This window comes from Lolium perenne, chromosome 7 (genome assembly GCF_019359855.2).
Source record: "Lolium perenne isolate Kyuss_39 chromosome 7, Kyuss_2.0, whole genome shotgun sequence".
NCBI lineage: Eukaryota > Viridiplantae > Streptophyta > Magnoliopsida > Poales > Poaceae > Lolium > Lolium perenne.
In genome coordinates this window covers 241,108,324-241,180,412 of record NC_067250.2, presented here as the reverse complement: position 1 = coordinate 241,180,412, position 72,089 = coordinate 241,108,324, and the positions used below count along the sequence as shown (strand labels likewise).

Genomic DNA, 72,089 nt, shown 5'->3' with positions numbered 1-72,089 from the left:
TGTTACACCGCAATTGGCAAACGAGTACAAGATGTATTCCCCTAGGCCCATAAAGGTGAAGTATCATGTAGTCGACGTTCACATGACACCACTAGAAGAATAACACCACAACTTAAATATCATAACATTGAATATTACTCAACCATAATTCACTACTAACATTTAGACTTCACCCATGTCCTCAAGAACTAAACAAACTACTCACGAGACATCGTATGGAACATGATCAGAGGTGATATGATGATGAATAACAATCTGAACATAAACCTTGGTTCAATGGTTTCACTCAATAGCATCAATAACTAGTAGAAATCAATACCGGGAGAGTTTCCCCTATCAAACAATCAAGATCCAACCCAAATTGTTAAAGCAGTGACGATGTGCAGCGGTGGAGACGGTGGTGATGATGATGGAGATGATGATGATGGTGATGGAGATGATGTCCAGCTCGATGACAGTGACGATGGCGTCGATTTCCCCCTCCGGGAGGGAATTTCCCCGGCAGATTTCAGCCTGCCGGAGAGCTCTTTTCTCTCTGGTGTTTTCCGCCCCGCAGAGGCGGCCGTGACTCTTCGCGACTATCCTCTGGAGCTTAGGTTTTCGGGACGAAGATGTACGCGAAGGAGAGGAGGCCAGAGGGGGCTGTGGGCCCCCTCCCCACATGGCGGCGCGGCCAGGGTAGGGCCCACGCCGGCCTATGAGGGGGGCCAATGGCGGCCCTCCTCGGCTCCTCCTTTTGGCTCCCTTCGTTTTCTGGAAAAATAGGATTTTTCATATAATTTCTGTCCATTGTTGATCTTCCGAAATATTGCATTCTGACGACGCTTTTTCCAGCAGAATCTTGACTCCGGTGCACGATCCTCCAATAATCAAGAAAGATGCAAAATAGATGAAATAACATAAGTATCACCTCTAAATATGAAATATATCAATGAATAACAGTAAATTATGATATAAAATAGTGATACAAAATGGACGTATCAATAACTGGCTTCCACGTTCAGATAATCTCAAGCTGTCCGGAATGAAGGAGAGGTGTCGTCTCAAATGGGTAGTTCAGTTGATTGATCCCGTGACGAACACATGGAATGAGGACCTCATTCGGCAATACTTCTTCCCTCATGATGCAGAAGCTATACTCTTGCTCAAGATACCGCGGAGACAGACAGATGACTTTGTTGCTTGGCACCCAGAGCCATCCGGCGTCTTTACTGTTCGCAGCGCGTATCGACTTGGCATGCAGCCCAAAACCCAGGCATTGAGTCATGGCCAATCTAGCAACGAACCCGATGGTGAACGGAGTATCTGGACTGACTCGTTGGCTGTGACTGAAAGCTTGCACCGACGCATTCCGCGTATCATGCCAATATGCTCCATCTGCGGCTCCGAGAATGAGGATGCCCACCATTCCATGGTGCGCTGTACCTTGGCCCGAGCCCTTCGTGACGGCGTGCGGAGCGTCTGGAGGTTGCCGGCCGAGGAGGCCTTCCGCTATACGGGACGCAACTGGTTTCTCCTTCTTCTTGATGGAGCTACAACAACCATGCGGGTCAAGCTCCTGTTCCTGTTGTGGCGCACTTGGCATCACAGAAATAATGCAGTACATGGTGACGGCAAGGCTTCCATCGCGGCGTCTGTGTCTTTCCTTCAGAGCTATGTGGACTCTCTCCAACCAGGGACTCCCGAATCGGACCCTAAAGGCAAGTCAGCTATTGCGGCGAATAGGCCTGCACCTGTCATGGGGACTGAAGCGCCCTCGAATTGGCTAGCCCCTGGACCTGGGAGGATCAAGGTTAATGTGGATGCCGGTTGGAACTCGCCAAATGCTCCGGGGGGAGCTGGGTTGGTGGCAAGGAACGATACAGGACGGGTTCTGTATTCTGCCTGGAAAACGCTGTCGCTGTGTGCTAGCGCGGAGGAGGCTGAAATTCTAGCTCTCTTGGAAGGCATCAGATACTTCGCTGCAAATCCGCAATACTCTGGAATTCTTGAGACGGACTGCGCCAGGATTGTAGATGTTCTTTCATCCCCGGACAGGGACCGTTCGTCGAATTGGAGCCTCTTCGTGGAGGCAAGAGCTATGCTTGATTTGCTACCGGAAGTGCAAGTTTGCAAGGTGTCTAGGGTGAGCAATATAGTGGCGCATGATTTAGCGCAATTAGGCAAGAGTGAGTGTAGTGTGTTGCATGAGAACGTCCTGTCGTGCCTGATGGGTTCACTCATGCGTGATTGTAAAACTTTGGTTGCCTAATGAATAAAGCTCACCCAGTTCAAAAAAAAAAAAAAACCTCGAGCCAGCCCATGCAGGATGCGCAGGCTAGCTAGCAGTCAGCGTCGTCACGAGGTCGAGCAGAGCACTATATATTGGATGCCGCCCTATGCATCTCATGTTGGATAATTAGGCACAATTTCCATGATTAATTCCAGAATATTAAGCATGACGACAGTAACTACTAACATGTGAAACTCGAACATACTAGATGTAGTGATCAACATGAATAGTAGCATAGCAAACAGTACAACATCCATCGCTAAACAGATCGAGATATGTCGCACGTACCGATCTGGTGGAGGTGGCGGTGGAGGTGTAGCAGATGATGTCGCGGCAGTAACGTTGTTGATGACAACGTTGTTGACGACGGGGACGACGGGTCGAAGTAGATGGCGTTGAAGACGACGGTAGGCAGCACCGCCCGACTTGGACGGAAGGCGACCCGTGATGAAGAGCTTGAGCAGTCGCGCAGAGCGCTTCCCAAAAACCTAATTCGCTCTCTCCCGTACAGGATCGCAAGGACGAGCGGTTCCGGAGACCTGCTCTCCCGTTCGCTGATGCACGTCGGCGCGCGGGATGGAGTAGGCTACGATGGCGGCGCAAGCAGAGAGAGGTGGAAACCCTAATTCGTATGTTAGATGTGTTTCTGCGGTAGCCGGGCAAGAGATTATATAGGCTCGGGAAACCCTAGGCAACGTGGGCCACACCCACGTCGCACGAACGTTTCGAGTCGGTTACAGATAGCCCACGATCCGGGAGCGACCCGAACCAACTAACTGCGACGCGTCCGTCTAGGACTCTGTTCGTTTTCCTGAGCTGCAAAAAGTAAGGAAAGTCTCGGCTCGAGGCTCAATCCACTCACCATGAGCGCGGCGTGCGCGTCGTGACGTGTCGAGACGAGCGAGCGAGGAGGAGGAGGAGCGCGCGCGTGTAGCACTCCTATTCTCACTCACTTACTAGTGGTGGAACAACCCACCTTATAAGGTGGTCTAACTTCCTCCCAACTTTCCATGTGGGACTAAACTTCCCACCTCTTGCCACTCCCTAGTGAGCTGCCACCAACTTGGGCTCAAACTCACAAGGCTTCCACTATGTGGGCTTTGAGATTTATAGGAAAAACTGAAATCTAGTATGGGCCACTAAGTGTAGGCCCAATATTTCAACAATCCCCCACCAGATCTCAAATCCCCATTTAGAGAATTACCAATACTCGCTGCTTGTTTATATACCAGTGTTTCAGCGGAGACTGTTAAGTTGAACTTCCGCCTAGAACCTTAAGCTACATCCATTCACACTTGAACAATGGACTAAGCCTTGAATTGCAAGTTTTGCGTGAACAGGGTTTCACTCAAAGTCATGACCAGTACATGGCTGCCAGTAGCCTACCCCGCGGGTGAAGCATATGCGTCATACTTCGTGGTCTCTTCATGAGTTTACTAGAGATCACCCAAAATCTCATAGATTGCGACGTTTAACAATCGGACTCATATAGGTGTGTTATTTCAAGAATGCTCTGTAGGACAGCATCTTTGCTAATATAGCCAACATAAACACATTAAGGCTTGTTGCCAACCTGCCTTACAGCAATTGAGAGTTGTGCATCTTCACATAGAGAGGGTTACATTATACTCTCCTCAATTAAACCACTAGCTTGTTCTTCCCAGGTCCTAATTCACGGGATCTCCGATCACAAAGGTTGGGTTACCACTATGGTGTAACATCAACGGGTCTCAAACCCATCTCCCTCGATGCACTTTCTATCACATTACGTGATAGTCCCTTTGTCTGTTTGAATATAGGTAATAGTTATTACTCCGGAGTTTCGCAATTTCCTGACAGACTTCAAACGTCTCTTGACGTGTCTTGATGACTTCGCGTTATCCTTAGAATTGTTCACTTTGACAATTACAGTTTGATTGTCACAATTCAAAAGGATTGCCGGAACAGGTTTTTCAACCACAGGCAAGTCCATCAAGAGCTCACGCAACCATTCTGATTCAACAGTGGTTGTGTCTAAAGCAGTAAGTTCTGCTTCCATAGTTGACCTCGTCAATATGGTTTGCTTGCAAGATCTCCATGATACTGCGCCACCTCCAAAGGTAAATACATACCCACTTGTGGCGTACAGATCAGCTACATCTGAGATCCAATTCGAATCACTATATCCTTCAAGCACAGCTGGGTGTCCTGAATAGTGAATCCCATAACTCATTGTACCACATAGGTAGCGCATGTGACATAGGCATCCCAAATGGGCCTGCCGAAGATAGTACCCGGGGTTTACTGAAGGCCCACTACCCGAAGAATAAGAAGATTCGGGAGCCCAAGATATATCAAGGAAAGTCAAGAGTTGTAATAGGAAGTGTTATTTGTAATCTGGCGGGATGAGTTAGAAACCGTCCCGGACTCTGTAACTTGTATAGCACGAATCCCTCGGCTCCACCTCCTATATAAAGGGGGAGGCGAGGGACGAAAAGATAATCGAATCATTGTCTGCAAACCCTAGTTTTCATAATCGTCGAGTACTTTTCGGCTGAAACCTTCGAGATCTACTTGCCCTCTACTTCCAACTAAAACCCTAGCCTACAATCCATAGGCATTGACAAGTTGATACCTTGTCAATTGGTGCCGTCTGTGGGAACTAGAGGCGTAAGGATCTGATCTCGATGGCACGCTCAAGATCTTCGACATCGTCAACCGCAAGCAACACAATGGATCGAGGTAAACAGATCGCTGCTGGTCTTGTCGATTTTGTTCCTCACCCACCCTCCCGTTTGGATGCATATGCGTATCTGGCGGAGCCCATGGAGATGACGTTCGGAAGGTTTCACTTTCGCGTCGAGAAGGAAGGATCGTATCGTGTCGAGATTCCGGTTTCGTCGGGATCGTCGGCGGTCGATTCTGATTTTTCAAGCTATGCATCGTCAACCGAGTCAGGAGAAGAAGAAACTTCGGCGACACGCTACGTCAGCACCAGAGCAAGAGAGAAACTCGCCAAGATCTTCAACGATATGTCGTTTGAGTCATCTGCGGACTCATATATAAGCGATGGCTCAAGCGATGTCGACAGTTACGACTTCATCGACAAATCTCTCACAGTGGGCAAGGTCTTCATCAATCTCAACGATGATGTCACCAAACCCAACATAGATCTGAATACAAAGTATCATCAGATTTATGCCATTGAAGATCAAGAGGAAACATCTGAGGCTTTCGACAGTTTGGGAAATCCATACGTCGATCCCTCCAATCTGCGCCAAGGCCTGGGCAACAAATACATCGGGCTAGAGCCGCGAGATAGAGTTCAACTTCCGCAAGCAGCGTGGGACAGAGCCGCGAGAGCTATGAACGGTACAGAACCAATGGCCACCACGGCCACACCAGAGGAATTACAAGCATATCAATATAGGCTCGCACGAGCTGCCAGGGAATTGGAAAAACAGACAGCTGAGTTGAACAGGAGAAAGGAGGCAGCTTCTGCATCCAGCAGGAGAAGGGCAGATCTAAGTCGACAATCTAGAACTACGGGTGATAGCCACCGGGAGGCGCGGAACAGAGCAAGATCAAGGCTGCAACACATACCCGAAGCAGAAAGAGAGCACTTGGTCCAAAACCTCGACATGTCCTTTATGTCGATAGATACAAGAGGAAACATCATCCCTAAGACACCAGAGGCTGGGTATATGGCAACACATGCTTTTATCCTTGCATCTAAACCACCTCCAGGTGATCCAAGGGAAACACTGTACAATATGGCGGTAGCAGGAGTTGGAGCTATGGGGACAGCGTTTGTATCAACGCCTCCCGAAGGAGCGGCAAGGCAAAATAGTCCACGACCTGCAGCAGCAACAGCGGCAGCACCTGAAGGACCAAGTGGAGCAAGAGACACAGCAGCACAAGCAAGGGTCGACAGAGCGCGGCAAAGCAGAAGGGATCATCGGCAATCTCCAGAACTTAATGACGAGGATATGTGCGGCTTACCATGCTTCACGAGGAGAGTCCGAAAAACTCGAGTCCCCTCAGGATTCAAGTTACCCGATAATTTCAAAAAGTTCGACGGCCTCCAAGATCCAGAGGATTGGCTAGTCGACTATCTGGAGACGGTGAAGCTGACAGGAGGAACCAGGGCAACAGCTATGCAAAGCATCCAGGTACATTTAAGTGGAGCCGCACGATCTTGGATAAAGAAACTCGCTCCAGGATCCATCGACAGCTGGGAAAGTTTCGAGGATGTGTTCGTTAAGAACTTCAGATCCACGTGCAAAAAACCCGCGTCGTTAGAGGAGTTGAGAGCATGTCGACAAAAGCCAGATGAGCTAATGAGAAAGTACATCCAAAGGTGGAATATCATCAAAAACTCGGCAGAAAATATATCTGACGAGAGAGCAATAGATGCGTTTGTCGCAGGAGTCAGGCGTGGAGATTTTGTCGAGGACTTGGGAAGGACCAATCCAAAGACAGTATCCGCGTTAATGGAGATAGCAAATAAATGGGCAGATGGAGAAGACGCTGTCCACAACAAACGGCACAGTCGCGAGGAGGACCGTGGTCGAAACTATCAACCGAGGCGAAGATTTCCTCGGCAATACCAGAACTACGACGCTCCAGGACAAATTTCGGCAGGATTTCGGACAAATACAGGAGGAAGCAATAGAGATGATTACCAGAGAAGCAATGAACAGCGAGGTGATAACAGGGATGATTCACGCAACAGGCAAAATAGCGGGCCTAGGTTCCCAAGGCCTTTCGTGTCCCCTGAAGAGATGATGAATGGACCGTGTCAGATGCACTTTTTCCTCGACAAAGAACGGTAAAAGACAGTCAGGGCACTTGCGTAAAGACTGTCGAAATTTTCAAGCAATGTTGCGGTATGCAGAGAACGCTAATGCGCGGGCAGCACAGAGAAATCCTCGAGAACCCGAAGCGAGATTCACTTGCCGCCTCCTCCCGCGATTACGCGACAATCGGCATCAGCTCAGAATAGCGGCAACACCTGCACCACCACCTTACGTTGATCCTAACTCCAATGGAGCAGTGTCGATGATTCAGAAGGGAAGGCCGTCAAATAGAGCTCAGAAAGTAATCTCACGACAGGTGTTTATGGCAGAGAAAATGCCTCCACCAATAGTTGAGTACCTTAATTGGTCAGGACAAGAAATCGGCTTCAAAATAGCACATCATCCGCAGCAAGTTCCTCGACCAGGGCAGTCAACACTTATTCTCGCCGGCGATTATCGCGGGATTTGATGTCTCTCGAGTGTTCATAGACGGCGGTAGCAGCTTAAACCTTATGTATGCAGATACATTGAGGAAGATGAACATATCCTTAGCAAACTTGAAACCAACAGACACAAGGTTCCACGGCATCACACCAGAGAAACCAAGTTATCCATTGGGAAAGATCAATCTCGACGTTCAGTTTGGGACCCGAGAAAATTATAGAATCGAGAAGCTCGAATTTGAAGTCGTGGATTTTCCGTCGCAATACCACACTCTGTTGGGACGACCAGCATATGCTAGATTTATGGCGGTGCCACACTATACATACCTGTTGTGGAGGATGCCTGGACCAAAGGGACCAATCACAGTCAAAGGAAGCTTTGCCTTAGCCGATAAGTGCGACAAGGATTTTCACCGGTTGTCAGAAACCTTCGGGATGCAAGCTGAGTACTTGGCGTCAAAAAGCATGACTGATTACGACGTACTGCCAGACGTTGGAAGGCCAAACAAAGAATCAACTTTCAGTACCGAGAAAAATTCAAAAGAGGTGCAGATTCACCCGACAGACCCAAAAAAGACGACATCTATCGCAAACGACAAGGATATCGCATAGGAAAGCGCGCTCGTCGAGTTCCTCCGTGAGCACTGGAAAATCTTCGCATGGTGTCCAGCTGACATGCCAGGAGTACCCAGGGAACTTGCCGAGCACCACCTAAACTTGGATCCATTAGCGAGACCAATCAAACAACCTTTGCGGCGTTTTGAACCAAACCGCAAAGCCATGCTGTCATAAATCAATCGACTGCAAGAAGCTGGTTTTATCAAAGAGATATTCACAGAAGCCACATGGGTAGCAAATCCTGTGCTGGTGCCGAAGAAAAACACTAAGGTCCTTCGCATGTGCGTCGACTTTACGTGTCTCAATAAACATTGTCCAAAGGATCACTTTCCCCTCCCGAGGATCGATCAAATTATCGACTCCACGGCTGGATGTGAACGTCTTTCCTTCCTGGATGCATATTCTGGTTATAACCAGATCAGATTGAAAGAAGAAGATGAAGTAAAGACCGCGTTTATTACACCTTACGGCGTGTTTTGCTACAGAACAATGCCCTTTGGTCTAAAAAATGCGGGAGCAACATATCAGAGGATGATGCAGAAGTGTTTGGCGACACAGATTGGGAAGAACGTGCAAGTATACATCGATGATGTCGTTATAACATCAAAAAAGGGGGCAACGCTGATCGAGGATCTCAAGGAAACCTTCGACAACCTTGATAAGTTCTGCCTCAAACTGAACCCGACGAAGTGTTCTTTCGGCGTCCCCAGGAGAACTTCTGGGGTTTCTAGTTTCAGCAAGAGGGATCGAAGCAAATCCCGATAAAATACAAGCTATCGTAACAATGAGGAAGCGAACAAAGTTGAAAGAAATACAACAGCTAACTGGGCGAGTCGCAGCTTTGAGCAGATTCGTCGCTAGGCTGGGTGAAAAAGCGTTACCATTTTACGCTTTGATAAAGCAAGGAGATAAATTCCAGTGGAACGAAGAAGCCGACAGAGCTTTCGAGGATTTGAAGCGCACAATCTCGACACCACCAATTTTGGTGGCGCCAAAAGAAAGGGAACCTCTCCTGCTGTATATCGCAGCCACGCCCCAAGTGGTGAGCACGGTGCTAGTTGTCGAAAGGGAAGAAGAAGGAAAACTCCACGGCGTGCAGAGGCCAGTATACTTCGTTAGCGAAGTTTTATCGCCCTCAAAACAAAGGTATCCTCAGTACCAAAAGATAGCATATGGAGTGTTCACGACAGCACGAAAATTGCGCCATTATTTTTCGGCACATCCGATCATAGTGGTCAATGAAGCTCCCTTGTCAAATATACTGAACAACCCAGAAGCTACGGGTCGTGTCTCCCTTTGGGGAATAGAACTTTCCCCGCGGGACATCACGTATGAAAAAAGAAAAGCAATAAAGTCGCAAATACTGCCGGACTTCATCGCAGAGTGGATGGAGTTGCAAAATACAGGACCTCAGATTTGTCGAGAACCTGGACCATGAACTTTGACGGGTCCAAAAGACTAGAAGGAGCTGGCGCAGGAGTAGTACTCATATCACCTGAAGGCGACAAGTTGAAGTACATCCTTCGGATGACGTTTCCTAACGCATCTAACAATGAAGCAGAATATGAGGCTCTCATACACGGGATGAAGATGGCGAAAGTCTGCGGTGCAACTCGACTAAAAATCTTTGGCGACTCACAGTTGGTGGCTCAGCAAGTTATGAACCAATGTGACGCAGTCAATGATAGCATGATGGCATACAAGGAGGTGTACAACGAGCTCGAGAAGTTGTTCGATGGATGCGAAGTAAATCATATTAGCAGATTGAGCAACGACGAAGCCGACGTTCTTGCAAACATCGGGTCGCAATGCCTTGCAGTCCCGCCAGGTGTATTCTGGGAAGAAATAACAGAGAGGTCCACCAAATCAACAAAATCAAAAAAGAAGGAGAAGAAACCCTCGGGGGCTACCAAGGAAAAGCAAGAAGAAGAAGAAGAAGAAGATCAGGACCTGGTCATGATGATACAGACACCGTGGATGCAGACGTACATATCATACATCCTCAGGAAAGAAATACCCGACGATCCAGCTTGAGGCAAGGCGAGTAATTCGACGCTCCAAAGCTTTCACGGTGGTCTAAGGATAATTGTATAAGCGACGTTTTTCGGGCGTGTTGCAATGGTGTGTCACACCCGAAGAAGGAAGAATAATTACGAAGGATGTACACGAAGGAATATGTGGCCACCACGCAAGTAGTCGAGCTATTGCAGCCAAGGTTTTTCGGCAGGATTCTGCTTGGTTGACGGCAATCGAGGACGCCAAGGACATAGTAAGAACTTGCGACGCGTGTCAAAGGTTCGCCGCAAAACCTCATTCTCCAGCCAGCGAGCTAGCACCAATACCATTGTCATGGCCCTTTGCTCAATGGGGACTTGATATGGTGGGCAAGTTACACAAATCCTGGCCAGGAGGAAAGGAGTATATGCTAGTAGCTGTCGACAAATTTACAAAGTGGATAGAAGCGAAGCCGATAAATTCACCAGACGGAGCATCCGCAGTAAAATTCATAAAAGGCCTCGTTTTCAGATTTGGAGTGCCCCACAGCATCGTCACAGACAACGGCGAACTTCACATCTCACGAATTCAAGGATTATTGCGAAGAGGTGGGTATCAAGTTGCACTTTGCGTCAGTTGCACATCCTCAAACCAATGGGCAAGTCGAGAAAGCCAATGGCATCATCTGCAATGGCATCAAGAAACGCTTGTTAGGACCACTGGAAAAAGCTCGACATACCTGGCGGAAGAACTACCAAGCGTGTTGTGGAGCATCCGAACAACACCAAACACACAACAGGAAACTCCGTTTTTCCTGGTTCATGGAGCAGAAGCAGTATTACCAATCGAGATAGAGCACAACTCTCCACGCGTCGTGGAATATGACGAAGAGACGTCGAGAAAAGCGCTAGAAGATGACGTCGACGCACTTGATGAAGCTCGAGATGAAGTACTGTCTCGGGTAACCAAATATCAACAGGACTTGAAGAATTACCACAGTCGACGTTTACGGCCAAGATCTTTTCAGGTGGGAGACCTAGTTCTTCGGCTCACGCAAAAAAGTCATGAAAAACTCGAGTCACCATGGCTTGGCCCTTACATTGTCACGGAAGTAATCGGAGGAGGAGCATACAGGATAAAGGACAAGAAGACAGGGGTGGAGGAGCCAAACCCCTGGAACGTGGCGCAACTCAAAGTGTTCTACGCCTAGAGTCGAAATATAGTCCTTGTAAAACTTCAATGTACTGAAACGCCCGCGAGTTTTCAGACGCACTCTTTTCCTTTTTCGGGGCACCGAGTGGGGCCGGAGAAGGTTTTTAATGAGGCGGGCTCGCGGTGCTGCAATATAATAAAGATAGTGTCAATATACCTTTCTCTTTATCGACATGTTCAAAGTCTTCGCTCCGACAAATTTCAATATAGTTCATCAAAAAAGAAAAAACCTTGCCTTGGTATTAAAATACCTCGTGAGTCAGTAAAAATACAAAATAGTACTCAATAAAGAAGCTCGGGGGCTCATATCCGACATAAATACATAAATGCCTTGGTTCAAAACCTCGCAATATGCAAATACAGTAAAGAGTCACCGAAATACTCGGGGGCTAGACAAACATACACATGTAATGATTGCTTCACAATATAATCACAGTCATGGGTCACAAAGAAGAATTATCTACAGGAGGAAAATAACTAGTCTCGATTCAGTATGTCATCAAGGGTAACTCTGTTTTCTTCAGGAGCAGCGCCAAGAAAATCGGCATAGTGACCATCGGCAAAAAAGTCGGCGTCCATCCGAAGAAGGTCTTCAATCATTTCTTCGGCTATAGGCGAAACCTTCGTGTTAATTCGGTCAATACCAACTCTTCGACGTTTTACCTTCTGATGAACCTTCGCGACAACTTGGGTAAGGTCAAGATTTGAGTGGCAGATCTGGAGCATGATAAGAGCAAATCTGGCGCCAGCTACCAATTGAGCTTTGACAAAATCATGGATACTGCGAGCATCCTTGAATCTTTCCATCAATTCAGGAAGAGTTTTTGGTTGAATGTTCCGAGGAAACATGGAGTTATAAACCATGGACAAGGTCTTGGTACAGAAGTCAAGGAAATCACGAGTTTGAGAGGTGCGATCCTGAAATCTGACAATTTGGCGGGTCCTCTCTGGGGTAGCCCAAAACAAAGAACCATGGTCCAGGGAAAGGTTAACAAGGAGGTTCGTCCTAGCATTTACCCTCTCTTCCTCGGCAGCAGCATCAGTAAAGGAACCTATCAAAACAACGAAGTAGAAACCTTTAAGAGACATTGCATGAAGATGAAAGATATCGGAGGATGAAACAAGCATACCCGACATATCTGCGCTGGCTTCATTCATCAATTCGAGCATGAAATTTTCTCGAGTAGTCGCCTTTTCAGCCTCGGAAGCAGCAATTTCCTTAGCAGCCACGGCCTCGCGAGCTTGCTGAAGAGCAACTTTTTCGGCTTCAGATGACTTACGAGATTGCTCCATCATCACAAGTGTTTGCTTCTTCGCATACCGAAGTTCTTTGTCGAAGTTCATCCAGTTCTTGCGACAAGGTATCGTCGACAGGTGCAGTATCAGCAAAAGCTCTCCTCGCGTGAGAAGAAGAAGGCGAAACATTGGAAGGAGCGGAAGATGGAGTATAGTTATCAAATATCAACTGAAATTTAAACAAGACAACATCAAACAACAAGCAAAGACAGAGGTTTCATTAATCTCTTGGAATAATTACAAGGGCATTACAGTGGAGCTAAGGAAGTACGTGTCGCCAAATGACTACTTTGGCGACAAGAGCAAAAGAAACAGAAAGAAAAACAGAGACATGCAACTAGACCTCCGGCCTTGATGAGCTAGGAGTCGACGCTGGTTTAATCCCGAGATAGGCCAAGATCTTCTTTGTGTTAGGTTTGGCTGCCTTAATCAGCGACTTCCACCTTGATTGTTCTATCTGCTCGGTGTCGCCAACTTTCATCCAGTCAATAGTCTGTTGACTGTCAGCAACCAACGCGACAGTGTTCTCAACGGCAACCTTCATATTTTCTTGGCGCATCTTCAGTCCAAGGTCTTCCGGTGAATTGAACATTTTGGCAAGGTTAAGGAAAGTCGCAGGCTCCTCTTTCTTCAGGAAGAAGTAGGGGAACAATGCCGACAATACTGCGTTAGCATTCGACACACCTTCACGAATCTCGGACCCATGAAGCTCCAGATAGGAAAGTGCGTCAAGGAGCGGGTCATCGACAGGATTCATCAGATCAAAATCCTGGTTTGTTTGGGCTGTCAAGAAAACAAAGCATTAGTCAAAAGACAAGAAACAATGATTCTCATAAAAATAGAAGGGATCAGCAAAATTACTGAAAGTGCGGCGACTTTGAGTTTTCAGGCGCTTGAGGATTCCTTGTTCACGAGAAACTTGCGCAGCTTTGTGCTCGTTTAAGGCAGATGTAGCATCCTCAAGTTTTTTCTGCAGTTCCTCGACACCAGCAGCTTTTGCCTTGGCTTCATCAGCTTCGGCCTTGGCTTCGCTAGCAGCGAGTTCGGCTTTCTTGCGAGCCGCCTCACTTTGCTCAAGTTTTTGAGCAAGTGCGTCGGCACGTTCGTTGGCCTCTGCAAGTTTCTCTGTCGAGATATGAAAAAGAGAGAGAAGAAAGATCAAAAATCGCGACAAACAACTGGAGCAAAAAGCCAAGGAAAAACGGCAAGCATAGAAGTCGTTACCTTCGGCTCTGTTTGCATATTCACGGTACCCAATAAATTGGGATCCGATGCGGAGAAGCTCTTTGATCATGGGCTGTTCAAGACGAACACAGCAAGAGAAACATCGGCATGAAAAAGAACGAGAAGGCGTGAAAAAAGCAAAATAAAAAATATAGATATCGACAAACTTACATCATCTAAGAGCAGAGTCGACGAACTGCCCAACTGAGGGGCAGGTTCAATAATCTTTTCAACCCTTGACCTTTTTGGTGAAGGAGCAAGGGGGCTTGATGGTGGAGTAGTGGTGACGACATTTTGTTGAGGAGGCGAAGATTTTTCTCCTTCAACTAGTGTGTCTGAGGCAAGTACAGTGCGTGACGTGCTCGTTCGAGGAGCTACGTCAACAGTTGGTACTTCTTCCTCGTCATCACTGTTGATCAAAAAATCGACAGTATAAAAAACAAGACAAGATAAATATTTCGAGTACAAAAAGAGGGAGAAGTAAAGACGACTTACGAGCTGACGAGGGATTCAATATACGGATCATAAGCTGCCTTCGGATGGGAAGGAACAACTTCTTCAGCCTTAGAGGTGCCAGAATCCTCGGCATCATTCCTTTTCCTTTTGTTCCTTGGGGAAACAGCAGGAGGAAGGGATTGTGTCGACTCACTGGCTTCAGACTCAATTTCTTTTTCACGGGAAGCCGCAGATTTGTGAGAACCCGCGACTTCACTTTCGGGAATAGCAGAACCTTGAGTATCTTCGGCAACGATGGCCTGTTCTTCGACTTCTCCACCCTCGGGAAGAGGAGGAAGGGAAGTCATAGTAGGATGGTTCTGTAAAAAATAGTGACAAAAGGAAAATTAAAGAGATGACAATACAATGAGATGCAGAGAAAGTGCGGAACAAGATAAAAACTCGGGAAGACAAAATACCTCGGGGAGTGGATTGGCGGAGTTGTATGGTTCCACGCGACAAGAGGAAGGAATAGGGTCCTTGCCCAGGCGAGAAAGTCTTCGAATCAACTTCTCCAAGTCCTTTGAGGAAAGATCGCTGGAGATTCTGTTGGCGTCGTTTTCACCAGAATACGTCCAAAGGGGATTTTTGCGAGCCTGAAGAGGTTGCACCCTAATCCTAAGGAAGTAGGCAGTGATTTGAACACCAGACAGCTCTTTGCCTCGAGTGTTTTGCAGCTGATGAATACGAGACATGAGTGCCTCTGTCGCCTTTTTCTCTTCTTCGGAAGCTTCGGCATCCCAGGAGCGGCGGCGCTGGATTCTGGCACTTCCGTCGAAAGGAATTATGTTGTGTTCAACGGAGTTGGCGCTTTCTTCGTGAATGTAGAGCCACTTTTTACGCCATCCTTGGACAGAATCAGGAAATTTGACGTCGAAATAATTGACATCAGTACGAACATAGATAACAACGCCACCTATGTTGTAAGTGACGTTGTGGGAGCCATTGCGGCGGAGGCAGAAAATGCGTTTCCACAGAGCCCAATTGGGAGGGATTCCGAGGAAGCATTCGCAAAGTGTGATAAAAATAGAAATGTGAAGGATGGAATTGGGGGTCAACTGGTGCAGTTGAATCCCATAAACGAAAAGAAGGCCGCGGAGGAAATCGTGAATTGGGGCCGAAAGGCCGCGGATGAGGTGATCAACAAAACTAACCCGGTACTCCATTGGAGGCTTGGGGTAGCTTTCTTCGCTGGGAAAGCGGATGGCGTCTTCCTTCTTCATGAGGCCAAGCCTCTTCAGCATGTTGATGTCCTGGTTGGAGATTTTAGATCTCTCCCACTCAAGATCCTCGGCGGCCATCTTGGATTCCGGAGTACTGTGGCGAGTGAGTCGCGTGCGCGGTGGCATCAACGGCAATGGGCAGAGCAATGCTCGTAAGTGCGGAAGATCAGAGAGAGTTGGGCGCAGGGGAAGCTTTTGCGAAGAGGAACAGATGAGCGGCGCAAGCGAGGGGATGAACGGAGGTTGAAGAAAGGTTTATATAAGAATCGGGTGAAGCAGTGTGCCGTTGGATGAAGAAATCGTGTGGTGAGAAAAGATCTTCTAGATACAAGGGTAAAAAGGTATTTTTACTAAGATAGGCGTTACCGTACGTGCGCCAGAAAAAGCGGAGGACGTGTGTCCCCCACTTGCACGACGTGTCAACGTGGTGGAAGCAATGGACCCACAGGGCAGAAAAATCATGACTATTCACCAGGGATGAAGAAAATTTGATTAAGGGAAGCATGTCGACAAGAAAAATAAAAGAAGATTGGCGACAGGAGGAATTATTAAATACTTCGGGAGCCTTTGATCAAATACAAGTTTTTGCCCAAATGCTCGGGGGCTACTTCGACAAAAAGTAAAATTTCGAGTATGGCAATATAGAAATTGCGGGAGCCTACAACCAAGCACAAGTTCTTGGTTGTAGCCTCGGGGGCTACTCCCATCGGGAGCGCTGTTCGCGCACCCGAGAGATAAAAAAAAAAAAGAAGAAAGAGATCATATTGGGAAAATAATGACAATATAGCGACAAGGTGGACTAAAATGTTGAGCCTACAACCAAGCACAAGTTCTTGGTTGTAGCCTCGAGTTACTCCCATCGGGAACGCTGTTCGCGTGCCCGATGGAATTAACAAAGGAAAAATAGAAAAGCAAGAGAGTATATTTCGAGTTATAATTAACTCTACATATACTCCCATCGGGAGAGCAATATAAGTCATATTTGACTCGATAAAATGTGCCATTCCAACAGCCGGAAAAGCACTCGACAATATATTCTCAGAACGCCGAAGTTGCGATCAATTTCTGAATGCCGCAAATTTGCGAAGGTAAGACCCCAGATCCGTTCTGCTGGGCGTGGCATCGCCAAAGACTGTGCTCTGCTACCTTTATCCGTATCAACAGATACGAAGAAAAATCCTAACGGACGCGTTAGGTACCCGATAAATTTGACTGGGACTCGACAGAATGGTAAGACCTTAAGCGGCACCTGTCGAAGTTTACACCAGTATCCCGAGATCATGTCCAGGGACGTGATTTTGAAGTAGGTTTTTGCGGATTGCCACTAGAGCAGTTAACTAGTACCTGATCCGTCAGATGAACTAGCCCCAACTACCATTATCCCTGTACAATATAGAATCTTATGTGAAGAAATATAAAAAAGTTAAAGCTTTCGAATAAAAATAAACAGTGGAGATTTTCCCTGATTCTACGATTCAAGCAAAATCTCGGGGGCTACTGACATAGGCATCCCAAATGGGCCTGCCGAAGATAGTACCCGGGGTTTACTGAAGGACCACTACCTGAAGAATAAGAAGATTCGGGAGCCCAAGATATATCAAGGAAAGTCAAGAGTTGTAATAGGAAGTGTTATTTGTAATCTGGCGGGATGAGTTAGAAACCGTCCCGGACTCTGTAACTTGTATAGCACGAATCCCTCGGCTCCACCTCCTATATAAAGGGGGAGGCGAGGGACGAAAAGATAATCGAATCATTGTCTGCAAACCCTAGTTTTCATAATCGTCGAGTACTTTTCGGCTGAAACCTTCGAGATCTACTTGCCCTCTACTTCCAACTAAAACCCTAGCCTACAATCCATAGGCATTGACAAGTTGATACCTTGTCAGCATGACCCTATCAAGTGCATGCCAATGATCAGTACCCGGGTTTGACATGAACCTACTCAACTTGCTAACAGCAAAAGAGATGTCGGGTCTAGTCGCGCTCGCTAAGTACATGAGTGAGCCAACGATCTGAGAATATCTCAATTGATCTATGGCAATCCTCCGGTTCTTGCGTAGTGTCACACTGGGATCATAAGGTGTTGAAGAAGGCTTGCTATCAATATAGCCGAACCGGCTCAAGATCTTCTCAACATAATGGGATTGCGTTAGAGTAATCCCACTCTCGTTCTTAATCAGCTTGATATTCAGAATCACATCAGCTTCTCCCAAATCTTTCATATCAAAACTCTTTGACAAGAAAGACTTGACCTCGTGTATTACTCTCATGTTTGTACCAAAGATCAGAATATCATCCACATACAAACATAGTATAACACCTTCGCCCCCACCATAGCGATAGTAAACACACTTGTCAGCCTCATTGACAACAAAGCCTACATAAGTTAAAGTTCTGTCAAACTTCTCATGCCATTGCTTAGGTGCTTGTTTCAGGCCATATAAGGATTTCAGCAACTTCCACACCTTTCTTTCTTCACCTTTTACTACAAACCCATCAGGCTGATCCATATAGATTTTCTCTTCCAACTCTCCATTAAGGAAAGCTATCTTTACGTCCATTTGATGAACGATAAGACCATAGGAGGCAGCCATGGATAGTAGTACTCGAATGGTGGTAAGTCTAGCGACAGGTGAATAGGTGTCAAAGTAATCTTCGCCTTCTCTCTATGTGTAGCCTTTCGCTACAAGCCGCGCCTTGTACTTTTCAATAGTACCATCAGGTCTTAGCTTCTTCTTGAACACCCATTTGCAGCCCACAGGCTTGCATCCATGGGGTCGTTCTGATAGCTCCCAAGTTCCATTAGAAAGGATCGAGTCCATCTCGTTATGGACAGCTTCTTTCCAGTCATCTGCATCTGGAGATACATATGCCTCTGCAATGGACGTGGGAGTATCATCCACAAGGTACACAATGAAATCATCACCAAAGGATTTTTCAATCCTTCGTCTCTTGCTCCGTTTAGGAGCTTCATTGTCATCCTTCTCAGTAACATTCTCATGTGATTGTTCAAAATACTCATTAGATGTACTGGACTCAGGAATTATCTCAAAGAGAAATTCTAGCAATGCTATGCATATCTTTCATAGGAAACATATTCTCAAAAAATGTTGCATCACGAGATTCCATAATAGTATCAACATGCATATCAGGCACCTCGGATTGAACTACTAAAAATCTATATCCTACACTCCGAGGAGCATAACCTAGAAAGATACAATCCACTGTCTTTGGTCCAAGTTTGCGCTTCTTAGTAATTGGAATATTGACTTTCGCCAAACATCCCCATGTGCGCAAATACGAAAGTGATGGTTTTCTCCCAGCCCACTCCTCGTAAGGGGTTTTATCTTTATTCTTGTTAGGAACTCTATTCAGGACATGACATGAAGTCAACAAAGCCTCACCCCACCATGCCTTTGATAAACCAGCAGTGGCTAACATGGAATTCACCAAGTCAGTCAGCGTGCGGTTTTTCCTCTCGGCAACCCCGTTTGATTGGGGTGAATAGGGAGGCGTCCTGTCATGAATAATGCCATGTTCCTCACAGAATTCATCAAAGATTTTAGGAAAATATTCGCCACCACGATCCGACCTAAGACGCTTGATCTTTCTCTCTAGTTGATTTTCAACTTCAGCCTTATAAATTTTAAAGTAGTCTAAAGCTTCATCTTTAGTTCGCAACAAATAAACATAGCAAAATCTAGTCGCATCATCAATCAATGTCATGAAATATCTCTTTCCACCTTTTGTCAACACACCATTCATCTCGCATAGATCAGAATGTATGAGTTCTAGAGGTGCCAGATTTCTCTCCTCGGCCGCCTTGTGAGGCTTCCGAGGTTGCTTTGATTGCACACAACTATGGCACTTAGAACCTTTAGCAATGGTGAAATTCGGACTTAAACTTAAACTGGATAGCCGAGACATTAAACCAAAATTAATGTGACATAAACGAGAATGTCAAACACTGGTATCATCACTAACATTGCCACATATATGGTTCACAGACTTATTACTGAAATCAGAAAGCGAAAAGCGGAACAAGCCTCCGCACTCATAGCCTTTACCAATAAATTGTCCAAACTTGGAAACAACTACTTTATTCGACTCTAAAACAACCTTAAACCCATCTCTGCATAGAAGGGAGCCGCTAACGAGATTCTTGTTCATAGTAGGGACATGCTGCACGTTCCTCACCGCACGATCTTCCCGAAGTGAACTTCAGATCTACCGTGCCAACACCACGAACGAAGCATGTGACCCATTCCCCATCAAGACGGAAGAATCCCGGGCGACCTGGTAAGAAGTGAACATGGATATGTCAAGACACACATGAACATTAGCACCTGTATCAATCCACCAACATGGAGATTGAAATACCGAAAGAACAAGAAAGAGATTACCGTACCCATCAGCATTGCTAGCGGTCACCGTGTTGACTTGCCTCGCCTTTTTCTTGCGGTCTGCCCTCTCTGGACAAATTCTTAGAAAAGTGGCCAGTCTCTCCACATGTAAAGCAGCTCAGATCTGCTTTGTTTATCATCTTCTTCTTCTTGAAGGTTGTAGTCTTCATAGGCTTATTGAAGGAGGGCTTGTTATTCCCTTTGTTTTTGATGTAGGGTTTCTTCTGCACCATGTTGGCGCTAGACTGACCCTCTCCTTTCTCAGTATTATCCTTAGCCCGAGCTTTCTCCTCAACATCAAGAGATGCTATCAGATTTTCAACTGATATCTCCTGTCTCTTGTGTTTGAGAGTTGTGGCAAAGTTCCTCCATGAAGGGGGCAACTTAGCGATGATGCATCCAGCCACAAACTTGTCAGGTAAGGCACACTTAAGGAGTTCAAGCTCTTTCGCAATGCACTGTATCTCATGAGCTTGTTCGACTAAAGAACGGTTGTTAACCATCCTGATGTCATGGAAGTTCTCCATGATGTACAGTTCATCGTCGCATCGGTTGCACCGAACTTAGCATTCAGTGCCTCCCAGAGCTCTTTACCATCTGTTATGTGCATGTACACATCACACAGACGATCAGCAAGAATACTTAGAACGCATCCGACGAAGAGAGTATTGTTTTCCTTGAACTTGTTCTGATCTTGGTCAGATATAGTTCCTTCAGGTAAACCATCAGTAACTTCGAACACTTTCAGATGAGTAAGCCAGAGCATGGCCTTATACTGCCACCTCTTAAAGTGCAGACCGGTAAACTTATCCGGCCTCAGTGCATCGGAAAAACAAGCCATTGTTAACTCAGGAAATTGCCTACAATTAGGTTTTTGGATTGTTGGATAATTAGGCACAATTTCCATGATTAATTCCAGAATATTAAGCATGACGACAGTAACTACTAACATGTGAAACTCGAACATACTAGATGTAGTGATCAACATGAACAGTAGCATAGCAAACAGTACAACATCCATCGCTAAACAGATCGAGATATGTCGCACGTACCGATCTGGTGGAGGTGGCGGTGGAGGTGTAGCAGATGATGTCGCGGCAGTAACGTTGTTGATGACAACGTTGTTGACGACGGGGACGACGGGTCGAAGTAGATGGCGTTGAAGACGACGGTAGGCAGCACCGCCCGACTTGGACGGAAGGCGACCCGTGATGAAGAGCTTGAGCAGTCGTGCAGAGCGCTTCCCAAAAACCTAATTCGCCCTCTCCTGTACAGGATCGCAAGGACGAGCGGTTCCGGAGACCTGCTCTCCCGTTCGCCGATGCACGTCGGCGCGCGGGATGGAGTAGGCTACGATGGCGGCGCAAGCAGAGAGAGGTGGAAACCCTAACTCGTATGTTAGATGTGTTTCTGCGGTAGCCGGGCAAGAGATTATATAGGCTCGGGAAACCCTAGGCAACGTGGGCCACACCCACGTCGCACGAACGTTTCGAGTCGGTTACAGATAGCCCACGATCCGGGAGCGACCCGAACCGACTAACTGCGACGCGTCCGTCTGAGCGAGCGAGGAGGAGGAGGAGCGCGCGCGTGTAGCACTCCTATTCTCACTCACTTACTAGTGGTGGAACAACCCACCTTATAAGGTGGTCTAACTTCCTCCCAACTTTCCATGTGGGACTAAACTTCCCACCTCTTGCCACTCCCTAGTGAGCTGCCACCAACTTGGGCTCAAACTCACAAGGCTTCCACTATGTGGGCTTTGAGATTTATAGGAAAAACTGAAATCTAGTATGGGCCACTAAGTGTAGGCCCAATATTTCAACATCACATGCACCTCATCGAAGGAACTCACAAGCCAAGAGTCCAAACAATGGCCGTCTTCACCAGGTCGGCCTTCCTTGGCCTCGCCCTCGTCCTCTCCGCTCTCGCTGGCATGGCGAACGCGCAGCTCTCACCTAACTTCTACTCCACGTCTTGCCCCAAGCTCGCCGATTTTTTGCCAAAAAAGACCACATGCCCCAACGAATTGTCAGAAAAGACCACCTACGAAAAAAATTGACAAAAAAGATCACCTTCCTATGGCGGCAGGATGTGCCAGACGACATGTGGCACTTGCCGCCGTTCCTTGTGGCGGCAAGGCCTGCCGCCGCTCTGACTGGCGGCACGTTAGGAGGTCAGGCCCGCTCTGTTAGCCAGGCGTTGAGGCAGTGGGCCATGCCGTCGAAGCTCACGGCGGCACCCCGTGCGCTTCCGTGGCCGACCGCCCAACAGCAAGCTACCTATAGGTGAGAGCAACTGTTCTCCGGATCGAAGTAGAAAATTAGATTTCGTCTCATTGCAGTTGGGTTTTACTCCATCCATACATATTGTTGCCTTGTTTCCTGGATGGATTCGTGTCGTTGGATCCGTGTGTTGCTGGATCCGTGGGCGTGACAGTGGTGGCCCTCTCATTGGAGTTTTGACTCAGGCCATCTTCAACGTAATGACGCAAATAAAAGCTTGCCCTTTGCGGTTGAAAAATGCATTTTGGATCAGGCCCCAGCGGGTCGAAGCACTGTGACCATCCGCAGATCTCAAATATGCATCGAGTTTGCGTCTTTGCGGACGCACCGAGTGACCGCTGAATCTGGTCCGAGCGCGTCTGAGTCGGTTCGCGTAGACAGACGGAATGGCCAAGCACGCTCCAGCAGGACGACCCAAGCAGACCAACTCGTCCACACCGACCCATCCGTTCACCAAATTTGAGAAATGGATGTGTCGGCGCAGACGATATGCGACAATGCTCGTAAATAGGCGCCGATAGGGGCGTCGGCACTGCCGTATTGAGGCGTCGGTACTGCATTCTCTATTTGGGGATGCTGCTCCCACACCGGTGCCCCCAAACCGGCGGCCTCGGTAGAACGAAATTTGTACAAATTTAACGCGAATTTAAACTTAAAAACTAAAAAAACACTACAAGAAATCTGCCATAAGTTGACAAAAGAAAGGTGTCACTGAAACGTCACTAATGGCTACTTGTGACGTTACGGTGACACTTTTCAAAACGTCGAAAGCTGGGAGTCAGCAGTGACTGCTTAAGACGTTCCACTTGAAAACGTCGTAGAGCTTTGTGACATTTTAAAATGTCACTGACGGCATGACGTTTCCAAAACGTCATGGGCACCTGCCCCCGAGTCCAGCGTGGCAATCCGACGTGGCAAAATTGTGACGAATTAGAAACGTCGTTATCTGAATTCAGCCCGGTCCATTCAGCTCCTTATGTGGGCTGAGCCCATTAGTTCTGATTATTTTTTTCGGCTTTGTTGGGCCTTGGCCCGTAACTGGCCCAATTACCTCGGCCTTTTTAGCTTATTTTTTCGGCCAATTACATATAGAGACCCCACGTGTCAGATACCATTTTCCCATAGGTCCCACGTGTCAGCATTTATTTCACACGATCTGATAATATTTAGACGCCAAAAGATGAATACATGAAGTCTATTCCAGTATTTTTCCAAAAAACACATACAGGAATGACGAGGCTGCAGTTGAATCCAAAGGATAATGAAAACAAACCGGCAAGACTATTACATCACGCACAACAACCTGTTCCCTGTCATAACCTAACCTCCAGGTCACCTTCTTAATGCTGCATCATCAGGAACTCTCAGCTCCACCAACCGCACAACAACCTGTTCCCTGTGAGCACAACACCGTCCAACATTGCATCCCAGCACCTGGCTAACACAACCTATCCAAGAACAAGCATCTGTCATAGGCTCATCCATCCATCCTGCACAAAAACAAACATCCAAAGGCATGACTGTCAAACAGGTAATTGCTGGATAATATCATGCAACCAATGAATATTTTAGCATCTGAGCACAAATGAGCAGATTACTCATGGTACATTGTCCAATAACAAGAACCTTACACAGATATCATTAACACTTGAATCATAGACTCCACTTAACTGAAGCAAAGGGGTGAACTCATAAAATGTGAATGCTGGTACAATACAGAAGTGAGAAACTAAAAAGTATGTCATAATTACTGGCAAGGCTATAAGAGAAAATATAGGGGGAGCTCCAAGATGAACCATGCACTACTAGAAAAAGGCTTACCGCCGGCACATTGATCCCTGTGACCATGGAACAACAGTTCATTCAGTAGTGCAAGCACTGCAAGCAAGAGCACAGCAGCACATCTGTTGTGTACTAGTGCAAGGACTAGTACATCATCAGTCTCCAAATACTGAAACAAGATGCAGATTACTGCACAGGAACTATACTCTTGATACTCTTGCTCCAAATATTCATAAATATACTGAAACAACATACATATTACTGCTCCAAATTACTCCAAGTGTACTCAAAATTTTGATCCAAGTACTCCTACCAATCAGAGCCGCATGCATCGCACCACAGGTACCTGATATTGAAAGCTTCCTTCACAGAAATAGCCTCTTTGCGCATCATCTCAAATTATAGCACCTCTTTGCAGCTGCAAATACACACAAATGCATCATTTTATTGTGTAAGAAACCATCACAGGTTATTACTACTGAATAGTACTCCATCACTAGGAAAGGAACGGAGTACTCCGTCACAGAAATATTCCTAATGCAATATCAGTTGCATACCAGTTTACACAAAAATGTGGAGCATTGACATAAAATAGCATATCAGTTGCAAGTTGAAAATTGCATAACACTTGGACATAGTCTGTGTAATTCAGTTAGTGCTAGTTTGCAGCAGGGCAGGAGAGGACGGCGAAGATTATACCTACTTTGGAGTGTTTACTGAAACTTTAAGCTAATTCAAGTGGGAAATAGTTTAAGTGTGCAGACAAAATTACTGCATTCGAATCCCTACTTATCTTAGGTGTGATACAGTGAAACAAATATCTATGTGTTGTGATGCAGTAATACTTGCGCCCATATTGCCGAGAAAATGAAAATGACTATAACAGAAAGAATGAACATTTGAATATTGTGAGCGTTGGTGGAAAGTGGGTGTACACATATTGCTTTTTAAACCATTGATAGTACCATCGAGCAAACAAAATGACCAGAAATATTTTCTACGACAAGTGGTCAAGGTATTGAGGACCTTCTGGCCGCGGACGAGCCTCTCGGTACCGTCCATAGCGATGGTGCGCACGACGTTCTTCCTACAAGTATTTTCACAAACACCTTGCAATCAAACTCCAAATCATGTTCTATATACATCATTGCACAGACAAGGTACACACTAATTATTGCTAATTTGCTATATTGCACAAACAAATTGCCAATGATGTAACTGTTATAGGACCAACAAAGGTTGCTTTTACAGTTAAAAAATTGCATAAATGTATTTCTCAAATATCTATCACCGGTCTACTATGCAGCATTTTCACCTGACCAAATGTTGACGATGTACTGTAAAGTGTATTGTGCTCACCATTTACACTCCACTCTTTGACAGATAAAGTGTTCAGTTTACTGAATGTAGGGCATTGTCTCAAATCCTTTTGAGAATAATCTGCGAGGTATAAAAGCTCCCTTCACATGAAAGTATCCTGGGTTGAAAGCTAAACAGTTCAAGAATACTCAAGCTAATAGGTTAAAAGCAATGACTTGTCGTCTAGAGCACTAGTGATTTCATGGCAATGAACTTACATATATCTATAAAACGTAGTGCATTAAGTGCTGCTGCTCACATATGCGTTCAGATCTGACATGGAGTTCCACTTAGCATCCAAGATGTACAGCCCAAGAAGTCAAGATCCAGGAATTTCTGAAGCAATTAGGCCCAATGTTTTTAGCAGGTTGCAATCATGAACGAAACAGAGATCCTTAGCAATTATACAATCGAACCTACACATATATTCAATTAACCAGAGTAGCATGGCCTGTGAATTAATTCCCCAAACCAAGATCAATTTATATCCCAAATTACTAAGTCTGAGAAGCATCGCGGTAAGCACATACCAGATTGGAGGACGTAGAGGCGCAGAAGGAGGAAGGACGGCGGCGGGGACTCACGGTCGGGAGGCTTCGGGTCGAGGACGCGGTCGCGGATGAAGGGAGGTGGCCGGAGGCGTGCCTGGATCTCGCGGCCACCGTCGCCGGGAACTTGGCCGCCATCTCGTGCTCCCTGCGGATGGCTCGCCGTTGCTGATGCCGTGATTCGTGGGGCCGCCGCCGGGGCTCTGGTGTGGAGCGAAGAGGCAGAGGGAGGTGGAGGTCCGAGCCGAGGCGGGGGCGAGGAGAGGGGAGGCGAGGGGGAGGCGCGGGGGAGGCGAGGGCAGATGGAGTGATGGACGACTCCTCGAAGACGATGTCGAGGAAGAACGCGTGGGCGGATGAATCGGGACCGCCCATCACTGCAGCGCACGAACGTGCGGCCTAGACGGCGGATTTGGCGTTGCCGGCCGTGGATCGATTGGTGGAGAGAGGGAGCGGAAGATGTGGGAGGTGCATGGTGAAGGTGGGTGGCGGATCGATGGGCTCAGAGCGGCTCCGGTGGTTGGGGTGTTTCGAGGGGAAGGAGGGAGGGAGGTGGTGGCGGCGCCCGGGAGGCTAGGATTTGGATTTAGGGTTTGGAGGTGGTGACCGGTTCGGGTGAGGCGGAATAACAGGGAGGAGCGACGGATGCGCGGGAATTTTTCCCTATCGCGCGCTAGTTTCCCAATTTTTCCCTATCGCGCGCTAGTTTCCCAATTTTGTCCTATCGCGCGCTGGTTTCCGAATTTTTCCCTCCGCGTCTCACTTTTTCCTTACACTCTTTCGTAATTCGTACCTATGGCTGCAGCTCGGACCTATGTCAGGTTGGCCCCACTGTACAGTCTCTTGCTAGGTGGTTTTGGTAGTAGCTATAAACTAATTTCAGGTAGTCATATATTATCTGCTAAAATTTCATTTTCTCTATTAAAATGGATAGAAAAACACCTACTAAAAATATGAGTTCAGCCCTACTACAAATAGCGATGTGGTAGACACATGGACATGGCACGTATGCAAGACAACTGAGGTGGCATCTAGTCATTCGAAATATCATAAAAAACAAATATGACGATCCTAATTGGTCGTTATCGTCGTGGAAAAACGTCGTAGGCCACTTAATTTTGCTAATGACATTTTGACCTAAATTGCCAATGACGTTTTTGCCCAATAACGTCACGATTTTCTAGGGTTTTGCCCCCCTCGAGTGGCCAACGACAGTCAAAGCTAGGAACGTCATAAAGCTATGACATTTTGATTTCCAGTCATTAAAAACGTCATATTATGGCAGATTTCTTGTAGTGAAACATCCAGCGGTTCTGGGAGTCGAAGGCGCTGAAGTCCAAGTCATCGCCGTCGTCGTTGGATGCCCCGAAGGACTAGCTATCATCCTCGTCGACCTTCTCCTCCTTTGGCGCTGGAAACTCAGAAGGCCCGTCGAGGTCGACGAAGTTTGCGTTGTGGTCCCTGGAGGACCACACCGCCACCTGCCACGGGTCGATCGCGATATGCCGGAATGGCCAACCTTGGCCGCCGCAGTCGTCCTTGGCCTCCTCGTTGCGGTACGCGAGCGCCTCGCTGTAGTCCTCATCGTTGTCGCCATCGTGGTCGTCCTGCGCAGGCGTCGGTGCCTGCCGTCTTCCATGACGAGGTGCCGGTGGACAGTCGAAGGGGAAGTCCCTGTCGCCCAGAAACCCCACCCTCCTCCTCGGATCCTTTTCAGGCTCGAGATAGCTGCGCCAGCTGTCGGAGTCCATGGCGTAGGCGGGATCGGTGCGGAGGTCCGGCGGCAGGTACCGCCTCCTTCGCCAGATCTCCTCGCTCCTATCTAGCTCGCGCGTAGGCACCGAAGGGACGGGCACTCGGCGGTAGGTGAGCCACCAGGCATTTGCACGCCCGCCCAGGCGTCGCACGGCGTCCAGTTCGCGTGCATCAACCTCCCCACGCTGACGGGCAGCGGCACCCTCTGCGTCCGCCCCCCTTCTTGGTGCCGCTGTCGGATGCCTTGAAGTCGTTCTTCTTCTTCCCCATGGTGCCGCGGCGGCGCGCGGCGGTGGAGGTGGGAGTGGAGGTGTGGGCGATGGCAGGAACTATGCCGGTCGACTTTTAAGGCCGCACGTGGCAAACGATGTCATTGAAGGCGGCGCGGAAGCTCAACCGCCGCCACCAGTACGCGCGCAAAAGAGGCATCCGCGATATTGATGGCAAAGGCTGCGGCGCAGACGCGGAAGCGCTTACCGCGGAAGCGATGCCCTGGATACAGGCTCGCTGCCAGATGGCCCCGGTGAAGAAGCGAGTGGTCACTTGGGGCGTCCACGCAACGTCCGCCGCGACGCATTCCAGACGCAAAATATGCGCCGAGTTTGCGTCAGTGCAGACTCCCTGTTCACTATGCGTCGTCCGGTGATGCCACACGCATTTTCGATCCGGGCGAACGCAAACAATCACTCAGCGTCTGTTTGTGTCGCCCGTTTAGAGATGCCCTAAAACCTACCGGCAACCAACTGTAGTGGCAGAACCAGCAGACCAAAACTACGAGGGAATGACATACTCCGTATATTGTTTCCCGTGTTAAACTGAGCCTTTTAATGGCGTGTTGCTATTTTGCTGTGCAATGTCGACCTGCAGGGGCTGGCCACAGACGTAAAGCGCGCCGTACAATCTTGCCGCCTACACCGGTGGCGGCATGGTCCGCTGCTACAACGTTCAGCCGACGGAGCAGTCTGGTTGCCTAACGTGCCGCCAGTGAGAGCGGCGGCAAGCACTGCCGCCACGAGCAAAGGCGGCAAGTGCCACATGTTGCTTGGCGCGTCCTGCCGCCACGGATAGATGGTCTTTTTCGGCAATTTTTTTCACATGTGGTCTCTTCTGACAATTCATTGTGGCATGTGGTCTTTTTTGGCAAAAACTCAAGCTCGCCGGCATCGTGCGGTCGGGGATGGCGTCCGCCGTGCAGAAGGAGAAGCGGATGGGCGCCTCCATCCTCCGTCTCTTCTTCCATGCATGACTGCTTCGTCAATGTTAGCTAGCTCTGCTTGTCCTTCTGCACTTTGCTTCCTTGCTTATGCTCTTGATTGCGAGATACCTGGTCAAGTGCTGGCCACTGACGTTTTTGTTTATCTGATCACGGCAGGGGTGTGACGGCTCGATCCTACTCGATGACTCGTCGACCATCACCGGGGAGAAGAACGCCGGGCCGAACGCGAACTCCGCCCGTGGGTTCGAGGAGATCGACGCCATCAAGACCCAGGTCGAGACCTCCTGCAAGGCCACCGTCTCCTGCGCCGACATCCTCGCGCTCGCCGCCCGTGATGGAGTCAACCTGGTTAGTCTCCTAGCACGTCAACGGGCGCTGACCCGTGAAATACACTCCTCTTTCCTTACTTAGGGCATGTACAATGGTCTTATCTTAGTCTTATCTTATGATTGACACATAAGATAATTGCTGAGTTGGAGGAGACAGAAACAGAAAAAGATCTTTGCCTTCTCTTGGCTAAGAGATCATCTCTTAGCACAATATGTCTCACCATATTTTTAGGAATACACGAGGCTAAAGATAAGACTAAAAAATAATCCATTATATACCATGTTTTGTTGTCATATGAAAAGGTATAAGATAAGACTGTCTTATCAACCATTATACATGCCCTTATTTCCTAGCCATGCATGGCTGACTCGGTTGCAACCGTCGCGTCCGTGCGTGCAGCTCGGAGGTCCCACCTGGAACGTGCCGCTGGGGCGCAAGGACTCGCCCACGGCGAGCTAGAGCGCGGCCAACTCCAACCTCCCAGGCCCTACCTCCAGCCTCGCCACGCTCATCTCCATGTTCGGCAACAAGAACCTCTCGCCGCAGGACATGACGGCGCTCTCCGGCGCGCACACCATCGGCCGCTCGCAATGCCAGTTCTTCCGCAACCGCATCTATACCGAGACCAACATCAACGCCAGCTTCGCGACACTTCGAGGTGCGAACCTTGCGCCCTTCGAGGTGCGAACCGCCGACGGCTTCGACAACGCCTACTACCAGAACCTGGTTGAGCAGCGCGGCCTGCTGCACTCTGACCAGGAGCTCTTCAACGGCGGCTCGCAGGACGCGCTGGTGAGGCAGTACAGCAACACCCCCAGCAGGCTCTCCGCCGACTTCGCGACAGCCATGGTGAAGATGGGCAACCTGCTACCGACGTCCGGGACGCAGGAGATCAGGTTAAACTGCAGGAAGCCCAACTAAGGACAAACGAATTAAGTTTGGAAATGATATCCGTTTATATATGCTATAAATGCACGAAGTGTGCCAATAAATTTCTTGGAAATACAGGTATATTTAAGTTGTCCGGGGCAAAATTTCAAACTGCAAGATGCCATAATGTACATCAAGTCATCAATACAGAGAACAATGATACTATTATATGTACAATATTCTGTTTGTTATGGGAATCCCCTCCCTGGCAATCGATCGCTGGAGCGATCACTTTCCTTGGCGCGGCAGCGCTCGCGCCATGCGCGAAATCAATTCCCTTTTTGTCTTGTAGTGTTTAATTATGTTCATATGTAGCTTTGTGTTCACACTAACAGCTCACGTTCCCACTTGCAAGTTGCATATAGTCAAAAGCGTTCACACTACATGCATGCATAAAGTATCTCATGGGTTTGCATTTAATGAGCCAACTTTTCAGCACGAGGCTAGCTCTCACAAGTTGATGCATTCATGCACAGAGCATCTCGCTCTTTTTTCAGCACGACGCATACTTTCAATTCTCTTTATTTGCAATTCCCTTTTCACAATTCTCTTTTTTTGCAATTCCCGTTATGTTGTTATTTCGTACGGTAATTCATATTTAATGGGGTCCTTTTGCAATTTCCTTTTTCGGGCCAGTGGTATTTAAGGGGGAAAATAACGGGTGGGAAGATCCACTTGAAACTCAAATGAACTACCACTTGCTACTCAAATTAAGTACTATTTTAAGTTGTAAGCTAACAAAAGTTGCTAAAAAAATTCTAAATGAAATTTAGTTTTTAGGGTTGCTAGGTATTTATATTTACTGTTGATAAATAACGGGGCACCGGGTTGATAACTTGTAAACAAAAAAAGAGTCGCTACATATTTTAAATTAAATTAAATTTTTAGGGTTGATATTTATTTATATTTTCCATTGATAAATTGCGGCCCACCGGGTTGATAGCTTGTAAACTAAAAGAGAGTCGCTAAAATATTCTAAATGAAATACTTTTAGGGTTATTATTTATTTTATTTTTACAGTTAATAAATAACGAGGCACCAGGTTGATAGCTTGTAAAATAAAAAAAATATTCGCTAAAATATTCTAAATGAAATACTTTTTAGGGTTGGTAGTTATTTATAATTACCATTAATAAATAACGGAGCACCGGGTTGATAACTTGTAAACTAAAAAAAGTCGCCAAAATATTCGAAATGAAGCTAGATTTTTAGGATTGGTAGTTATTTATATTTACTGTTGATAAATAACAGGACACCGGGTTGATAGCTTCTAAACTAAAAAAAAATCGCTAAAACGTTTAAAATAAAATTAACTTTGGGGTCGATAATTTTATATATTTACCGTTGATCACTCAGGTACGGAGGGGTTGATTATTCAAACAGAGAGGATTGATAACTTTTAGCCCGAAAAAAAGTTTCTCGAAACATATCAACATGGGTGCTAGTTTTGAAGATCTCGTCGTGACGGATTTATTGGTGAAAGCGAATCTTAATTTAGAGTTATCGTTTGAAAGTTAAAACGTTTTGAATTTTCAAATTTGGAAAAGATTTCGCTGACATCAGCAGATTCGTCTATTTGTGCATGAATGCAGAACTTTTTCTCAATAGCCTGCACCAGGTTGATAATTTTATACATTCACCGTTGATCACTCAAGTACGGAGGGGTTGATTATTCAGATAGAGAGGGTTGATAACTTTTAGCTCGAAAAAAAGTTTCTCGAAACATATCAACATGGGTGCTAGTTTTGAAGATCTCGTCGAGACGGATTTATTGGTGAAAGCGAATCTTAATTTAAAGTTGTCGTTTGAAAGTTAAAATGTTTTGAATTTACAAATTTGGAAAAGATTCCGCTGACATCAGCAGATTCGTCTATTTATGCATGCATGCAGAACTTTTTCTCAATAGCCTGCACCAGGTTGATAATTTTATACATTCACCGTTGATCACTCAAGTACGGAGGGGTTGGTTATTCAGATAGAGAGGGTTGATAACTTTTAGCCCAAAAAAAAGTTTCTCGAAACATATCAACATGGGTGCTAGTTTTGAAGATCTCGTTGAGACGGATTTATTGGTGAAAGCGAATCTTAATTTAGATTTGTCGTTTGAAAGTTAAAACGTTTTGAATTTACAAATTTGGAAAAGATTCCGCTGACATCAGCAAATTCGGCTATTTGTGCATGCATGCAGAACTTTCCCTCAATAGCCTGCACCAGGTTGATAATTTTATACATTCACCGTTGATCACTCAAGTACGGAGGGGTTGATTATTCAGGTAGAGAGGGTTGATAACTTTTAGCCTGAATTTGTTTTTCTCGTAACATATCAACATGGGTGCTAGTTTTGAAGATCTTGTCGAGACGGATTTATTGGTGAAAACAGATCTTAAATCGGAGTTGTCGTTTGTGAGATAAAACATTTTGAATTTTCAAATTTGGAAAAGATTCCGCTGACATCAGCGAATCTGTTATCTAGCACTTGCATGCAGAACTTTCCCTATATAGTATATTTCGTCAGAATTTTTTCCCAAAAAAGGAAAATTTTCCACAAATAGTAATTTCGAATGTTACTAAAAATAGAAATTTCTGGTGGATGTGACCGCTCGAGCGATCGTGCGCTAGCTAGGGGAGCCCTTTGTTATGGTGGTTGACTGATTAGCACAGCTCACATTAATTCTTGATACTTTTTTTTCTAGAATTTAAAATGGAACCGATAAAACAGCCACCAGTTATTGTGTTTGTCGAGGCAAATAAGGAACAAAAAATTACAACATCCCAGCAACAAGTTTTACTGCCACTAGAGACAAGACGATCAGACTAACATCCATCCTCAAAATTTTCATCCTCTGCAAAAGTTTCAGAACAATGATACGATACCGCCACTAATGTGCGTGTCCTATGAATTGTGTGGTTGTTGACTGATTGGCTGGTCTGTGAGCTGTGATTTAAGGCAAACACCTCTTCAACGGAATATATATAGCTTTCAATCATGGATACATATTGGCAAGTTGCAATTTCTGTTCGACAGAAAGCAGAGCAAGTGTTCCATCTAAGAAAAAAAGAGCAATTGTATATTCCAGTGCCGCACATGATTTGTCTTAAGTAAAACGTTGTAAAATTTAATAAATTTCATAAGTTTTGCTAATTTTCGGACGACCAAGAGAGCTTATTCTCAGTCTACTCCATTCCATTGAGTTGCATCTTAATTTGTGCTAGTCATAAGTTATAACATGAGTTGCAACTGTGAAAAATATCACAGACAGTTGAATTGCATCGTCATCTGTGCTAGTCTTAAGTTGCAACATAGGTTGCAACTCAGGAAAATGCACCCCAATAGATAGGTTTGCTCCGTAATTGATGATAGCCATGAGTTATAACCCATATATTTGATGATGTTACCTGAGTGAAAATAAATTTAATTTTCGAATAAGTATTAGGCACTCCCGAAACAGTGTTGCTAATTCCCATTTTCAAAGAACTTGCTTAATTCTCAGTCGATTTTCACACCATTGGACTGCTTGGTGATTCATGCTTGGCATGAGTTGCAACTAAGAAATATACCATGGATTATTAGATTGCTTCTTGATTCATGTTATTTATGAGTTGGGACATGGGTACCAAGTGAGATTTGACAACGTTACATGGATGCGAAGCAAGTTAACTCTTTGCTGATTGAAAATTAGTTAGAAATTAAGTTACATCTCGGCCATTTGACTTTATCAAAATCTCAGTTGTACTCATATGCAACTCATGACTAACCCGAATAATGATACAAGTATACTGCTATGGGGCAATTTTCAGTTGCAAACCATATGGACGCAAATTGAGGATGAAGGATGCCAGACATAGACATGGGAGGGTAAGTTCTCTAAGTTTTTTCCTTTTCTGGATTTGATTTTTCAATACAAAATATCTTGAGAACCGTTCATCTTAATTATGAACTGTTTTCACTTTTGAGATCCTCGGGGCGAAATTTTCAGTACTATGTTTTATGTTGATAGATTTGGTGAAACTATTTTTGAACATACCTCCAAAACTACCACATTTGTACTTTGGTTGTACTTGGGCTTCAGTGTAATTGTACTTCACGTTCCTAGCCTACATTTTAGTTCACGTTTTATCACACTTGTAGTTCAATGTATTTTGACTTTTAGCACACTTGTACTAGGGTGTATTTTTGGTTTCAGCATAATTATTGACGAGAGAACACCTCGGCAGTGCATACGTATTGTAGATTTGGGTTTCGGGAGAGAGCGACGGTGGAGATTCCGGGAGGGAGATTAGGCACACGACGTACCCAGCTTCGGGTCCCCTCGGTGGAGGATCCCTACGTGTTGCTAGCAATCCAGTATATGATCATAGGTGTGTTTACAGGGTGCCTCCGTAGGCGGAGCTATGTTGTCTCTCTCTTCTCTATCTGTTCACCTCCTCTCTATCGGGTGCCTTGGCTGGCTTTATATATGCAACCAGCCTAGGATTTTACAAGAGTCCTAGTCGACTACTTCTTCGGGTTGTCTTGTTGGGCCTTCTCCATATTGGGCCGAGCCGAGCAAGGTATACTAATAATGGGTACCCGAAGGGTATACCCATGTCAGTAGCCCTCGAGTGTCTAGGGAAGTCGAAGACTTGCGTAGAGACTCCAATCATAATCATCTCCGAAGTCGAAGAAATACAAGGCGAGGTCCATGTCGAAGATCATGTGTAGCGTAGATGATGTCGATGATTCTCGAAGTTATTTTTCTATCGGGTGCGCGACTAGCGCTCCCGATGGGAGTGATACGTCTCCGACGTATCGATAATTTCTTATGTTTCATGCCACATTATTGATATTATCTACATATTTTATGCACACTTTATGTCATATTCGTGCATTTTCTGGAACTAACCTATTAACAAGATGCCGAAGTGCCAGTTGCTGTTTTCTGCTGTTTTTGGTTTCAGAAATCCTAGTAAGGAAATATTCTCGGAATTGGACGAAATCAAAGCCCAGGGGCCTATTTTTCCACGAAGCTTCCAGAAGTCCGAAGACGAAACGAAGAGGGGCCACGAGGCAGCTAGAGCATAGGGCGGCGCGGCCCCTGCCCTGGCCGCGCGGCCCTATGGTCTGGGCACCCCGTGCCGCCTCTTGACCTACCCTTCCGCCTACTTAAAGCCTCCGTGACGAAACCCCCAGTACCGAGAGCCACGATACGGAAAACCTTCCAGAGACGCCGCCAACGCCGATCCCATCTCGGGGGATCCAGGAGATCGCCTCCGGCACCCTGCCGGAGAGGGGAATCATCTCCCGGAGGACTCTACGCCGCCATGGTCGCCTCCGGTGTGATGTGTGAGTAGTCTACCCCTGGACTATTGGTCCATAGCAGTAGCTAGATGCTTGTCTTCTCCCCATTATGCTATCATTGTCGGATCTTGTGAGCTGCCTAACATGATCAAGATCATCTATCTGTAATTCTATATGTTGCGTTTTTTGGGATCCGATGAATAGAGAATACTTGTTATGTTGATTATCAAAGTTATATCTACGTGTTGTTTATGATCTTGCATGCTTTCCGTTACTAGTAGATGCTCTGGCCAAGTAGATGCTTGTAACTCCAAGAGGGAGTACTTATGCTCGATAGTGGGTTCATGCTCGCATTGACACCTGGGGACAAAGGATGTAAAGTTCTAAGGTTGTGTTGTGCTGTTGCCACTAGGGATAAAACATTGATGCTATGTCTAAGGATGTAGTTGTTGATTACATTACGCACCATACTTAATGCAATTGTCTGTTGCTTTGCAACTTAATACTGGAGGGGGTTCGGATGATAACCTGAAGGTGGACTTTTTAGGCATAGATGCAGTTGGATGGCGGTCTATGTACTTTGTCGTAATGCCCAATTAAATCTCACTATACTCATCATGATATGTATGTGCATGGTCATGCTCTCTTTATTTGTCAATTGCCCAACTGTAATTTGTTCACCCAACATGCTGTTTGTCTTATGGGAGAGACACCTCTAGTGAACTGTGGACCCCGGTCCAATTCTCTTTACTGAAATACAATCTACTGCAATACTTGTTCTACTGTTTTCTGCAAACAATCATCTTCCACACAATACGGTTAATCCTTTGTTACAGCAAGCCGGTGAGATTGACAACCTCACTGTTTCGTTGGGGCAAAGTACTTTGGTTGTGTTGTGCAGGTTCCACGTTGGCGCCGGAATCCCTGGTGTTGCGCCGCACTACATCCCGCCGCCATCAACCTTCAACGTGCTTCTTGGCTCCTCCTGGTTCGATAAACCTTGGTTTCTTTCTGAGGGAAAACTTGCTGCTGTGCGCATCATACCTTCCTCTTGGGGTTCCCAACGAACGTGTGAGTTACACGCCATCAAGCTCTTTTTCTGGCGCCGTTGCCGGGGAGATCAAGACACGCTGCAAGGGGAGTCTCCACTTCTCAATCTCTTTACTTTGTTTTTATCTTGCTTAGTTTTATTTACTACTTTGTTTGCTGCACTAAATCAAAATACAAAAAAATTAGTTGCTAGTTTTACTTTACTTGCTATCTTGTTTGCTATATCAAAAACACAAAAAAAAATTAGTTACTTGCATTTACTTTACTCATCATGTTTCCTTTTAATTTTACCACAAAAGACATACCGGTAGGACGTGGGTCTATAGTTGGGAGAAATAATATAGAAGAATTTTTCAATCATGTTAGTACCATTGAAAGTTTTGAAGATAGACACTTGGTAGACCTTGCGCCTACTTATGAAATTGCTGCTGCGCATTTAGTTCGCCTGTTGGAAACTAAATTTGTTAATCTTAATCCTATGATCCAACACATGTTTCTCACACTTGGTGATATGGAAGAAGGGGAAAAGAAAGATTTTGTTTTAGAAACCCTTCTTAGAGAATTTGGTGGTCTAGCAAGAGAAGCTAGAAAGGTCTTTGCTAAATTTAATATGCTTGGTTCACATACTAATTTTGTTAGTCTCCTTGAAAAGATGGACATGGATAGAATAAGATACACTAATAATATTGATGATGGTGGGGAGATCAAAGCACCAATACCATGTAAACTCTTAGCTATGAATGATGCACTACAAAATAACTATGCTTGGCTTGTTCCTGAAAATTTGTTTGATGAGAGTAGCACGCCTAAGACTAATGAAAAGGGGGATGCTAAAACTTATGTATCTAATATACTATGCCTGGTTGAGAAAACTCCACACCCCGCTGAGAATGTACCATCTTTCGATAATACTTGATACACACTTTCTGCGCCTAGCTGAAAGGCGTTAAGAAAAGCGCTTATGGGAGACAACCCATGTTTTTACCTACAGTACTTTGTTTTTATTTTGTGTCTTGGAAGTTGTTTACTACTGTAGCAACCTCTCCTTATCTTAGTTTTGTGTTTTGTTGTGCCAAGTTAAGCCGTTGATAGAAAAGTAAGTACTAGATTTGGATTACTGCGCAGTTCCAGATTTCTTTGCTGTCACGAATCTGGGTCCACCTCCCTGTAGGTAGCTCAGAAAATTAAGCCAATTTACGTGCATGATCCTCAGATATGTACGCAACTTTCATTAAATTTGAGCATTTTCATTTGAGCAAGTCTGGTGCCATTTTAAAATTCGTCAATACGAACTGTTCTGTTTTGACAGATTCTGCCTTTTATTTCGCATTGCCTCTTTTGCTGTGTTGGATGAATTTCTTTGATCCACTAATGTCCAGTAGCATTATGCAATGTCCAGAAGTGTTAAAAATGATTGTGTCACCTCTGAATATGTCAATTTATATTGTGCACTAACCCTCTAATGAGTTGTTTCGAGTTTGGTGTGGAGGAAGTTTTCAAGGATCAAGAGAGGAGTATGATGCAACATGATCAAGGAGAGTGAAAGCTCTAAGCTTGGGGATGCCCCGGTGGTTCACCCCTGCATATATTAAGAAGACTCAAGCGTCTAAGCTTGGGGATGCCCAAGGCATCCCCTTCTTCATCGACAACATTATCAGGTTCCTCCCCTGAAACTATATTTTTATTCCATCACATCTTATGTGTTTTTCTTGGAGCGTCGTTTTGTTTTTGTTTTTGTTTTGTTTGAATAAAATGGATCCTAGCATTCACTTTATGGGAGAGAGACACGCTCCGCTGTAGCATATGGACAAGTATGTCCTTGGTTTCTACTCATAGTATTCATGGCGAAGTTTCTCCTTCGTTAAATTGTTATATGGTTGGAATTGGAAAATGATACATGTAGTAATTGCTATAAATGTCTTGGGTAATGTGATACTTGGCAATTGTTGTGCTCATGTTTAAGCTCTTGCATCATATGCTTTGCACCCATTAATGAAGAAATACATAGAGCATGCTAAAATTTGGTTTGCATATTTGGTTTCTCTAAGGTCTAGATAATTTTTAGTATTGAGTTTGAACAACAAGGAAGACGGTGTAGAGTCTTATAATGTTTTCAATATGTCTTTTATGTGAGTTTTGCTGCACCGGTTCATCCTTGTGTTTGTTTCAAATAACCTTGCTAGCCTAAACCTTGTATCGAGAGGGAATACTTCTCATGCATCCAAAATACTTGAGCCAACCACTATGCCATTTGTGTCCACCATACCTACCTACTACATGGTATTTTCCGCTATTCCAAAGTAAATTGCTTGAGTGCTACCTTTAAAATTCCATCATTCACCTTTGCAATATATAGCTCATGGGACAAATAGCTTAAAAACTATTGTGGTATTGAATATGTAATTATGCACTTTATCTCTTATTAAGTTGCTTGTTGTGCGATAACCATGTTCACTGGGGACGCCATCAACTATTCATTGTTGAATTTCATGTGAGTTGCTATGCATGTCCGTCTTGTCTGAAGTAAGAGAGATCTACCATCTTATGGTTAAGCATGCATATGTTAGAGAAGAACATTGGGCCGCTAACTAAAGCCATGATCCATGGTGGAAGTTTCAGTTTTGGACATATATCCTCAATCTCAAATGAGAAAATTATTAATTGTTGTTACATGCTTATGCATAAAAGAGGAGTCCACTATCTGTTGTCTATGTTGTCCCGGTATGGATGTCTAAGTTGAAGAATAATCAATAGCGAGAAATCCAATGCGAGCTTTCTCCTTAGACCTTTGTACAAAGGCATAGAGGTACCCCTTTGTGACACTTGGTTAAAACAGTGCATTGTGATGATCCGGTAGTCCAAGCTAATTAGGACAAGGTGCGGGCACTATTAGTACACTATGCATGAGGCTTGTAACTTATAAGATATAATTTACATGATGCATATGCTTTATTACTACCGTTGACAAAATTGTTTCATGTTTTCAAAATCAAAGCTCTAGCACAAATATAGCAATCGATGCTTTTCCTCTGTGGAGGACCATTCTTTTACTTTCAATGTTGAGTCAGTTCACCTATTTCTCTCCACCTCAAGAAGCAAACACTTGTGTGAACTGTGCATTGATTCCTACATACTTGCATATTGCACTTATTATATTACTCTATGTTGACAATATCCATGAGATATACATGTTACAAGTTGAAAGCAACCGCTGAAACTTAATCTTCTTTTGTGTTGCTTCAATGCCTTTACTTTGAATTATTGCTTTATGAGTTAACTCTTATGCAAGACTTATTGATACTTGTCTTGAAGTGCTATTCATGAAAAGTCTTTGCTTTATGATTCACTTGTTTACTCATGTCATATATATTGTTTTGATCGCTGCATTCACTACACATGCTTTACAAATAGTATGATCAAGATTATGATGGCATGTCACTCCAGAAATTATCTGTGTTATCGTTTTACCTGCTCGGGACGAGCAGAACTAAGCTTGGGGATGCTGATACGTCTCCGACGTATCGATAATTTCTTATGTTCCATGCCACATTATTGATGTTATCTACATGTTTTATGCACACTTTATGTCATATTCGTGCATTTTCTGGAACTAACCTATTAACAAGATGTCGAAGTGCCAATTGCTGTTTTCTGCTGTTTTTGGTTTCAGAAATCCTAGTAAGGAAATATTCTCGGAATTGGACGAAATCAAAGCCCAGGGGCCTATTTTTCCACGAAGCTTCCAGAAGTCCGAAGACGAAACGAAGAGGGGCCACGAGGCAGCCAGAGCATAGGGCGGCGCGGCCCCTGCCCTGGCCGCGCGGCCCTATGGTCTGGGCACCCCGTGCCGCCTCTTGACCTACCCTTCCGCCTACTTAAAGCCTCCGTGACGAAACCCCCAGTACCGAGAGCCACGATACGGAAAACCTTCCAGAGATGCCGCCAACGCCGATCCCATCTCGGGGGATCCAGGAGATCGCCTCCGGCACCCTGCCGGAGAGGGGAATCATCTCCCGGAGGACTCTACGCCGCCATGGTCGCCTCCGGCGTGATGTGTGAGTAGTCTACCCCTGGACTATGGGTCCATAGCAGTAGCTAGATGGTTGTCTTCTCCCCATTGTGCTATCATTGTCGGATCTTGTGAGCTGCCTAACATGATCAAGATCATCTATCTGTAATTCTATATGTTGCGTTTGTTGGGATCCGATGAATAGAGAATACTTGTTATGTTGATTATCAAAGTTATATCTACGTGTTGTTTATGATCTTGCATGCTTTCTGTTACTAGTAGATGCTCTGGCCAAGTAGATGCTTGTAACTCCAAGAGGGAGTACTTATGCTCGATAGTGGGTTCATGCCTGCATTGACACCTGGGACAGTGACAGAAAGTTCTAAGGTTGTGTTGTGCTGTTCCCACTAGGGATAAAACATTGATGCTATGTCTAAGGATGTAGTTGTTGATTACATTACGCACCATACTTAATGCAATTGTTTGTTGCTTTGCAACTTAATACTGGAGGGGGTTCGGATGATAACCTGAAGGTGGACTTTTTAGGCATAGATGCAGTTGGATGGCGGTCTATGTACTTTGTCGTAATGCCCAATTAAATCTCACTATACTCATCATGATATGTATGTGCATGGTCATGCTCTCTTTATTTGTCAATTGCCCAACTGTAATTTGTTCACCCAACATGCTGTTTGTCTTATGGGAGAGACACCTCTAGTGAACTGTGGACCCCGGTCCAATTCTCTTTACTGAAATACAATCTACTGCAATACTTGTTCTACTGTTTTCTGCAAACAATCATCTTCCACACAATACGGTTAATCCTTTGTTACAGCAAGCCGGTGAGATTGACAACCTCACTGTTTCGTTGGGGCAAAGTACTTTGGTTGTGTTGTGCAGGTTCCACGTTGGCGCCGGAATCCCTGGTGTTGCGCCGCACTACATCCCGCCGCCATCAACCTTCAACGTGCTTCTTGGCTCCTCCTGGTTCGATAAACCTTGGTTTCTTTCTGAGGGAAAACTTGCTGCTGTGCGCATCATACCTTCCTCTTGGGGTTCCCAACGAACGTGTGAGTTACATGCCATCAGGGAGTAGCCCCCGAGTCTATGGGCAAGTGCTTGCACTTGAGCATAGACTCAAGTTGTACTACTCAATAAAGAACTTGACTATATTTCTGGACGCAACCTGTCAACACCCGGATTTTTAAGTCCAGATGTCTATTATGTCATTCATCGCAATCCTAGAAATATTGTTGTTCCGAGGCATAATAGTCGAATATCATAGTCATCATTCATTACAAACCATATTGTCTTACAAATTCAGATCACATGATCCATATTACACAAATAGTTGATCTATTGATCAACGAACAAACACAAGTTCATAGCGGAAGCGTAAATAGAAATGGACTCTCTAGTCCACAGGTCAACGCTTGACGTCGGAAGACTCCTAGTTGTCGTAGGCGTCCTGCTGGTCATCACCTTGGTAGTTCTGTTCATCTTCATACTCTGGCCATTTGAATAGCCAGGGACACAGCCGTGAGTACTTTAAGTACTCGCAAACTAATACTAGTGTAAGTTCTAACAATTCTAGTAAGGGGGTGCTAAGCTCTAGTTTATTTTGCATAAAGCCAATTTTAGTTCACAGGCATTTGATAAAAGACTTACTCATGTGCTAACTAATTCAAGTGGGAACATTAGTGTCATTCCCACAACTCAGTTGTGATTCAAGTCAAGTCACCATTTCAAAAAATCAACACTTTCAAGAATCTGACACCGGTAACAGTATGGCCTTCCAACCGTCCGTAACCGTGGACACGGCTATTCGAATAGGTTTACACTCTACAGAGGTTGCACACTTGTGCCACAACATTTGATTTCATCCGTCGAGGATAACCCCAAATCATCGTAACACAGTACGCGGATCATCAACCATAACCTTTCACTTACATACCCTAGTATAGGTACCTCTCCCCATGAGCGTGGCCTCCCAGTGAAGACCAACTGTCAACCTGGGAACTGCACAGGGCTTGGTCGTACAATTCACCTCATTTCACATCATTTCTCATACAACGGAGGCAGCCTCGGCATAACCCCTATGATGCTTGTTCAGAGGGAACCCATACTAAGATGCATAAACTTCCAGTTAAGCCCTACCCATAATCAGGTATTGTGGGGGTACACAAAAATTGGAAAGGTATCGCATTCAAACCAATATCAGTTTTAGTCAAAATTCACCATCTCATTCAGGTCATATTCACCTTCAAAAATCATTCAATGGAATGACTCATCATTCCAAAGTTTTCAAATTCATTTCACAACACAAGTTCCCATCTAGAGTAGTCAATTTTAGTATTAGCACTAGCACTAATCATGAGGGGTGCTATCTTGCTTGGCTAGCTTTGAGACTAACTTTGCTACTCTAGTAACACACTAAACTTAGACTAAAGTTAACTATAAAAGTAACTTCTTCATAAAACAAGTAAAAACTTGTAAGGTAAAAACTTGGGGTGAGATCATTGTAAGTAAGGTAAGACTAATGGTGCATTTCCCTAAATGGATTTGCACTTTGCAAGAATATTAGCTTGCCTTGGTGAGGGTAGTGATCAAAGTTCTCCTCTTCCTCCTCTTGGTAGAATCCTTCCTCTTCCTGGTATTCTACGGTACTAGCGTCTAAAAACAAATACGAGATACAATCACCCAACAAAGTTCAAGAACTATTCTAAGCACTCCATGGCTTCACACAACTATTCTAAATCACACACATAACACAATTAGGTGCATTAGTTTTCTTTCTTGAGGAAAATTGATTTAATTTCCTCAAACCATCATGCATGAAATCATGTAGACCTAAGTCAACCATTCATCATCATCATTTGGGAAAATGATTTAAATGAGGTAGAATACCTCATACAAGTTAACAATGCTGATTCTGATTTAATGTCACCAAGTATTTCATGTCAGAGTACTTAGACCAGGGTCATAACTTCATGTGAAAGTACTTGGGACAAGATTTAAATGAAGTAAAACACTTCATATGATTTACATAATAGTTTTGGACAATATCAATTGACTAAACTAGCCATATAGTCCTTTATTTAAACTAGGCCATGATCACTCAAAGTGAACACACCATATTTTTGTAGAAAAAATTATTGTAAGTGAAATGTGAGCTATGAGAGTTGAAATCAACTCAATATCATTTTTGATTGATTTTTAAGAATTGTTTGAATGTGCAAAAGTCCCTGACTTGTTCTTTTTGTCACATTATTTCTACAAAGAATCTCAAAGTGAGACCAGTCTATTTTTGTAGACCTTTTCATTAGCTTTCCAACAATATAAAGTTTGCTAAATTTGGCCAAGCCAATTTGAATCTATTGAATTTTGAACACATGGCCAGTATTGAATTTAAACTAAACTGGAAATTCGATTTTAAATCAAATGGGCCTGGCGGGAAAAGCTAACGGGCCGAAATTCAAATTTAACAGACTGCCCAGCCCACCACGGTCCACAGACGCGTGGGCTGCCTGACAGGGTGGGGCCTGCCTGTCAGCGGCTCAGCCAACCTGAATCGGTACGGGGCGACGTGGAGCGTTGGATTAGGGGCTGATCTAACGGCTCAGGGTCATCGTCGTCGCCGGAGAGAAGCTCGCACTGGCGCGGCGGCAGTAGGGGGTCGGAGGGCTCACCGTGGCTCCAGCGACGGTGGGCAGTGTGCTCGGTGAAGCGGTGGACGACGTCGATCCTCCTGGTAGCAGTGGCACGTCCTGGGGAGGCTCCAATCGGCGGCAAGCTTCCGCGGCGGCGTGCGGCAGTGAGGTGGCGATTGGCGAGCTACGGCGACTAATCGGAGCGGTGAGGTGGTTGAGAAGCTTGAGGGAGAAGAGGGGAGGCTGCTGGTGTGCTCAGATCGTCGAATGGGCGCTTCTATTTATAGGGGCGCGATGAGGCCGTGGTGCTGCAGCGAACTCGACATGGGCGCGGGCTCTCCGGCGGTCTAGCGAGCTAGGCGAGGGTGCGGCGGTGTTCAGTGCGTCACGGTGGTCCTCTGGGTGGCGACAGGTAGCGTAGGCGGTGCCTAACACGGTCGGATTGCTTCCATGTCTGGCGGCGTCTGCGGCGGGGTTTCTTCTCCGTCTCCGGCGGCGGCGATCATAGGTCGCAGTCGTCTCCATGTCTGGCGGCTTCGTGGTCGTGCGGTGAAGCTCAACTCGTTGAGAGAGGGACCAGGGGCTGCACGAGGTGGTGGCGCGGCGCGTGTCCAGTGGTGTCCGTCGCGTGCGCAGGTGCGACGTCGTCGGCATGCCTGGGCCGTTCTGGGCGCGCGTGTTCCAGCGAGTGTCGGCGTCCTCTCCGACGATGGCGGGCATAGGCATGTGTAGGAAGTCGTTGTGGAGTGAAATGGCACCAGGGCCAGGGTTGGGGGAGAAGGAGAAGAGGGGAGAAGGGACAAGGTGGAACATGGCCGGCATGGCCATGTCCATGCCAAGCTAGGGCTTGCCCTAGGATTGCTATGCGGGTAAGAGAGACAGAGGGGACCAGGGGACCATGTAGGGTCAAGTGGGGCAGGTAGGGTTAGGCCAACCACTATTTGCAATAGTGTTTGAGATTTGATCTATTTGCAAAATTCGAAATCTTGACAAATTTGGTTTAGCTCATGTGGTTCCAAAATTTGAAAATGGTTGGTTTGGATGAGTTGCAATTGACCAGAGACAAACATAAGTGGTGGTGGAATTTTAAAAATAAAAGAATTGCAAATTTGCAAAATGTGAGATTGTTAACAATGTTAAAAAGTCTCAACTTTGCATGAGCATAGATTTTGATCCAAGATGATTTTAGTATGGTGGTCTTTAAAAAAGTTGTTCAACTTGATGTGCTCTTGGATGAGGTGCAAAGAATTGGGAAAGTTTAGTTCGAAAAACTTGAAATCGAGGGGCTCAAAGTAGTGACCAGAATGTAAATGGCAGATTTGACCATTATTCTATGTGATCACAATTTGAATTTGAATTTGATTTGATTTGTATTTCTTTGATTCCAAAAGTTGTAATAAGTGTTTAGTAACATATTACAACTAATGGTGAAGGTCAAATTGGTCTAGGGTAAAGATTTGCAAAATGGCATAAGCCATATGTGAGGGTTTTTTGGATTTTTCTTATTTGATTTTTTCTCTTTTTAATTGATTTGATTTGTGAACCTCTCTTGATCCACTTAGGGTTTTAGGGTTTATCACATAAACACAATAACAATCATCATGGCATATCACGCAAAATGCACAAGTCCTATGCATAGCTCTATATGCAAATAAAAGTTTTTGTTGGTTCTAAATTTTGGACTTTGGGAAATTCTTCTTCTTCCTTTTATTGAAATTTGGGATGTTACAAACCCTTCCCCCTTACAAAAGATCTCTTCCCGAGATCTAAAAGAAAATTAGGTATTAAAGAGATCTGGGTACTCTTTCTTCATATAGTCTTCGCGTTCCCAAGTGGCTTCATCTTCGGTATGGTTGCTCCATTGGATCTTCAGAAACTTGATGCTTCGGGTGCGGGTGGTTCTGTAAGCTTCCTCCAGGATGCGAATCGGCACCTCGCGGTACGTCAAGTCCTTGTTGATATCCACCGATCTGTGATCGATGTTCTTGAACACTTTGGTCTTCTCGGGGACTTCTAGGCACTTCCGGAGGAGTGAGATGTGAAACATGTCGTGCACAGCCGACATTTCTTCTGGTAGCTCCAGTTGATAAGATACTTCGCCTCGGCGACTCAGAACTTTGAAAGGTCCGACATATCGGGGTGCGAGCTTTCCTTTCAGCTGAAATCTATGCATTCCTTTCAGGGGGGATACTTTGAGATAGACGAAATCTCCAATCTCGAAGGTCATCTCTCGGCGTCTCTTGTCGGCATAGCTCTTCTGTCTTGATTGCGCCGTCTTGAGGTAATCGCGGATCTTGTGTACTTTATCTTTGGCTTCACGAAGAACATCTGGTCCAAAGACTTGGCTTTCTCCGACTTCTGACCAATTCAGAGGGGTACGGCACTTCCTTCCGTACAAGGCTTCAAAGGGGGCCATCTGTAGGCTGGCTTGGTAGCTGTTGTTGTAAGAGAATTCTGCGTAAGGCAGGCAGTCTTCCCACTTGGATCCGTATTCCAGTACACATGCTCTCAGCATGTCCTCCAGTATTTGGTTGACTCTTTCCGTCTGTCCATCGGTCTGCGGATGGTAGGCGGTGCTGAAATTTAGCCGGGTTCCTAGTCCTTCATGCACTTTTTTCCAGAATCTTGAGGTAACTTGAGATCCTCTATCTGACACAATCGACTTCGGGGTTCCGTGCAGGGCGACTATTCTGGAGATATACAATTCAGCTAACTTTGGGCCTTGGTATGTGGTCTTGACGGGGATGAAATGAGCTACCTTGGTCAGTCTATCGACAACTACCCATATCGAATCATTTCCTTTGCTGGATTTGGGCAAACCTGTGATAAAGTCCATTCCTACCGAGTCCCACTTCCATTCTGGAATCTGTAGTGGCTGCAGCAATCCTGCGGGTCGTTGATGTTCCGCCTTGACTCTCTGATAGATATCACACTTGGCGATGTAGCTTCAGATTTGTCTCTTCATTCCATGCCACCAGAATTGCTCCTTTAGATCTTGATACATCTTGGTACCTCCGGGGTGAATTGAGTAAAGGGTGTCATGGGCTTCCTTCAGGATGACTTGCTTCAGTTCAGAATCTGCTGGCACACATAGGCGTCCTTTGTACCAAAGAACTCCGGCTTCATCTATGGTGAATCCTGGTGCTTTCCCTGCAGCTATCTGGTTCTTGATTCCGTCGATGCTAGCGTTTCCTTTCTGGGCTTCCTTGATCTGGCTAATCAAGGTGGGTTGAAGCTCTTTGCTGGCTAGGAATCCTTCACTAACTAGTTCAAGTCTGAGCTGTTCAAACTCATGAAACAGGCTGGGTTGCTCGATTGCGATCATGGAGTTCAACTGACACGGCAGTCGACTCAAAGCATCCGCTACCACATTGGCCTTGCCGGGGTGGTAGTGAATCTCCATGTCGTAATCCTTGATCAATTCTATCCATCTGCGCTGTCTCATATTCAGCTCCTTCTGGGTGAAGATATACTTTAGGCTCTTGTGGTCGGAGTAGATCTCGCATCGATTACCCATGAGGTAATGACGCCAAACTTTCAAGGCTAAGACTACGGCTGCAAGCTCTAAGTCATGGGTTGGATAATTCTGCTCATGTTGCTTTAGCTGTCTTGACAGATATGATATCACTTTTCCTTCTTGCATGAGCACACATCCAAGACCAATCTTGGAGGCGTCGCAATACACGTCAAATGGCTCGGTGATGTCCGGCATGATCAGAATTGGGGCTGAGGTCAGTCTACTCTTGAGTTGTTGGAAACTCTCTTCACATTTGTCAGTCCACTCAAACTTCTTGTCCTTCTTCAAGAGTTGGGTCATTGGTCTAGCGATGCTTGAAAAGCCTTCGACAAATCTGCGGTAATATCCGGCTAATCGAAGAAAAGCGCGGACCTTGGTCTGGGTGGTTGGGGCTTGCCATTCTGTAACAGTTTTGATCTTGGCGGGATCTACGGCAATTCCTCCTGCAGACATGATATGTCCCAGGAATCCTACGTCCTTCAACCAAAACTCACATTTGCTGAACTTGGCATACAACTGGTGGTGTCTAAGGGTTTCTAGGACAGTCTCCAAATGTTGTTCATGTTCTTCTTCGGATTTGGAGTAGATAAGGATGTCGTCGATGAAGACAATGACAAACTTATCCAAAAAGTTCATGAAGATCTTATTCATGAGGTTCCTGAAATAAGCTGGGGCATTGGTTAATCCAAACGACATGACGTTGTACTCGTACAACCCATATCTGGTGGTAAAGGCAGTCTTGGGGATATCTGTGGCACGGATCTTCAGCTGATGATAACCAGTCCTAAGATCAATCTTAGAGAACACTTTGGCACCGGTCAACTGATCGAACAGGTCTTCTATCTTGGGTATGGGGTACTTGTTCTTGACGGTGACATCGTTAAGCTTACGGTAATCCGTACATAAACGAGTGGCACCATCCTTCTTGTCCACAAACAAAACAGGTGATCTCCAGGGTGATGCACTAGGTCGAATCAAACCTTTGGCTAACAAATCATCAATTTGCTTCTTCAGCTCCACAAGTTCTGTTGGGTTCATACCATAGGCTCTCTGGGCTATAGGTCCAGTTCCGGGGATTAACTCGATGATGAACTCGATATCCTGATCCGGGGGCATACCGGGTAGATCATCCGGAAACACATCAGGGTATCGACAAACGACCCTGATCTGATCCAGAGTTGGCTTGGCTACACTTTGGTTGCAGGTAAATTTTCTGGGTAGTCTTTCAGATACATGTTCTACTAGGATACCGGTGCTGCTAGTCATGGTGATGGCTTTCTTGGCATAGTCAATCAGTCCATGGTGTTTTGACATCCAGTCCATTCCTAGTACGACTTCCAAACCTTTGGTTCCCAGAATAATCAGATTGACATAAAAATCTACTTCATGGATTCTGATGGGTACATTTTTGCAAAATTTTCTGGCTTTGGTGGTTGATCCCGGAATTTGAACTATCATAACATGCTTCAAACTGATAGGTTGGATTTTAATTGTGCATGCAAAGTCTTCAGTGACAAAATAATGCGATGCTCCTGAATCAAACAACACTCTGGCAGGTACGGAGTTGACAGAAAACATACCCAGTACAACATCTGGTGCTTCCTGGGCTTCTTCGGCATTCATGTGGAAGAGACAGTTGTTGCGGTTATTGGGGTTGTTGGGGGCGAACTTCTTGCCGGTGGAGACTCGACGTTGTTGCTGAGCAGGTGCAGCGGCGTTGGCGGCATTCTTGGCTAGCCTCTTGGGGCACTCGTTGGAGTAGTGTCCCACCACATTACACTCATAACAAGTGATGGTGGCCTTGTCCTTGGTTGCAACGGGGATGGTGTTGCTCCCAGTCCTTGGAGCGGTGTTGGTGTTGTTGTTGTTGTTGTTGTTGTTGGGGGCTCTGGGCGGAGCGCGGTTGAAGTTGTTGTTGTTGTTGTTGTAGTTGCTGTTGTTGTGGTGGCCTCCTGGCCTGGAGTTTCCTCCACTCCGGTTCTGATAACCCGGGCGTGAAGTCTGCATCTGGGGCTTGTTGTTGTTCCTCGGAGTGAAACCTCCGCTTGAGCTGGGACGATACTTCGGGGCATTGCTGGGCCCACTCTGGTGCATCATGCGGCGTTTGCGGTTTTCGTTGGCTTGGTTGAGCTTGCCTTCCATCTGGATGGCGGAGTCCACTAAGGCTTCAAGGTCGGCAAAGGGGATGTTGACGAGTACTGTCTGCATCTCATCATGCAGTCCGTTCAGGAATCTCTCCTGCCTCTTCTCGGTGGTGTCGGTCTCGTCGGGGGCGTACCTTGACAGTGTAAGGAACCTGTCGCGGTATTCTACCACCGTCATCCGTCCTTGCTTGAGTTCGCGGAACTCATCCCTCATCTTCTTGATAAGACCCGGGGGCACGTGGTACTTGCTAAACTTGAGCTTGAAGTCTACCCAAGTCATGACTTGACCTGAGTTCATGGCTCGAGTGCTGGTCCACCAGGCTCGGGCTGGTCCGGCAAGGTAGTGGGTTGCGAACAAGACCTTCTCGGCGGCTTCCACTCCCGCTACTTCTAAGTTATTCTCCATGGTTTGGAGCCAGTCGTCAGCGTCGAGGGGTTCTTCGGTCTTGCTAAACACCGGAGGGTTGGTGTTCTGGAAGTTCTTGAGCTTTGATCCGGGGTGGTCATGATTTCCATGGCCTTGAATCCCTTGATTGGCAAGGTTTTCCAGTGCTGCGATGTTGGCTTGGCGTTCAGCTTTGTCAGTCTCCCTGTCGGCCATCAGGGTCTGCAGCAGTTTCATCATGGCATCGTTGTTGTTGCGATTGGGAGGGGCCATCTGAACATAGAGAAGATCATGAGATAAGAGGGAAATTTCTATGGTTTATTTTGAGTAAGTTCATCAATTTAAAACTTGAATTATTTTGATGACAAACACAAACATTCATTCATTCATTCAACATCACACATTACATCTTACAAACTAACACTTCCCATGGTTTTAAGAACCATTCTCTCATGCTACGATACAACGGACGGGATACAACTCACACCTACATAAGTGATCAAGTGCAACTACTCCTCATCCTCAACATCGATCGGGACGAAGATGTCTGGTCCGGCCTCCAGGAACTCGTAGTCCTCCTCCTCGGTGAACTCGTCCTCCTCAAAGTCGTCGTCGTCGCTCAGGAAGGCTCCTCCTCCCTGAAGGTCTTCACCTCCATCATCATCCTCCATCTCTCTCAGCTGGTCCTCCTGGGCCTGGACAGTGGCCTCCAAGGATGCTATCTTGGCGTGAAGGCGCACGATAGTAGCGGCCTTCTTGGCACGCTGCTGGTGGAGTGTCTTGCGGTCGCGGGCAAGTAGCTTGATCGCCTCACCCTGCTCGGTGATGTGAGCGTGGGTCTGGTTGGGGTACGCGCGGGAGGCGTCCAGATCCTTCTGAGTCTGGTACAGCATGAAGTCGAGGTACTGGCTGTAGCTCCATGGGCACTCCCATAGCATCACGCTTCACAAGATGCGCGAAGCGGGACACGAGTATGCGCACCACGTTCTGTCCACATAGACGCGCAAGTCCGTCCTGAAGGGCACGTGCGAGTCCGTCGAGCTAGTTGCTCTCCCTGAAAGAGAAGAGGATCCTCTCCGAGGTGTGAGGCTCCATCTTGCCCCTCAAGTCAGTGGTGATGATCCACTGCAACTCTCCTCTGGGCTGGTCATTCACCTCGATTCCGTGGAACTCGGGGTGAGGGCATCCAAGGAAGTCCGAGAGGGCGTTGAGGTCGTGCTCGAAGATCAAGCTTCCTCCGTTCCCAAGCTGGTAGAACTTGGTGTTGATGGGTTCATTCGGCTCCATCTGAAAGCGAAATGGATAAGTAAGTTAAAGAGTGAACAAGTGTGGCAAAAATTTAAGTAGATTCAATAAAAAGAACATGATTCATCAATTTTTGAAAAGATCTCAAAGACAAGAGTGTGAATAAGTTTTCATAAATATTCTCTTCATTTGATTTCAAAGTTAAGTTTTTCTGAATGCCCATTCTAACTAGGTCTTCTAAGGTCAAACAATGGCTCTGATACCAACTTGTCAACACCCGGATTTTTAAGTCTAGATGCCTATTATGTCATTCATCGCAATCCCAGGAATATTGTTGTTGCGAGGCATAATAGTCGAATATCATAGTCATCATTCATTACAAACCAATATTGTCTTACAAATTCAGATCACATGATCCATATTACACAAATAGTTGATCTATTGATCAACGAACAAACACAAGTTCATAGCGGAAGCGTAAATAGAAATGGACTCTCTAGTCCACAGGCCAACGCTTGACGTCGGAAGACTCCTAGTTGTCGTAGGCGTCCTGCTGGTCATCACCTTGGTAGTTCTGTTCATCTTCATACTCTGGCCATTTGAATAGCCAGGGACACAACCGTGAGTACTTTAAGTACTCGCAAACTAATACTAGTGTAAGTGCTAATAATTCTAGTAAGGGGGTGCTAAGCTCTAGTTTATTTTTCATAAAGCCAATTTTAGTTCACAAGCATTTGATAAAAGACTTACTCATGTGCTAACTAATTCAAGTGGGAACATTAGTGTCATTCCCACAACTCAGTTGTGATTCAAGTCAAGTCACCATTTCAAAACATCAACACTTTCAAGAATCTGACACCGATAACAGTATGGCCTTTCCAACCGTCTGTAACCGTGGACACGGCTATTCGAATAGGTTTACACTCTGCAGAGGTTGCACATTTGTGCTACAACATTTGATTTCATCCGTCGAGGATAACCCCAAATCATCGTAACACAGTACGCGGATCATCAACCATAACCTTTCACTTACATACCCTAGTATAGGTACCTCTCCCCATGAGCTTGGCCTCCCAGTGAAAACCAACTGTCAACCTAGGAACTGCACAGGGCTTGGCCGTACAATACACCTCATTTCACATCATTTCTCAAACAACGGAGGCAGCCTCGGCATAACCCCTATGATGCTTGTTCAGAGGGAACCCATACTAAGATGCATAAACTTCCAGTTAAGCCCTACCCATAATCAGGTATTGTGGGGGTACTCAAAAATTGGAAAGGTATCGCATTCAAACCAATATCAGTTTTAGTCAAAATTCACAATCTCATTCAGGTCATATTCACCTTCAAAAATCATTCAATGGAATGACTCATCATTCCAAAGTTTTCAAATTCATTTCACAACACAAGTTCCCATCTAGAGTAGTCAATTTTAGTATTAGCACTAGCACTAATCATGAGGGGTGCTATCTGGCTTGGCTAGCATTGAGACTAACTTTGCTACGCTAGTAACACACTAAACTTAGACCAAAGTTAACTATAAAAGTAACTTCTTCATAAAACAAGTAAAAACTTGTTAGGTAAAAACTTGGGGTGGGATCATTGTAAGTAAGGTAAGACTAATGGTGCCTTGGCCCAAAGGGCTTTGCACTTTGCAAGAATATTAGCTTGCCTTGGTGAGGGTAGTGATCAAATTTCTCCTCTTCCTCCTCTTGGTAGAATCCTTCCTCTTCCTGGTATTCTCCGGTACTGCCGTCTAAAAACGAATACGAGATACAATCACCCAACAAAGTTCAAGAACTATTCTAAGCACTCCATGGCTTCACACAACTATTCTAAATCACACACATAACACAATTAGGTGCATTAGTTTTCTTTCTTGAGGAAAAATGATTTCCTCTCATTACATATGTAAATGATTGTTTCCATTTAGTTCTTGAGGAAATAATTTACTCTCATTGAATCTTCTTAAGATTTAATTTCCTCAAACCATCATGCATGAAATCATGTTGACCTAAGTCAACCATTCATCATCATCATTTGGGAAAATGATTTAAATGAGGTAGAATACCTCATACAAGTTAACAATGCTGATTCTGATTTAATATCACCAAGTATTTCATGTGAGAGTATTTATACCAGGGTCATAACTTCATATGAAAGTACTTGGGACAAGATTTAAATGAAGTAAAACACTTCATATGATTTACATAATAGTTTTGGACAATATCAATTGACTAAACTAGCCATATAGTTCTTTATTTAAACTAGTCCATGATCACTCAAAGTGACCACACCATATTTTTCATAAACAAATAGTGTAAGTGAAATGTGAGCTATGAGAGTTGAAATAAACTCAATATCATTTTTGATTGATTTTTAAGAATTGTTTGAATGTGCAAAAGTCCCTGACTTGTTCTTTTTGTCACATTATTTCTACAAAGATTCTCACAGTGGGACCAGTGTAATTTTGTAGATCTTTTCATTAGCTTTCCAACAATATAAAGTTTGCTAAATTTGGCCAAGCCAATTTGAATCTATTGAATTTTGAACACAGGGCCAGTATTGAATTTAAACTAAACTGGAAATTCGATTTTAAATTAAATGGGCATGGCGGGAAAAGCTAGCGGGCCGAAATTCGAATTTAACAGACTGCCCAGCCCACCACGGTCCACAGACGCGTGGGCTGCCTGACAGGGTGGGGCCTGCCTGTCAGCGGCTCAGCCAACCCGAATCGGTACGGGGCGACGTGGACCGTTGGATTAGGGGCTGATCTAACGGCTCGGGGTCATCGTCGTCGCCGGCGAGAAGCTCGCACTGGCGCGGCGGCAGTAGGGGGTGGGAGGGCTCACCGTGGCTCCAGTGACGGTGGGCAGTGTGCTCGGTGAAGCGCTGGACGACGATGATCCTCCTGGTAGCAGCGGCACGTCCTGGGGAGGCTCCAATTGCCGGCGAGCTTCCGCGGCGGCGTGCGGCAGTGAGGTGGCGATTGGCGAGCTACGGCGACTAATCGGAGTGGTGAGGTGGTCGAGAAGCTTGAGGGAGAAGAGGGGAGGCTGTTGGTGTGCTCAGATCGTCGAATGTGCGCTTCTATTTATAGGTGCGCGATGAGGCCGTGGTGCTGCAGCGAACTCGACATGGGCGCGGGCTCTCCGGCGGTCTAGCGAGCTAGGCGAGGGCGCGGCGGTGTTCAGTGCGTCACGGTGGTCCTCTGGGTGGCGACAGGTAGCGTAGGCGGTGCCTAACACGGTCGGATCGCTTCCATGTCTGGCGGCGTCTGCGGCGGGGTTTCTTCTACGTCTCCGGCGGCGGCGGTCACGGGTCGCGGTCGTCTCCATGTCTGGCGGCTTCGTGGTCGTGCGGTGAAGCTCAACTCGTCGAGAGAGGGACCAGGGGCTGCACGAGGTGGTGGCGCGGCGCGTGTCCAGTGGTGTCCGTGGCCTGCGCAGGTGCGACGTCGTCGGCATGCCTGGGCCGTTCTGGGCGCGCGCGTTCCGGCGAGTGTCGGTGTCCTCTCCGATGATGGCGGGCATAGGCATGTGTAGGAGGTCGTGGTGGAGTGAAATGGCACCAGGGCCAGGGTTGGGGGAGAAGGAGAAGAGGGGAGAAGGGACAAGGTGGAACATGGACGGCATGGCCATGTCCATGCCAAGCTAGGGCTTGCCCTAGGCTTGCTATGCAAGTAAGAGAGAGAGAGGGGGCCAGGGGACCATGTAGGGTCAAGTGGGGCAGGTAGGGTTAGGCCAACACTATTTGCAATAGTGTTTGAGATTTGATCTATTTGCAAAATTCAAAATCTTGCCAAATTTGGTTTAGTTCATGTGGTTCCAAAATTTGAAAATGGTTGGTTTGGATGAGTTGCAATTGACCAGAGACAAACATAAGTGGTGGTGGAATTTTAAAAATAAAAGAATTGCAAATTTGCAAAATGTGAGATTGTTAACAATGTTAAAAAGTCTCAACTTTGCATGAGCATAGATTTTGATCCAAGATGATTTTGGTATGGTAGTCTTTACAAAAGTTTTTCACCTTGATGTGCTCTTGGATGAGGTGCAAAGAATTGGGAAAGTTTAGTTTGAAAAACTTGAAATCCAGGGGCTCAAAGTACTGACCAGAATTTAAATGGCAGATATGACCATTATTCTATGTGATCACAATTTGAGTTTGAATTTGATTTGATTTTTATTTCTTTGATTCCAAAAGTTGTAAGAAGTGTTTAGTAACATATTACAACTAATGGTGAAGGTCAAACTGGTCTAGGGTAAAGATTTGCAAAAATGGCATAAGCCATATGTGAGGGTTTTTGGGATTTTTCTTATTTGATTTCTTTCTCTATTTAATTGATTTGATTTGTGAACCTCTCTTGATCCACTTAGGGTTTTAGGGTTTATCACATAAACACAATGACAATCATCATGGCATATCACACAAAATGCACAAGTCCTATGCATAGCTCTATATGCAAATAAAAGTTTTTGTTGGTTCTAAATTTTGGACTTTGGGAAATTCTTCTTCCTTTTATTGAGATTTGGGATGTTACACAACCCTTCTTTTTATCGGCTCCTGTTAGAGGACTTAATAAAATCTAGTGATCCCGATGGGAGTAGGATCCAGTCGAGTCGCAGAGTCGAGTTGAGTCTACAAACCTTTATATATTTACCTGCAAGACAAAAATACAAAAACTCGGGTCGAGTAAACTATTTTGCTATCTTGTCTTATTTGATATACATTTTTCTTCATGAAGCCGAAGCTTTGGGTAAACATCTTTGCTATATTTATTTGAGTCGCGGAATAGGATGAAATCTCCAGACTTCATTTCTTTGTTTTTCATAAATTTCGAGTGCACGGAAACACTATATCTTTCTCGACTTCTATATTGCACAGGGCATGTGCAGCAAAAACATCTTCGAGAAGCTCTGCCACGAGAGATTTCCCAACCCTTTCCTTCGGCCATGGGGACGAAGCTCCCTACCTTCTATGTTGTCTTGTTGAGCCGCTAGTGTTGTTGTGTTGGAGGAGAAGACATGGGTATATATAGGGAGGCGAGGGACTGAAACGGAGGGAAAACTTTGAGGGAGAGAATGGACGGGAGAAAACGGCAGGAAAACTTGACGGGAGAGAATGGGCGGGAAAATGGAACGGGAAAATTTGGCGTGAAATTGGGTGGGAAAAAGGAAAAACCAGCATGCGCTATGCAGACGGTGCCCCTCGGCATAGTCATTGCCTGACGTCATCTGGCGGGAGAAGCAACTGAAAAATGGTCGTGTGCTATGCCGACGGCCACGTACCCTTGATGTAGACATGATGTCGTCACAAAGCCGTCAGGGCACGGCCGAGCTGGGCTGCCATCCTGCAGCTACGCCGACGGCCAGGTGTACGCTGAATACTAAGGGGCTGGGCTGGGCTGGCCGGCCTGTACGCCGATGGCCCCGATATTTGGCCGTCGACGTATGGCGCCGGCTCCACATTTCTGCATATGGACCTTTGCTTCAGAGTTCAGACACACCCCACTCACCAGGTAATGGTGACTCGTAACAGTTGGAGCACCCATGCCGGTTTGCCATCAGGCATTCATGTTGGTACGCTACAGACTGTGGAGACCACCCGACCATGTATCGGTGACTGAACTTTTTCCTACCCTTCGCTGGTAAGAGATACCAGCGGTGAAACTTCGATTTTGCGTCAGGAGTGCTGTTGCGCTATAAACTTTTTTTCTAGTAGGCTAGTAGTAAGTCTCCACGTTTCTGCATATGGACCTTTGCTTCAGAGTTTAGACGATTACCAGACCCCACTCACACTTATCCTCCTGCAACATTTTCCGACCGAGTTGAAGTATACCAGAACTTGCCATCGCCAGGTAATCGTAACTCGTAACAGTTGGAGCACCCAGGCTGGTTTGCCATCAGGCATTCATGTTGGTGCGAGATCGAGTTGTGAAGCACGAACGGAGGAACGCACTCGCACTAGCGCGCGCACCGCGGCACATGCACATGCAGGGCCAATGGTGGTGGCCAGCGCGCAGCCGAGCTCCATCCCCACCATCAGTCCCAGATGTTCTCCGTTTCCGTCAGTCCTAATTGGGCTCCAACGACCAGTTTTCAGCCATCATATTTTCTGGGACACTTCAACAGTATAGCCGCCAAACAGCTGTACCCTCTCAGTCGACGGCGCCCACTCACGTCCAATCGCCGGCAAAAGCCGATCAAAACCAGAGTTAAGGCGCCGCTTTTTATCATGTTCTGAAGCTTCGCACACCACGCAAAGACGGATGATGCCCCCGGTCGCGCTCCGCCTTTGTTCCCCAAAGCGAGGACTGGCATATCCTGGTTAGCTGCTCGATCGCCGGCCACACGCACCATGCATGGTGCGCCGCGCACTACCGCAGCCGTGAGACCAACAATCAGCAGCTGATTGAGCGCGAGCTATAAATACAACACATTCTCTCTTGTACCTCCCTTGTCACTTAGCTCCATCAAATCCATTCTTCTCTGCTTTATTTGTCGTAGCAGCAGATTTCAGATCGACAGATCGACCGGCCGGTATGGGCCTCTTGTTCGCCAGGAGTTTTGTTCTTGTCACTGCTCTGCTAGTCCTCTGCCTGCTTCTTCCTTGCCACGCGAAGCTGTCCACCAAGTTCTACGCCAAGACGTGCCCCAACGTGGAATCCATCGTGCGGGCCGTCATGGCGCCGGCCGTCGCCGCGGAGCCGCGGATGGGCGCGTCCATCATTCGCCTCTTCTTCCGCGGATGGGAGACGAGGGGCTGCGCGGAGTGAAGGACCTCGCCGGCGGCGATAGGGCGGGTAGCGAGGACTCCCCGGCCGGCTGAGTCCGTCAAGGCTACGCGGATGGGCAGTGGGCGGTGGAGAGGAGGCGCCGGAGGAGGAGGGACATGAGGAGCGGAGAGAATAGAGCTCAGCCGTTGATCCTCCGCTGCGTCGCGCGGCTTGGGCAGACCCGGAGATGGATGCACGCGCGACGACAGTGGTAGGAACGGGTCAACGCGCGCGCGCGCGCGACGAATCCTCCGGATATTTGCATCTTCCGACCGACGAGGAGACTCAGACTAGTGCGGCTCATCCTCCCGGGTGCACGCACGCCAGCCAGCCACTTGGTTTTCTCTGTCGCGCCCAATTAATTGTGCCTTTCCTCTTTTTCCCTCTTCATTAATTTTCTTCCTTCCCTCGCGTCACGTAACGCCAGCCTGGAACTGGATCGAATCAATTGCCCGCGTGCGATACTGCGCAAAAACAGCTTCCAAGTTTTTCCAATTAGATTCCGTTCCGTTCCTGAAAGACTTCTTCTTCTTTTTCTTTCTTCTTCTTCTTCTTCTTCTTCTTCTTCTTCTTCTTCTTCTTCTTCTTCTTCTTCTTCTCAACAGAAAATAAGCAGCTAACTCACGGTGCACCTACCTGGCACGCCAAACAGCGTATACAAACGAGCGCATGTATCGAATTAACCAAACCAACAACAACGTCTAGTACGGAATTAACCGAGGGAGTATGAAATAACCAATGAATACGTATTTGCTTACAAAAAAACTTACTCCTTTTTCTAAGACGACTCCGGTGCCGGCGGTGCCCGACCGTCGAAGAGGCGCAACCCAGCGGCCAGTCCTTCCCATGGAGTCCGGCGGTTTGGGGGCACGGGGGCGGCGCCATATGCACGTGCACTCGAGGTGGAGAAGGGGGACGAGGCGGTAGAGCTAGCCGTGGCGGCGCGATGGTGCGGCCAGGCGAGACGAGGGGTGACGGCGACACCTTTGCGGGGCAAGCCAATCTGAATGCGTTATGGGCTGGCCACGAGGCAAGGCAACGTTGGGCATCAGGATTCCGGGCGCGGCGCTCAGGCTCCTCAAGCTGTAGGCGGAGCCCTGCTGGCGGCGGCGTGACTGGCTCCAGCCCGTGTGCCTCCGCCTTCTGATGATCTGATCTATGTCTGGCACCCGAGCGATCTCTGTTCGGCTTTTTGTCGGTTCCTCTCCTCCTCGGCCGCCGATCAGTGCCGTCGGGGCTGCTGGTGCAGTTTTCAATAAAGGTGCCCGTCGTAGGATTTCTCTTGTACAAAGATGGAGACCTTCCTAAGGCCGGTCCTTCTTGATCTACCCAGAGTGTTGAGTTCCGGAAGGCTCCACTGCCGAATGTAACAATGCACCTTATGCCTGGAGTTGTTTGATCGGTGGTATTCGGTCGTGCGCACCCATGCTTTTATTCCGATCGTTTGGTTGTGAAGGGAGCGGCACGAAGCTCTATTCTGTGTTGTCATCACATGACATTCTGATCCATGGTGAAATCAAAGGCAGAAAATATCATCAAGGCTGGAGTGGAGGACTAACAATGGAGGTTCGAGTCTTTGTGCTGTTGATGGACTTGCTTGGTGTTCTAGCTTTCGCAGCAAAAATATGCAAGTGGGGGCGGCAGCACAAGTGAAGTTCAGAATCTTAGACTATCTTTTCCTTCTTAAAGGTGTTGCTTTTGGAGAGCCTAGAGTTTAGGTGTTGTCGTTAGATGTATTGTTGCTACTAAAGCTAGAATACCGTAGAGGGACTTCTATTTTCTTAGTTTTTTTTTTTGGATGTGCATCCATACTACCATGGCTGCAGAGGGTAGATGTAAGTGATATCTCTCGATATTTCAATATTAATATGTTCCCTTTATCAAAAAATCAAAAAAAAAAACTTGCTCCAGCAGGATAAGCAAAACCATGGAAACTTTAAGATACTTCTTTAGCTAGTCAATACCAGTACGTAGATTGTCAACCTATTTATATTACACAGTAAAACTTGAAATCTTGCCATATAACCTTAGACATTCTTTTTCGACATTCACGTCACACAGCAACTACGGAACGACACAACTGCGCGTTCTAAGTCATCCATCACGACAGCGCAATCTCAACAAGAGAACCCTGACTTGCGACTAGGCACACATATGCATCATCAGCTCACACATGGATTCTCATCTTGCAAACGACGACAACCAAAACCAACCGTGCACCATGCAGCTACATGAGTCACCCCCTAAAGGGAATCAAGTCACTGCCACCTCCCCTGTCCAAGAAAAGCTAGACGCGGCCGCAAGACCACCCCAGCCTCCACACCAGCTCGTGATCGCTTATCGGCGCCATCTGCTGCTGGGTTTTCCTGGAGCAAGGATGGTGCAAACGACCAACACCTTGCCGAGTAGCTTGCAAGATGAGAATCCTCCAACTGCCAGAACCAGCTAAACACAAATCAAGGGAATCAATGAATAATAGTATGACTGAAGCTCTACTTTTTGTCCATCACAAAATGCCAGAAACAATCCAGCTGAAGAACAACACTCCCATGCCATAAGAATTACCACTTTCAAATCAGAAAATGATAATATTTAACAAACTATCATCTCTACTAAATGCAACTGCCCAAGCAAAGTTAATTGCAACATAAATAAACTAAAACTGAACAGAGGAGGAATGGAGCATCAAAAGGCCCAAGTATTATGATGAAGGAATTGCAAAGATAGCAATACACAGCTATTTTCACAACTGCAATAATCTCAATTGGAACGAGAAGCACGCTCACCTGACATGACACATCAACACATGACCCTAAACCATGCAGACAAAGAGGCCACCGATGCCTCAGTTGCAGCACAGTGAACTCGCTGCTGTCACACACCAGCAAAGGCGGAGGTGAAGGATGAATTGCTCGAAATGCAAGTACAAGAGCATAGAAGAAGCTCTCAAGAAAAGACAAAAGTGACCTATGCTGCGAGGCTTCCAAAACTTGCAATTTAAAGAAATGAAATATCAGTACAGGAAAGGAATCCTGTAAATAATCATCATGACAGACTCTTGTACAGCAAATAATCATCATGGCAGACTCTTTTACAGCAAATATGTAGTTTGTAAACAACGACGACATAAAGAATACCGGAATATGTGTACATAAGATTAAACACTCCTTTTATTTTACAATCTTGAGATAATAAGTACGCAAAATTTGTTCATAAAAAAGAGCAAGTATAATTCAAACATCATAGTGGAACTAAGCAACTAGTTTCACAAAGTGAGTATGCAAACAAACTCCACAATTATAGCAATTACGCCACGCACTAGTAGAAAGAAGTTAATTGCAGCATGAACTGAAAAGAGCTACTGATCTAGATGCTTCGAGTTAGCAACATTTAACCATTTAAAGAATTTTCATCGAAACATTAAATAAAGCCACATCTTAATTTCTGTTACAAGAGGAAAAGAAATGTGGCCAGGCCTGTGACATCATTGAGTAGCTAAAAATGCACCAATAACAGCAGCTAATATTAACGTCATCACAGTGCCCTAAAGTCCTCGCATTTTCCTTTCTTTATGTGTTTATTGTTTTCTAGGGTATACCATATGTAAGATCATTCTAGTGTCGCTAGAGCAGCATGCCCTAGAAAACAAACAAATGCTCTAATGGTAGGCAGTAGAAGAAATGAAGCGTGTAGTTCCAGCAAGTTCAAACAATAAGATCAGGTTCAGTATATTACTAGTAATTCAAACAATAAGTAATACTCAATGGCGTCAAATCCCGTAGAGGAGACAAGAAGAGAAGCATATACACACCTACACCATCGCACGTAGGAGGTGGAGGTGGAAGTAGTAGAAATGCACGGACGAGAGCATGGGAAAAGCTCTCAACAAAGGAATCAGTGTCCTATGCTCCCAAGCTTCCAAAACATGCAATTAAAATATCAAACGTCAGTATAGGAAAGGTAATGTCATAGCAAATAATAAGCATGACAGTCAATGCAAATATACACAACAGGAACATAAAGAATATCAGAAAGTGTACATAATTCAAACACTCCAATTTATTTCAATCTTGAGCAAATAAGTGTGCAAATTTTGATTACAAAGAAAGAGCAACTCCGACTGGGGGTAAATAATTGTTTGGAGGTCCACGCCGGTTACTCTTCCCAGCTTGCATGCAACCTTAGGAAAGTGGACTTGCCCAATCACAGTGGCATGCATGGACGTATTGGCACCACCGCATGACTAGGGAGCATGGGAACGGGTGATATTCTTAGTTAAGAGGAAAGTTAAATGCCAAGTTAAGCCTAATTTTTCAGTATTTTTCCAAATTCACTATAAGCCTAGTAAATCGGTGTGGAGGGAGTATTAAAATCATATCACATTTCCCCAAAAATTATGTTCTCTAAGCTAATTAAACACGTCGGATGTTGTGTCTTTATCTGTATATAACTGCATGCAAACTGGCCTTCACATTAATATGGACCATTGTACAAGAGAGAATCTAATCAATTCTTCTCAGGGAAAGACAATGTCCTTGTATAAATGAAAATTTTAATTTTCGTACTGGCCTTGTACTATTCAATAACTAAGGGAGTGAGTAACTACTAGAGTAATATCTTAGTCGTAATCCTTCGGCATCAATTTATGAATCTTACTCGTAGCTCTAGGTTGTCAATTTGACAAACTTTTATAAGATATATATTAATAAGTCACTAAAAACATCAGCGTTAAGTTTTATAACTGTAGAATTTTGTATTATGTGCTTATATTTGGAAAACTTCAAACGGAGACCGAGCTACACGTAGCCCTTTATTTGCAAACACACCGAATTTGTATTTCAAAATTTTATAAAATTCGAATCAAAATTCTAGAGATAACCAATGATGTATGCTACAATGGTGCAAAACCTCAATGCAAACTGATTTGTATTCTAGCCTACACGAAATTGACAAAATCTGACAAAATCAATAGTCTTGAAATGTGTACTATTCACTATAAAATTGTCAGAATTTTTCATTTTTATGTATTCTAGGATATAAAGTAGTTTGTATTGAGATTTTACACCATTGTGGTATAAACCATTGGCTACTCCCAGGACTTTGTTTCAGATTTTTTTAAAACTTTGAAATAAGAATTTTGAGTATTTAAAAATAAAGAGATACATGTAGCTGGGCTTTCAAAAGACCACTCTTTATATATTTTATAAATCAAATTAACGATCTAGATACACGTGATGGACTAGTAAACCGATATAGATGTATTACTTCAAACTGGATCATAAGCTCATCAGCCCATTAATTTGTTTTTTTGCGAAATACATCAGCCCATTAATTAACAGTGTAACCCCAGAACATGTGAGTGCACTGTGTACTTCTTGTGGCTAGCTGCGAGTTTAGAGATGGAGCTGGAGATGGCGGATATATCTCATTTGTGTTTTTAGGGTAGATTCCAGTATGTAGCATTAGCTTGAGCGAGCAATCCGCGAGAAGGAAAGATTGAAGTGAGGCTGCAACTGTTGCTGTCTAGTCTCCACATTCTGCATATGGACCTTTTCTTCAGAGTTCAGACGCACCTCACTCGCACTTGTCTTCAGAGTTGAAGTATACCAGAACTTGCCATCCCCAATCAGGCAATCTTGACTCGTAACAGTTGGAGCACCCAGGCCGGTTTGCCATCAAGCATCATGTTGGTGCTACGGGTTGGGGAGACCACCTGACTTGGTGACATATTTTTTCCTGCCTGTCACTGGTAAGAGCTACAAGGGGCGAACCTTCGATTTTGCGTCACGTGTGTTGTTGCCGCTATAAGAGCATCTCCACCGACGCGTCTCAAATAGTTACCGGCAGGGTCGCCGGCACTGCTATATGGAGGCGTCGACAGTGCATCCTCTATTTGGAAACGTTGTTTCTGTTAAGCTTCATGCACTAGCCACTTGAACCAAAAGTCCGAACTTATGGGAAGGACTAGGCAATCTACTTGTACACTTCACAACACACCCACTCGCGTGTGGCGGGAGAAGAAAGTCAACACGTGAAAGAAGAAGAGCACACCGAAACACAGCGGTGGCTAAAGAGGGGGGCAACAGCAATTTTTAGGCTTAATTGCGAAAACCAGGATTTGAACTCGAGACCTCGGGCTCTGATACCATGTTAAGCTTCATGCACTAGCCACTTGAATCAAAAGTCCGAACTAATGGAAAGGGCTAGGCAATCCATATATACATTTCCCAACACCCCCACTCGCGTGTGACGGGAGAAGAGAAATTCAACACGTGAAAGAAGAAGAGCACACCGAAACAGCGGTGTCTAAAGAGGGAGGCAACAGAAAACTATGTGAAAGTTAGGATTTGAACTCGAGACTTGGGGCTCTGATACCATGTTAAGCTTCATGCACTAGCCACTTGAACCAAAAGTCCGAACTTATGGAAAGGGCTAGGCAATCTACTCGTACACTTCACAACAGTTTCCACACCGGCGCCTCCCAAAGGGCAGCCTCAAAACTTTTTCTTTTTCTTTTTACAATATTTTGAAACAATATATAAATCACATCTTATTAATACTATATTCAATAATTCATACAATCACACAAATAGTACTTAACTTATTCATACAAGCAAACAAATAGTACTTAAATTATTCATACAAACAATCAACCAAACAAATGAAAATTAAATTATACAAACAACCAAACAAATAGATATAAAATCATGCATTATTGGCAGCTTCTCTCCTCGCCCACAAATGCGCAGCTAGATTCGTATTAAGTTGTGCATGGACATCTGCATCTCGAACTTCATTGTGTATATGAAGAAAAGCGGCAAATTCTTGGGGCACATGCTCTACCTCAGCAAGTGGCCCTTGATAATCAAATGGTTGATCATCATGCACAGGTTCATCGCGCTCGCTCTCAATGATCATGTTGTGCATGATCACACAGGCGTTCATCACCTCCCATATCTGAGACTCAGACCAAGTGAGAGCAGTGTACCTGAAAATAGCGAAACGCTGCTGAAGCACCCAAAAAACACGCTCAACATCCTTGCGTGTTGCTTCTTGTCATGTTGCAAAATAAGCTTCCATCTCGTTTGCTGGAGAGGGAATTGTCTTCACAAATGTAGCATACGTCGGGTAGATACCATCAGCTAGATAGTACCCTTTGTTGTATGCGTGACCGTTTATCTCAAAGTTCACTGTAGGAGTTTGTCCCTCAGCTAGCCTGGTAAACATCGGAGAGTGCTGCAACACATTGATATCATTGTTTTTTTTTCTGCCATGCTAAATCCAAAGGTCATGGTCTGCTACCGCCTCAAGAATGACATTGCACTGACCAGTATACCCCTTGTAGATCCCATGCCAAGCAAAAGGGCAATTCTTCCAGCCCAATGCATGCAGTCAATGGTTCCGAGCATCCTAGGAAACCCTCTTGCTGTATTTATTTGCAGGATCCGAGCTGTATCATCTGCTCTTGGTGCTCTCAAATAGTCTTTAGCAAACACGACTATGACGGCTCAGCAAAATCTGTAGAGAGTCTCTGTACATGTCGACTCTGCCATCCGTAGGTAGTCATTGCTTGTATCTGGAGGAGCTCCGTATGCAAGATAACGCATTGCAGCAGTGAATTTCTGAATTGAGGTGAAGCCCCACAAACCTGTTCAATCTTGCTTGGCCATGAAATAGTTGTCGTACTCCCTGACGCCGTAGACAATCTTCAGGAACATCGCCTTGTTCATCCTAAACCGGCACCGAAATTCCTTCGGCGAATGAGTCGCGTCATTGTTGAAGTAGTCGGCGTCAAGCAACATTGCGTCGGCTTGACGATGCCGGTTGATGTTCCTCCTCTTGCCTGGCTTTGAGCCGCCGCGCCGAGGCACGACAAAGAAAGGCTGGCGAACACGCATCATGCTTGTCAGAATCAGTTGCTGCTGTTGCTGCCGTACAGCCTCATCGTTTTTCTCCTCCGTGAACAGCTGCAACATCATCTCGTCGTCGTTGTCCGTCGCGGAAATCGGACAAACACCTTGCGGGTGGGGCGGTTGTGCCGTGGTCGCGGCGAGCTCTGTTCCGGGCGAAATAGCGGCCATCGGTCGAGGGGTGGCAGCCGTGTCGATGGCAACGGTTCCTAGACAGGCGGTGGTGTCTATTGGAAGCAGGGGCGCGACGGCAACAGCAACGGTGGCGATCTAGAGGGATGGGAGTCGGCTCGGTGTGGGTAGAAGGTGGGGAAGTCGGTGCGTCTGGCTGTCAGGCGGAGCCCACGCTCGTTTTCTGACGTGCCATGAGGCGCCGGTGCGCCCGATTCGCGCCCTACGCGAAGGGGCCGGCACGGGGATGCCGGTGATTCTATTAGGCTCAAAAACTAGCCGGCGCTGTTTGGGGCGCACCGGTACGAGCCTAAAAACTAGGCCAGCCTCCAAATCGCATTTGGAGTTGCTATGGGGAACGCGGGTGGAGATGCTCTAAACTCTTCTTCTAGTAGTGAGTCTCCACGTTTCTACATATGAACCTTGCTTCAGAGTACAGACTATGACCAGACCCCACTCACACTTATCTCACACTTATCCTCCTGCAACATTTTCCGACCGAGTTGAAGTATACCAGAACTTGCCATCGCCAATCAGGTAATCGTAACTCGTAACAGTTGGAGCACCGAGGCTGGTTTTCCATCAGGCATTCATGTTGGTGCGAGATCGAGTTGTGAAGCACGAACGGAGGAACGCACTCGCACTAGCGCGCGCACCGCGGCACATGCACATGCAGGGCCAATGGTGGTGGCCAGCGCGCAGCCGAGCTCCCTCCCCACCATCAGTCGCAGATATTCTCCGTTTCCGTCAGTCCTAATTGGGCTCCAACGACCAGTTTTCAGCCATCATATTTTCTGGGACACTTCAACAGTATAGCCGCCAAACAGGTGCACCCTCTCAGTCGACGGCGCCCACTCACGTCCAATCGCCGATCAAAATCAGAGTTAAGGCGCCGCTTTTTATCATGTTCTGAAGCTTCGCACACCACGCAAAGACAGATGATGCCCCCGGTCGCGCTCCGCCTTTGTTCCCCAAAGCGAGGACTGGCGCTATCCTGATTAGCTGCTCGATCGCCGGCCACGCGCACCATGGTGCGCCGCGCACTACCGCAGCCGTGAGACCAACGATCAGCAGCTGATTGAGCGCGAGCTATAAATACAACACATTCTCTCTTGTGCATCCCTTGTCACTTAGTTCTATCAAATCCATTCTTCTCTGCTTTATTTGTCGTAGCAGCAGATTTCAGATCTAACAGATCGACCGGCCGATATGGGCCTCTTGTTCGCCAGGAGTTTTGTTCTTGTCACTGCTCTGCTAGTCATCTGCCTGCTTCTTCCTTGCAACGCGAAGCTGTCCAACAAGTTCTACGCCAAGACGTGCCCCAACGTGGAATCCATCGTGCGGGCCGTCATGGCGCCGGCCGTCGCCGCGGAGCCGCGGATGGGCGCGTCCATCATTCGCCTCTTCTTCCACGACTGCTTCGTCAATGTCAGTGAATTGCATTTGTCATTTTGTCCTCGCCTCTGTCTGTCTAGCTAGCTAGGTTCCCGGGCTTAATTACCACGCTTGCGCAGGGATGTGACGCCTCGATCCTCCTCGACGACACGCCGACGTTCACCGGCGAGAAGAACGCCGGCGCCAACGCCAACTCCGTCCGTGGGTACGAGGTGATCGACGCCATCAAGACGCGCGTCGAGGCCTCCTGCAAGGCCACAGTCTCATGCGCCGACATCGTCGCGTTGGCAGCTCGCGATGCCGTAAACTTGGTGAGTATACATCCCAGTGGTACGTACCTTACAGGTCGCAATGTGTTACTGACGCCACTCTGCAGCTCAGGGGCCCGACGTGGAAGGTGACGCTGGGCCGGAAGGACTCGCGGACGGCAAGCCAGAGCGCGGCCAACGCCAACCTTCCGGGCCCCGGCTCCAGCGCCGCGTCGCTCGTCGCGGCGTTCGCGGCCAAGGGGCTCTCGGCGCGCGAGATGACGGCGCTCTCCGGCGCGCACACCGTGGGACGGGCGCGCTGCCTCTTCTTCCGCGGCCGCATCTACGGCGAGCCGAACATCAACGCCACATTTGCGGCGGCGCGGCAGAAGACGTGCCCGCAGACCGGCGGGGACGGCAACCTCGCGCCGTTCGACGACCAGACGCCGGACACGTTCGACAATGCCTATTACACGAACCTCGTGGCGCAGCGCGGACTGATGCACTCGGACCAGGAGCTCTTCAACGGCGGTTCGCAGGACGGGCTGGTCAGGAAGTACAGCGGTAATGCTAAGATCTTTGCCGGCGACTTTGCCAAGGCGATGGTCAAGATGGGTGGCCTCCTGCCGGCTGCGGGGACGCCGACGGAGGTCAGGTTGAACTGCAGGATGCTCAACTAAAGGGATCGCCTGTTTCTAGCTAGCATCAGACCACAAACTTTATGAGATTTTAACCGGCAGTCCACACCTGTCACCTGCCACCAAGATTGTATTATGGGTCCAGATAATCAACAATGCGGACGGGGCTTGCCTGCGGCCTGCTCATGCGCCCATCCGTGCGGCGCGATCGTTCCCTAATCATCCAACGGATACGTTTCCTTTGCTCCCCCACCTACCCCTTTCTAGGTAAAAAAAAGTCACAAATACCGTATTAATACATGTCTCGTATGTACGTCCGTCCGTCGACATCCTCCGCGACGCTGAGGGCCAATGGGTCATCGGGTGGCGGCGGCCGGCGACGCCCACCTCACCGGCGGGAAAGAACTCTTCGATGCTGATGGCCGGCGACCTCCATGCAATCGAGAACAGGGACACGACCTGAGAGGCTGAGTCGACAAGATGGAGCCATGGAGGCTGCTAGTTCGTCACCGAGTTGCAAGCTACGCTCCGGCGGCGGGAGTAATAATGGCGCCGTGCCACCGTGGCTGGGACTTCATCGCCTTCGCTGGCCAAACAAGGTTGCCGACTTCCTGTATGGGAGGGCATATGCTTGCTCGTGGATGGCCGTGCCTAATCTCACCCATCCAAATAACCAATACTAGCATTTGTGATCAAATTACGGAATGGCGACTAGCGAGATCTTGCGTTGTTCCCGGAGGCAAAATTAACATACACTTGACAGAGTCCAAGTTCAATCTTCCCCAGGCTCTCCAGCGGCAGCAATGAGACGCTTGTTCCGTGAGACGCATCAGAAAAAATCGAGATAATAGATTGAGGGACAACGTCCAAACATCACTTTTCGGCCATTCAAATTTCAAATCATAATTTTACTGGGACTAATGCATATGCCCTAGCTAGGAAGGATTTGTATGTCCGTGTGCATGTTCTGTAGAAGTGAGGAACCAAGGGGATCTTCATGAAGGATGCAAGAGTCCAAGGAAATCAAAGCAAGAGCGATGTCCCAGTTCTCGATGGCATAGATGTCGCCCGCCACCACTATCGAAGTGTCTCTACCCCGTAGCCCGCCGGTGCGGTGGACATCGCCGGCCGCCGCCACCACCATCGAAGAGTCATTGCCCCGTTGCCCGCCACTGCAGTGTACGTCGCCGGCAGCCACCACCACCGTAAAAGAGTCCTTGCTCGCCGGTGCGGCGGACGTCACTGGCCGCCGCCACCCGATGAACCATTGGACCTCCGCGTCATGATGTCGACGGACGGACGTATGTATGTACGAGACATGTATTTAGATGATATATTTGCGACTTTTTTTACTGGGAAAGGGACGGGTGGGAGAGGAAAGCAAGCGGAACCCTTGGATGATTAGTGAATGATCGGGCCGCACGGATGGGCGCATGAGCAGGCCGCAGGCAAGCCTCTTGCCTGTGCCGCGTCGGTGCGACCATCCGTGCGACGCGAGGCACGGACGGCATCCAGTGATTTGCCTCCCGCTCCCCGATCCGATTTTTCTGATAAAAAAAAGAGCAAGGCCAAATACAACGCCGGCCATATCTTTGGATCTATTCCTTCTCTCCTGTACCTATACCCATCCATAATACACGCGAAAGCATTAAAATTAAACATCAAATAGGTAATAAATTATCATATCGCGCGGGAACACATCCAGGTGCGCGCCAAAATCCGATCCCCTCTAATCAAAGAGAAACATGAGACTGAGACACATCAATCAACACAGGCAAATTCCAAATAACAGTGACAGTTTACTTCGTACAGACTCCTATTGATCTACCCAGCAATCATCAGCAATCGCCAATGGATTCTTCAAGTAATCATGGGCATGATGTCCATGAATCTCACGACCGGACAGTAAGAGATCTGGCCATACTCTTCATGATGAATCAAAGTCGAGATTTTCAATTTTTCTGAACCGATCCACTGCTGCTTCTGCCCATGGACGAGGCGACGCGCTTGGGGGAGTGAGACTTCGAGCCGGTACGAGCACCTTCACCCATCCACCTCGCCGCGGACGCGGATGGTGGGATGGTCTATGGCGGAGGAACGGAGATGCGGCCGGCCTCATCCACCCGCCGCGGGAACTGTTACCAGAGCTTACTCCGATTGAAGCCTTCCTTCTCGCGAGACCACCCAGGCCACAGCCGGCCTGATTTGCAAGGGGCCGCGGTTGCCAGAAACTGGTCGACGACGAAGGAACAGAGGCTCGGGCGTCCTCGTCTTGGTCGAAGCTCCACAGCTCTAACTCCAAGGCTACGGAGCGATGAGATCCGTCGACGGAATGTGCCTGGAGGCCCGATGAATGGGAGCGCACCTACAGGTCTCGACGTCGCCGGACGTCTGAGCTTCTGATGCTTCTTCCAGCTTGAGTTCACACAGGGGAGACATGCGGAAGGAAAGAGAAGCAATTGGTACACCGGGTAGATGGATACGGAGTTACCGACGGTTCGTATTTCTGGAATTTTTCTTATTTTTGTGACGGAAAGCTGGAGATAAAGAGGTGCGGGAGGCAAATCACTGGATGCCGTCCGTGCCTCGCGTCGCACGGATGGTCGCACGAACGCGGCACAGGCAAGCCTCGTCCAGCCCAATGGCTCCACATCAGCCCGTAACTTTTTTTCGTAACAAACCTGCCCGTAAGTCTAGCATTATTGCCAGATAATCGGGATGTGTAGTGAAGCTGTGAAAACTTCCTTGTTATCTGCCTACTAGATGTACTGAAATATTACTCCCTCATCTCAAAATTAATCTGCCTTACTATTGAGCTGTCTTAATCTGCATTGGATACATTATATGTCCAAATTGATAACATAGTAATACACGCAAGCCCTATGAACCCGGGACGGAGGGAGTACCTCGCAAGTGCATGACTGGCTCATTAAGATCAATAGTTGGTCGAGGTTTTTCCGATCATGGACACACACGTTATTGAAAACTAGTTGAATGCCCGTGCGTTGCCACGGCTCGTTAAATTTGTTTACTGCTGCACTGGTATATAGATATAGAAGTAAAAAAATTATGGTTGTGTTTGAGTGAATGCAACAAGCGAAAAATATGGTTGTTTGGAGGATATATGCGAGTGAGGACATATCAGTAATCATCATTTTAAGAGAACCATCACCAGCCAAGGGAAAGACATGCAATGTGGGTTACTCAAACATGTCATGCTTTCATTAGGAAAAATAAATTATGAAACTCAAGAAATACGATAACATGAACATAAATGTAATTTTTATTTTCATTATAATATGCTACTTTCATGAGGAAAAATGTCGAAGAGGACCATCTCTCAGTTGAGCTTGTTGCTTCTATATTTGAAACCTTAGTTCGGGCTCGTTGTTTTGAATTGCAAGTCCTCTGGAATCCCTCTACAAACAAGGGGATCAATGATCACTACAATAATTCTACCATAATGGGCTTTCCTTTTCCCGTCGGAGCTGTGGAAGGATATGGTTACTGGAT

General features: G+C 46.4%; 2 protein-coding genes and 1 pseudogene across 2 annotated transcripts; all 3 read left to right on the top strand.

Moving 5' to 3' along the window:
- Nucleotides 1-1,360: 1,360 nt before the first annotated feature.
- On the top strand, nt 1,361-2,251 carry LOC139833883 (uncharacterized). The gene has a single exon (XM_071824250.1). It carries the CDS (start codon nt 1,361-1,363, stop codon nt 2,249-2,251), a length of 891 nt encoding a protein of 296 aa, XP_071680351.1.
- A 19,578-nt stretch (nt 2,252-21,829) lies between these two features.
- On the top strand, nt 21,830-30,252 carry LOC127314093 (peroxidase P7-like; annotated as a pseudogene).
- A 37,178-nt stretch (nt 30,253-67,430) lies between these two features.
- LOC127314092 (peroxidase P7-like) lies at nt 67,431-68,842 on the top strand. Its single transcript, XM_051344564.2, has 3 exons — nt 67,431-67,723; nt 67,810-68,001; nt 68,067-68,842. Exons 1-3 carry the CDS (start codon nt 67,505-67,507, stop codon nt 68,616-68,618), a joined length of 963 nt encoding a protein of 320 aa, XP_051200524.1. The 5' UTR covers nt 67,431-67,504; the 3' UTR covers nt 68,619-68,842.
- The last annotated feature ends 3,247 nt before the right edge of the window (nt 68,843-72,089 follow it).

Excerpts from the sequence above, each read along its gene's own strand:
- LOC139833883 (XM_071824250.1), top strand. The coding sequence starts at position 1,361 with ATGCCAATATGCTCCATCTGCGGCTCCGAGAATGAGGATGCCCACCAT.
- LOC127314092 (XM_051344564.2), top strand. The coding sequence starts at position 67,505 with ATGGGCCTCTTGTTCGCCAGGAGTTTTGTTCTTGTCACTGCTCTGCTA. Across the intron at positions 67,724-67,809 it reads TCCACGACTGCTTCGTCAAT|GGATGTGACGCCTCGATCCT; the intron begins GTCAGTGAATTG and ends ACGCTTGCGCAG. Across the intron at positions 68,002-68,066 it reads CTCGCGATGCCGTAAACTTG|CTCAGGGGCCCGACGTGGAA; the intron begins GTGAGTATACAT and ends GCCACTCTGCAG.